The following is a 72,089-nucleotide window of genomic DNA, read 5'->3' as shown; positions in this document are numbered from 1 at the left end:
GTGTGTGTGCTAAGTTGTTTCAGTTGTGTCTGACTCAGAGATCCTATGAACTGTAACCCACCAGGCTCCTCTGTCCATGGAATTCTCCAGGCAAGGATACTCAAGTGGGTTGTCATTCCCTCCTCTAGGCAGTCCTCTTGACACAGGGATGGAACCTTCATATTCCTTGGGCCTGCATTACAGAAGATTCATTACTGCTGAGACACTGGGAATATTCATATGTATATTAACCTACATATATATCCCTAATAATTGTCCCTCATTTTCAACTAAGTCTCTTGATTCTGGATGATGAAAACTTAAATTAAACATAAGTAATTATGGGAATTATTATAATTGTCTTAAACTTGTAATTGCTCTTTCCACAGAAGTTAATTGTTTGATCAGTTAGCATCATGGAATTTTACCCTATGCATATTCATTGTGTCAGGTGATCAGAATTAAATGAAACTCCATAAGGCTTTCTAGAATTCTGTGTTTAGCTGTGTTCTCTCTGGTATACCGCTCTTAAAATTCTAGTCCCACAATCTAGCCCACCCTGCCCAAATTACAGTATGTCTCCTGAAATACCCAAGAATGTGCTTTTTTGACTGGCGTCTAATTTTTGAGCAGGAGTTTAGAAATTGCCACCATGCATAAAGCTAGGGTAAGCATATGGCTTTCATCATTTGTTTGCCTTTTCTTCAGTTCAGTTCAGTCACTCAGTCATGTCCAATCTTCGCGACCCCATGGACTGTAGCACTCCAGGCTGCCCTATCGATCACCAACTGCTGGAGCTTGCTCAGACTCAGGTCCATTGAGACAGTGATGACATCCAACCATCTCATCCTCTGTCATCACCTTCTCCTTCTGCCTTCAATCTTTCCCATCACCAGGGTCTTTCCAATGAGTCAATTCTTCGCATGAGGTGGCCAAAATATTGGAGTTTCAGCTTCAGCATCAGTCCTTCCAATGACTATTCAGGACTGATTTCCTTTAGGATGGACTGGTTTGACCTCCTTGCAGTCCAAGGAACTCTCAAGATTCTTCTCCAACACCACAATTCAAAAGCATCAGTTCTTCAGTGCTCAGCTTTCTTTATAGTCCAACTCTCACATCCATACATGACTACTGGAAAAACTATAGCTTTGACTAGACGGACCTTTGTCAGCAAAGTAATGTCTCTGCTTTTTAATATGCTGTCTATGTTGGTCAGAGCTTTTCTTCCAAAGAGCAAGAGTGTTTTAATTTCATGGCTGCAGTCACTATTGGCAGTGATTTTAGAGCCCCCAAAAGCCTCTCACTGTTTTCATTGTTTCCCAATCTATTTGCCATGAAGATATGGGACTGGATGCCATGATCTTAGGTTTTTGAATGTTGAGCTTTAAGCCAGGTTTTTCATTTTCCTCTTTCACTTTCATCCAGAGGCTCTTCAGTTTCTCTTTGCTTTCTGCCATAAGGGTGGTGTCATCTGCATATCTGAGTTTATTGATATTTCTCCCGGCAATCTTGATTTCAGCTGTGCTTCATTCAGCCTGGCATTTCACATGTACTCTACATATAAGTTATATAATATACAGCCTTGATGTACTCGGCATATAGGTTATACAATATACAGCCTTGTATATTTGGAACCAGTCTTTTGTCCCATGTATGGTCCTATCTTGACCTGCATACAGATTTCTCAGGAGGCAGGTAAGATGGTTTGGTATTGTCATCTCTTTAAGAATTTTCTACAGTTTGTTGTGATCTACACAGTCAAAGGCTTTGGCATAATCAGTGAAGCAGAAGTAGATGTTTTTCTGAAATTCTCTTGCTTTTTCTATTATCCAGTGGATGTTGGTGATTTGATCTCTGGTTCCTCTTTTCTAAGCTTGATCATCTGGAAGTTCACTGTTCATGTACTGTTGAAGCCTGGCTTGATCCAGCTTGATCATCTGGAAGTTCACTGTTCATGTACTGTTGAAGCCTGGCTTGGAGAATTTTGAACATTATTTTGCTAGCATGTGGGATGAGTGTAATTGTGCAGTAATTTGAACATTCTTTGGCATTGCCCTTTGGGGTTGGAATGAAAACTGACCTTTTCCAGTCATGTAGCCACAGCTGAGTTTTCCAAATTTGCTGCCATGTTGAGTGCAGTACTTTAACAGTGTTATATTTTAGGATTTGAAATAGCTCAACTGGAATTCCATCACCTCCACTAGCTTCGTTCATGGTGATGCTTCCTAAGGCCAACTTGACTTTGCATTCCAGGATGTCTGGCTCTAGGTGAGTGATCATACCACCATGGTTATGTGTCATGAAAATCTTTTTCTGTATTGTTTTGTGCATTGTTATCACCTCTTCTTAATATCTTCTGCTTCTCTAAGGTCTGTACAATTTCTGTCCTTTATTGTGCCTATCTTTGCATGAAATGTTCCCTTGGTATCCCTAATTTTCTTGAAGAGACCTAGTCTTTTCCATTCTATTGTTTCTCTCTATTTCTTTGCCCTGATCACTGAGGAAGGCTTTCTTATCTCTCTGAAACGTTGTTGCTGAACCACGAAAAGACACTGGGATTCTTGGCCTCTGGAGGAGAAGAATTCAATCCAGGGCCAGAGAGGAGGCTTGATTGCTCAGAGCTTTTGTGTAATAAAGTTTTATTAAAGTATAAAGGAGATAGAGAAAGCTTCTGACATAGACATTAGAAGGGGGCAGAAAGACTACCCCCCTGCTAGTCTTTAGCTGGATGTTATATAACTATTAGCAGTCTGCTAATTAAAGGAAGGAAATGTCTCACAACTCAGAGAATGGCACCAGGCCCCTCACCCACAAGATGCATTTTGAGATAATTTTGGCACCAGGTGAGTCCTCTCAGGCCATAAAATGATTGACATGAATCTTGAAGAAAGGCGGATTCCCATACAAATGTATAGTTTCATTAACAGAGATTAAGAGAACCATGTATGAGTAAAACATACTGGTTTGTCGAGTCAGTTCTGAGACTTTAGGTGAACCGGCTTGAAGACAGAGTCTGGGGTAAATGCATAGTACATTAACATAGCTTAAGACAAACATTTCCATAAGAAAAATGCATTAGTTAACTCAAGGTTTGAGACAAGTTAAGTTCAGGTGGGACCAGGTGTCATTATGGCAACACAGTATTTTACTAGAAAGCTCTTTTTAAATGTGTATAGAGAAGGGAAAAAGTATATACATATACATATATATATATATGTATATATATATATATATATATCACTAGTTTGTTTCCTCCTGCCACTTAAGAGAGAGATTAAAAAATGTCTGACACTTGCCACCTATTCCCTCCGTTTGGAGACCCCTGGCCTTCCTGCCTGTTTCCCTCTCATCTCCTTGCTATTCTTTGGAACTCTGCATTCAGATGGGTATATCTTTCCTTTTCTCCTTTGCCTTTAACTTCTCTTCTTTTCTGAGCTATTTGTAAGGCCTTCTCAGACAACCGTTTTGCCTTTTTGCATTTCTTTTTCTTGGGGACGGTCTTAATCACTGCCTCCTGTACAATATCACAAACCTCCGCCCATAGTTCTTCAGGCACTTTGTCTATTAGATCTAATCACTTGAATCTATTTGTCACTTCCACTGTATAATCATAAGGGATTTGATTTAGGTCATACTTTAATGTGGTTTTCCCTACTTTCTTCAATTTAAATTCTGAATTTGGCAATAAGGAGTTCATGATCCAAGCCACAGTCAGCTCCCTGTCTTGTTTTTGCTGACTGTATAGAGTTTTTCTATCTGTGGTTGCAAAGAATATAATGAATCTGATTTTGGTATTGACCATATGGTGATGTCCTTGTGTAGAGTCTTCACTTGTGTTGTTGGAAGAGGGTGTTCGCTATGACCAGAGGTATAACCAACAAAACCAGGGTTTTGTTGGCAAACTCTGTTAGCCTCTGCCCTGCTTCATTTTGTACTCCAAGGCCAAATTTGCCTATTACTCCAGGTATCTCTTGACTTCCTATTTTTGCATTCCAATCTCTTATGATGAAAAAGACATCTTTTTTGCCTTTTCTTAGTAATCATGTATTATGTTGCTCTATGTGCAGTCTGAAATGTTGAAAAATTTTTATAGTTTTCTAGATGTTTATGGTAGGAAATCTGTTCTTCCTCATTACCTGCTTATGACATTTTGACTTTTAAAAATTGCTCCTTAAAAAGAATAGATCAATTAAAATTTTTTATAAACTTTCCTAACCTAGCATTATTAAAACATCCTAGTGTTTCTTGAGATTCAGCAAATTTTCAAAATGGGAACTTTGTCCAAATACTTTTGGGAAACTGTAGATTAAACCAGGTTTTAAAATTCCTTTATAATGAATAATTTTTAGATTAAATCTCCAAAGTGAATATGCAGAATTCATTGTTTTCCTACCTACTTACTCAGGGAACCTTATCTTTATAATGGGAAATCTCATGACATCAGTATTTAGTACACATAAGATGGATAACACTTGTCACCATTGCCCATTGCATGGTGAATCAAAGGCAAAGTTTTCACAGATTATAAAGATGTGACTTTAGGAATTGAAAATTAATCTTAAGAATATATTTACTAAAATTTCTAAAATTTTATTATTCTTCCTGCCAGGAAATTTTTAATAATCAATTGTTGTATATGTCACTTTCATATGCCAAAATCATGGATTTCTTTTGTCTCCCTCTTTCACCTCTTTGCTTCTCTTATATATTTTTCTAACTTGAATGGGCAAACCCATTCACTTTTCTGAACTCTGTCTTCATCTCTCTACAACATTGAAGATTATTTTGATTAAGTTTGCTGCTTTGACTGTTTCCTTTCTCTAGTCATTCTCCTTTGTGTTGAGCAATTAGCCTCCAATGCTTTTCTTTGACCCTAAGATGCTGTCTTTCACTTGATGTATTCAAGTATCAAGCAACTTAAATGCTACTTAGATATACATTTATCACAGGAATTTGACAGCTCACTATCTCCTCAGTGGCCTTTCTGTACTCTCTGACACAAGACTCTATGAAAATATTATATCTACCAGAATACTGTTTCATATTTATATTCATTTATTCTTGCCCCTAGAGCTAGCTTTGTTGACTCCAAATGGCTTAGTGTCTCTTTAACATACAACTATATCCTTTTAGACAGTCACTTCACTTTCAAATAATACTTAAAGGCTCTTTATTCTTGGCCTACTGACTGGTATAACTGCAAAAACCAGCCAGAGAATATCACAATTTTCTCTAGCAAGCTCTTTTGAAATAAATTACAAGTGGCTACATATCTAAAAGCTCACAGACTATTCTTTTGTTGCTCATGTCTGAATAACTATTCAATACATCTATTGCCAAGGTCTTTATAATCATGGTTCCAAAAAACATACATGTAGTTCTTACTGCCTTTGCCTTTGAATTTGATCCTTATAATGGAATTGTTCTTTACTGGATTGTCCCTGAGCTCAATTGCAAACCATATAGAGTTTATCTTGGGCACACCTGTTCTCCCCTATTCTCATTCTAGCTCTCCTACTGTGAAATACAGCCTTCTCTCTGTGTGTGTTCACTTTTTGTTCCTCATTATCCATCATAATCTTCTCTCTGGAAAGTAGCCCTCCTGCCATTCATAAAAAAGGATAGATCACCAGCCCAGGAGGGATGCACGAGACAAGTGCTCCGGCCTGGTGCACTGGGAAGACCCGGAGGAATCGGGTGGAGAGGGAGGTGGGAGGGGGGATCGGGATTGGGAATACATGTAAATCCATGGCTGATTCATATCAATGTATGACAAAACCCACTGGAAAAAAATAATAATAATAAAAAAAAAATTATAAAAAAAAAAAAAAAAAACTAATTGAAATAGTTTTCTCTCCCAAACATAATTATTGATTAGTATTTCAAAGTAGCTTCTTCAAAACCTCTGTTTTCACTAAATATTTTCATGTATACATTTTTACTGTTAAGATTCTTCTAAACATTAAAAATTTTAAAGCATTTTAAATTACTTAGATTTCTTAATGCTGGCCATTTATGGTTTTTTTAATATTTTAGTCTCTAGTAATAATGTTGCAATGACCATTTTTGTGAATAAAGTCTTATCTTTAACTCTATCAATGTTGCCCTTAGGACAATTAATGAGAGGAGTTATATTTTTCATATTTTAAGATTTTTTATTCAAATGGGAAATTTATTATCTGCAAAGTTTGTACCAACATATAATATTAATGTATGTGTATTAGAATGTATACAGATTTATATGGAAATAGATTTATAATTTAAAAAAAAAAAAAAAAAAGGATAGATAATTCAATGTGTTAGACATATTGGAGGCTCTTAAATTTAAAGCAGTGATTCTAGTCTTACAATAAATGGTTTTGCTCCATGCCATGGTAGTTCAAATGGAATAAATGGTAGAAAACTGTGGTGATGGTGGGGCTTCTGACTATCCTGACAAATGTATCATCTCTTGGGCAAACGTATCTCTGACTCCAAGCTAGTTTGGTGCTCTGCTTTTCTGCAAAGGCTGAGATGATATCCTTTATCTTATCCCATGGCTCTCTTTCTAGTCACTGTGACAGTGCCAAAATTCTAAGGAGAACACTTTCTTAAGAAAGGAATACTGTTAACAGCACAGATTATAGAATCAGCTGACCTGAACTTCTGCTGTTTATTTACTCTTTCCCAGAACCACATTCTTTGGCAAGATATTTAACTTTTGAACGTTGCAGTTTCTCTATCCCAAAATGGATAAATTACTTGAAAATATATACCCCATAGAGTTCCCTCGAAATTTAATGAGACAATTCATATAAGGCAGTTAGCAGGAAAATCTCACAATATGTACTTAACACATCATAGTTATTATTTTCATTCTTTCTTATTCATATATTGATGGTAATAATTTCTTCTACTTTCTTTTGAAAAATGAATTCCAAGTCTTCAACTAACACTGGGTAGATTGACTAATTACCATCAATGGGAAATATTAGAGCTAAAATTTTGCCCTCTATGTTTTCTTCTTCACAATATGGTGTTATGGATTCTATGTTTGTAATTTAAATATAAACCTAAATTTATACTCAGCATTACTGGAAAATGGACCAGTCACAATTCATATGTGATTTCAAGGGCACCATGGAGCCTCATACTAAAATTATTACTGTCCCCCAATCACAAAAGTGATGTCTGAAAGATTACACTAGTAAATGCATAGATTTATAAAAGTTTCAAGATGCAAGAAATGTCCAAATCCTAAAGAGGTTTCAATCCAAAGGGAAGAAGAAATTTGGTTAAGTAATATATCTATTAGTGTCTGTGTTTGACCAGAAAGCAGATGTCATGAATCCAGTTTGGTATTACATCTATGTTATTCTTTTGCTCAAGGCTTATCAATGTATGTTTCTTGGGTGGGTGTTGAGAAAGAGGGCATTTCATTGCCAGTGAGGGATGCCAAAATCTAACACTTCAACAATTTAGAATACTAATAACAAAGATAATTAATTTTACAATTTGCCTGAATCCTCTACTTGAGGTCTTTTTTCTTACTTCTTATTTCTTAGCACTCTTTGGCTCTCTCCATGATACCTACACCTTGCTCCCCAAACACATATCTCTTTTCATGACTTAACTTATTGCTATGTGGCCTTTTGTTTGGTCTTGATATATTTTCCCTTAATCATTTTCCCACTTTCCACTCCTTTCACAAAAGTAACTACATCTTTTGTTTCTTTGACTAAAGTTATTAGAGTGGTATAGGGCTTGGTGTGTTGTTTGTGTTTGTGGATGTATAGAAATGGGAGGAAATTGTTTTACCAAGATCTTCAGGAAAATTTGCCTACAGGGGGCTAATCTTTATTTATTTACTTTTTTCAAAGAATAAGTTCAATAAAGGAACTATTCAAAGGAAAGAGGATTGAAAAAGTGAATGTCTCCCTCATACTATTTTATCTTAATTGTTCATGTTGAGTAATTTCTATTGTTCTTTCTGCAAGTTCACCAATACTTTCCTGTGTTCTCTCTATTCTGCTATTTAAGTCATCCACTGAGTTTCTCATTTTGTGTGTGTGTGTTTTTCAATTCTATAATTTCTGTATAGTTCTTTATGTTTCCTATTTCTGTGCTGAAATTTTCCACTGTTTTGTGGATATTTGCTCATTTACTTTATGAAGGCTGTGTTAAAATATCTGTCAGGTAATTAAAAATCTGTGTCATCGTAATGTTGGTATATTTTATTGTCTTTTGTTACTCAAGTTATGATTTTGCCAATTCTTGGTGTGATAACTGATTATTTTTATTGTATCATGGGGGCATTTTGGTTGTTTTGTTAAGAGAATTTGCTGATCCATTATCTTTATTTTTCCCTTTGTCTCACCAAAAATGTACCTCAACACTTTCTCATTTCTTTTCTGCCCCTCACACTCCAATATGAATATTGCCTATGTGAGAAAATCACCACACAAAGCTTCCTACCACTCAACCCCTACTGTAGCACTCCTAGTCTTTGATTTTAATCTATAGTTTCTCACCAGGCTTTCCATTCCAATATTCATGTAGAAACCAATCATCTCTTTCCTGACAACCTCCCCACCAAAGAATCCCCCAAAATACTAAAAATTGGAATAAATATTTGTAATAATGGTTTCCAAATTTTTAGACTTCAGTCAATAAAGGGCAGTGATTCCTACAAGATGTGCAACAAATATAGTGATTCCTACAGCTTCTCAAACTACTGCTTGAGAAAGTTTTCAGGTCACAAAAAATGTGGGAAGAATCAAGGAGGATCCTAGGAGTTTCCCTGAGCTGTGGAGACAGACCTCAGACTCCAGTGGTCTGATATGACTACAGTTTATAGGACAGAATACTGGGGAGAAGAGAGGTGTACAGAGGTAATGCTCAGGAGACATGTAGAGAGTCTTCTTGAGTTCTCAGCTGAAAGCTGATCCATACATGCCTCAGAGGAAACTAAACTAAACTACACTAAACTAGAATGTAAAGCAATCAAAAAGGATTAGAAGGGGCAATCTGTATTGCTCATTACAGCAGCCAAACCAACCAAAATGTTTTTTAAATTTAGGGGGATATTGCATAGAGTACTCAACAAGATTATTTATCAAAAATAGGGAAAAATTGACTGTAGGCTAAAGCTGTTTTTGTCCACCCATAAAAAAAGAAAAGACAAAACAAAGTATTCTTGCATAATAACCCCATCACACGAAAATGTTCAAGGGTATTTAGAGGAAAGCAAAATTAGGAAGCACTCAACAAGATAAAATTCAACACATCTGATACCTAATTTTTTAAAAAAAGGAATGTGCAGTCTATTGTGAAGACAAACTATCAATTAAAAAAAAATCAATTATTGATACATGAAATAAAAATAAGAAAAGAGCCAGACAAAATAGGTATGCACTATTTGATTTCATTAATATATATTTTTAGAAAATATAAGATAACCTATACTGAAAAACAAATCAGTTGTCTCCTGTGTACTGGGGTTTAGGGAAGGGGATATTACTGATGGGTGGAGGAGGTTTCTTTGGAGAGTGATGTTTGTTGAGTTGACTGTATTGATATTTATATATGTATATACATACATCAAAACATATCAAATTGTATACTTTAAATGTGTGCAGTTCACTCTTTTTCTGTTATAATTCAATAAATGTTTTTTTCTTTTAAATTAAAAGCAAGAAAGGCAATAATTAGAAATTGCAGCCAACTCACGACATAACAAAGGGCACAAAAGTAACAATGCGTTTTCCTGAAAAGTGCAAGGGTTCCCTCCACATGCACCAAGGAACATTGCAGAGTCATTAGGGTTGCCTCACCAGATGACAGGAGCATTTTTTATTCACTGAATCTGGCCATCATAGTTGTATGCCTACCTCACTCAGGTAGAAATGGACTACTCAGATTAACTGAGAAGTGTCCATTTATGAATTATATATCATATTAGTGAACCACAGTATTAGTTTATTTTAGTATGCAAATAGTAGACAGATCTTCTGAGTAAGCAAAGAGTAGAGGGCTCTGGAATTACATGAATTATAAGAATTAAATAGAAGTCTGGTAAACAAAGGGCTTCCCAGGCAGTTCAGCAGTAAAGAACTCACCTGCCCATGCATGAGACATCAGAGATGCAGATTCAATTCCTGGATCAGGAAGATGCCCTGGAGAAGGAAATGGCAACCATCTCCAGTATTCTTGCCTGGGAAATTCCATGGACAGGAGTCTGGTTGGCTCGAGTCCATAGGGTTGCAAAGAGTATGACATGACTGTTCACACACACACACACACACACACACAGAGCAATCATATAGCAGAATCTTTGACAAGCATTTGTCTTACTTATTATTTTCTTATCATTTTCATTACAAATTAATAAATTATATTTTGTATTGCAATACATACAAGTGTTCTTGAACACTAGAGTACAAAAAAATGACTATTTACTACAAATAAAGACAAATTTGTTCCAAAATGTGACAGTTAATTTCATTTTGTATGTTTTACTAATTAATTTGTCAAATCTATTTACTAAAGCTTTCTAACATAACCTTTATTTAGAATTTTAAAGAGAAAACACTATACACAAATATATGTATTTGGCACTGGTGATTTTTTTCTCTCTTTAGCTCATTAGATTATTTTTTGTAGGTATTTGTAGTGATTACAGTGGTGACCTCGATGGAAGTTGAAAAAAATAATTCATAAATTAGGTTCACTTTTTATTCTATTTCTATTTAAAACAACAAGCAAAAATGTCTAACTGATTGTAAATTTATTAAGTGAATCAAGCGTATAAATGCTTTCTGCAGAATTAATCTATTTGATGATTCGACTGAAATTTCAGTATTTTTGAATTTACACTAAGATGTAACAAATATCATCGTGTAATAACTTATGCCAGTGGGATCAAAATCTTAAAGTTTAGGTTCAGATGTATCCAAGTAAGCAAACACAAACAGGCTTGAATTTCATGATGGAATTATAAATAGTCATCTTCAGCTCATTGTGACCTTGTCAGATTTTCATTTTTTATTTGCTGTAACAATTTCTATTATGCATACAGCTATTTGTAATACGAAAAGTCATGGTCACCATGAAGTTGATGGTCTTTAGTTGTTATTAAGGAATTGACATATGCTCCAGTTAACAGTGATAATTGTCAGTAAACCCAAATGTTATTGGATTGTAATATGACTATTCCTAAGAGATCCTCAAATCTTATATAAATTAGAGTGATTGATATTCAAAACATGAAACAAAATGACAGCGCATTAGATGATGTCATAAAGCACTGGTGTCATAAGTCATCTTGTTATATAAAACATATTTTTCCCTTTAGTTAAGAAAAAAATAGGGGGTGATGATTATTTTCCAAAGTCAAGAAATGAAATGGCACTGCTGCTGCTGCTGCTGCTAAGTCGCTTCAGTCATGTCCAACTCTGTGCGACCCCACAGACAGCAGCCCACCAGGCTCCACCGTCCCTGGGAATCTCCAGGCAAGAGTACTGGAGAATTTCCTTCTCCAGAAATGGCACTAGTGGTAAAAAAAATAAGTTGCCTGCCAATACAGGAGATGTAAGAACCGCAGGTTCGATCCCTAGGTCAGGAAGATCCCCTGGAGGAGGGCATGACAACCCTCTCCAGTACTCTTGCCTGGAGAATCCCAAGGACAGAGGAGCCTGGAGGGCTGCAGTTCACAGGGTCACAAACCGTTGGACATGACTGAAGCAACTCAGTTCAGGATCTCTTCATAACTGATTTTGGATAAATGTCCTGACATTGCACAGATCAAGATTTTGAAAATCTAGTTACAATTTCTAAAATTATAAAATGCTTAAAATTATACATTTAAAAATGTATAGCATAATTATATATAAGAATAAGCAAGCTAACTTCAAAAACACAAATATTTTTCATTCACTGATTTTGCTGCATATAAATCTCTCAAATTTATAGTGGGATATAATGTAGTATATCAAGGCATAGCTTTATGCATAAATACACATATATCTTTCAAAACTAAGTTTCCTTACTAAGGAATAGTTTTATTTGAAACATAACTTAACAGTTTGTGTATTCAATTACTCTTATTAAGATTTTAAGTATATGTATGTGAAAATGTTAGTTGCTCAGTTATGTCTGACTCTTTGCGACCCTATGGACTGTAGCCCACCAGACTTCTCTGTCCATGGGATTCTCGAGCTGAGAATACTGGAGTGGGTTGCTGTGCCCTCCTCCAGGGGATCTTCTCGAACCAGGAATTGAACCCACCTCTCTTAACATCTCCGGCATTGGCAGGTGGGTTAATTACCACTAGTGCCACCACTAGAAGCTCATAAACATATGTATATACAAATATAAATACATGCTTATATATGAATGTTATATTACAATGTATTATAATACATGATACATATTAAAAGATGCTAAAATTAGCAAATGAAAATATAAGTTGATGCTGCTTCAGAGCCAACAAATGAATTTTGAAATGGTCATATGTTTAGCTGAAGGGATCAGTGAAAAAGACTAAATAATGAGATGAAAGGTACTGATAACAATGTCATCAATTAAATTCTGATTGAAGAAACCTTCTGTGCATAATACATATGTGTATTCCCATACCCTTGACAATACCCAAGGTATATTATCTATTGAAGTCTTCAAGGGAAGCAGCAGACTGAATTAATAAGCAATTATGCACATTAACAAAAGAGTTTGGTATTATATTAGATTCAAGTCAAAATTTAACTTGAATAAGAATTTAGCATTTGTGATAAAGTCTTTTTTTAAGGGCTTCCCAGGTGGCTCAGTGGCTAGAAAATCTGCCTGCAATGCTGGAGACATAGGAGATGTGGGTTTGATCCCTGGGCCGGGAAGATACCCTGGAGAAGGGCATGGCAACCCACACCAGTATTCCTGCCTGGAAAAATCCATGGACAGAGGAGCCTGGTGGGCTACAGTCCATAGGGCTGCAAAGAGCTGGACCTTACTGAAGCTACTGAGTATAGCGCAGCAGCAATTAAATCCTATAACTAACATGTTTTGTTAAATGAGCGAAAGTGGAAGTGAGCTGACCCAATATATGAAAAATGCGATTGATTTGTAATCTGTAAGAAATTATTTTCTAATGCACAGTGATTACTGATGGACAAGGTCCCAGTGGCATTGTCACATGCAATGTCAGATACTATGTTACCTGGACAGAATAACATCTTTCTTAGGGATATTATGATGGAGCAATAATGTTTTGTGCTCAGTTATCATTACTGACATTATATTTTTAGCAGGAAATTTTAAACATGAAAAAAAAATCACTAAGAGTATAGGGAAGCAAGCCTCTTTTCATATAGATAGCATTTTATAACAGGAAACAATGATAGGATATTGTAAACATCTTCTTTTGCCTACCTTTGTATTTTAGTAGTTCAATATAACCACATTTCTCCAAAGACTCATTCTGTTATTGAAAGGTAATGGTGGGAACCAACTTAAGAACATGTAAAATGCAAGATTTTTTAATCAATGAGGAGCTATTAATTTAACCAACCCTTCCTGTAATAATATTGAGACAGACTGTCTGCCTGTTTTTACATTATAGCTAGCTTTGCAATCTGCATAGAATTTAATGAGGTGTGTAATTTTGTGAACTTATTGATTCAGAGAGATTCAAAGATTTTAATGCTACTGAACTTTAGTATCTTACCTTTCATTTATCTTGTATAAAGATGATAATATTTTAGTGCCAGCTGTTGATCTCTTTGCATTGCTCTTATTATACCTTAATTACTTTTCTCTAAACATACATGAAATATGTATTTGGAAGAATATATAATATAGTTTGTCCCTCTTCCTATTAAAATTCTTCCATATTCTATATTCAAATATTTCATAGTTCAGTTAATTTCTTCATTTGAGATACTTTATCTAGAACTACTGGATTTGTATATAGACCTATTATATATTACTTATTCACTTATATAAGAACCACATAGCTTGTCTCTCAATAGTATTTTTGTGCTCTGGAAAATTAAGACAGTGTCTGGGTCACTTAAGGTGGCATGCAATTCACAAGTATATGAACTAGTGTACCACTGACTCTTTTCACTGGTTCCAGGAGACCAAGCAGATATCAAAGTTCATGAATTTTCAAGTTCTTTATATAAAATAGGATCATACAGTCAGCCCTCTATACAGAAGGGAACTGCATCACAGATTAAACCAAAATTCAATTTCTGGTTGGCTGAGTCCATGGATGTATTAACCAAGGATACAGAGGGCTAAGTATTCTCTATTACTTCTGGTAGTATAAGAAGTCTGATATGGTGAAACACTTCAATAAATTACATGAAAAAATATGTAAGTTGAAAATCAGCTTTACACAGCGTGTTTAACCACAACACAGTATTAACGGTAATTTATCCAGCAAAACTAGAGAATGTTGTGGTGGTTTGCTTTATTTTACAAAGTATTATTTGAATTATGCAAGTATGATATCTGCGATATTTGTAAAATGATAATGTTCAATTTTTAATATACTCATAAAAGTATTCAAAGAAAGGTTGCTCAAATTCTACTCACAGCCTGCAGAATTAAAGTTAGTGGCTTCATGGCATGTTTTCTTGTCATGTTAACTGTGAAATTCCCCAAAGAGAAGCGATCTTGCTGGGAATTATAGGCAGAGACCAAAACTATTCTGCTTTAATTTTTATTTAGAGCAATTCTTGGTAAATTTTCATTTTAAGGAAAATAACATTGCAGAGAAAAGGTAGGTCCCCTGCTTAAGAGATTTAAAAACTTTTGGTTTAGTGACTGCTGATACCTGCACTTTAATTCCTTGGGGATCCATCAATTAAAAGTTGAATAAGTAGCCCAGAATTGCTAGTTTGATATACAAGCCCAACAAACAAGAAAACCAACATATACCTAATGGAGGGTTGATGGGTTTAATGTCTGTTTCTTACCGATAACCAAACATCCCTTCTGTTCCTTATTGATTTGATCTGATCAATAGCCTTTAGTGTAGAACCTTGTCTAGGGCATTTTAAACATCAGAGTAAGTTACATCTACTCTTCACTCTTTATGTGTCCAATTGTATACTTTTCCAGTGTTACTTAGGCATACTTTTCCTTATAGAAATTAGATTGCCTTTTTTAAAAACAACCTTCTGTGATCTTACCTATTATTGTATTCTTTGCCAGGTGTTAATTATGAAGGATGTCTTTGGTTGCCCAAATTCCTTTTGGGAACTGATGGGTTAGGATTCACAGTGACTAAACAAACATATCATGAATATTTTATCAAATTATCCCTGCAAATTTGTCTTTGTTTTAAGTATGCAAAGAGAAGATGTATATGTAAAGGCTCTGGGAATTCAGAGGCAAGAAATAACATTTTCATTTTGGGGAATCAGGCATGCTTCATGGAGGAGGTGGAGGAGGTGTTTAGTTTAAACAATTTAAACTAAATTGTTTAATTTAGTTACTATTTTACCCAAATGAATAGGTGTTGCTTGTTTATAGGTTCTCCATCTTTAATATGCAGCCGAATCCCTTCGGAGGAGATTCCTGGGTTCAACTGCAGAATTTGTTATTTGGCATTTTTGGGGAGGGTTCTGGAAATTCTCTTTTCTGTCCAGTTCTCATATGGTGCAGATGTTGCTCATCTGGCTAACATTTTGAGAACACTCAGTATAGAGTTAGATAGCCCATCAATTGGATTAAGCTATCTATTTTTAATTCTTGAAGAAATCTTAGGCTTAATATTCCCGTATGATCCCCAATTCATTTCCATCTTTTCCCTTTATTATATTGAAAAACTGAATATTTACTATGAATTTCTTTGAAATCAGACATTAGTTCTCTTTTGGCTAAGGAGATGCTTTTTCTTGGTTTCGATTTACTCTAATATTTGCTAATTATCATGTTTTTCTAAATGCAGTTTGTATTGTTTGTTTCATGGCAACCTATCTGTTAATTTGTGCTTTTTAACATAGGATTCCACATACTAAGTTAAGAAGAGAGAAAAGAAATGATTTCCATTTTGTGGTATTAAATTACATGAAATACCTACACTTAAAGCATAATTTTTTTCTGACTACAACAGGGATATATATATATATCTATCTATCTATCTATATATATATATGTCTTAGCCTGGTTTTCCCAGAAAACAGAGCCTTAAGTGAAGGATTAAGGTACAAGGATAAGAGAAAAAAAAGAGTGTGGAAGAGAAGGAGAAAGAGCCAATAGGCAGATGTGTTTTTAACCTGGCCAGAACTTGGATATCAAGGACAAACAACTCAGTTTTTCTGGGGGGGGTCTTATAAATGACTGCTTTTTACAACAGTTCATCAAAAAGAGGAGAAAAAAATCAATTCACCAGATCGTTTCTTTCACTGGTCAAAGGTGAGCCCCACAGAGCACTAAGTTCCCCTGCACTTCCTGATTTTGTACACGTGAGCTCCACAGGACTTGGTGTTCAATGCCTCACTATTACTAGGGAAGCTCCTTGATTTGCACCCAGAAAAAGATGCTCAGAAATCATGAAGAAACAAGTTTGCCCAGGCTGGAACAGATAAAAATGGTCACAGGCCCAAGAAACTGTTTTGAGGCCAAAAGAATCATAAAGTGGTTTATAACAGATGATATGAATACTCACTGTAGAATAGTATCCTCCTTGTTCCTCTGTTGTTTCATGATGGTGTCAAACAGTTTCTGTTTATCAAATTCACTGTTGCCCTGATCTCTGGGAAACCAGTCTCTCTTGATTCTGCTCTTATTTCTTGAGGACTCCTTATCAATCTTTAATGTGAGCACCTTTTATGTGGGTGACTTTTACAAAGCTCTTAAACATTTTTTTGGATTTCTATACCTGATAATCTCTTCTTACTTCATCTACTCATACCTTTAACTGACAACTATATGCTTGAAAAGTGAAAGTTAGTCACTAGGTATGTCCGGCTCTTTGGGATCCCGTGGACTGTAGCCCACCAGGTTCCTCTGTTCATGGAATTCTCCAGGCAAGAGAACTGGAGTGGGTTGCCATTTCCTCCTTCAGGGGATCTTCCCAACCCAACTATGTGTTTAATGCTCCAAAATATATCTCATGCTGAGATCTTGTTAATGAGCTGTGGACCCATGTATCTCATGGCATGCTCTCTGTTCCTGTCTGGATGTTTTGCAGACATTTCACCATTTTCAAGTTTAATAAATTGCCTCCCACCCCAGGATTTCTACCATTTCTCCTGAATTTCTTAATGTACCATCAGCCTTCACCTTCCCCATCCAAACTTCATGTAGTGGGGACAGTGTTCTGTTGGTTGGTTGGTTTTTAATTTCTTGAATCTGTCTACCCATCCCCATCTGTATTACTACTGGGCTTATGTAGGTCACTGTTATCTCTAGCTGGGATTACTGCTCACACTTCTAATGGGAATTAATAACTCCCATTTAAATTTTCTTCTTACTCTACTGCTCAACATTTTTCAAATGTTCCCTGTTGCCATCAGGATAAAGAGCAAACATCTTGGCATGTCTTTACATGATTTGCTTTTTACTTACTTATTCAGTTTAAACATTCACTACTCCTAGGGAGTTGCCCTGAGTACCACACCAGGTCAAACTAAGTCATTTTCAGTTCCCTGAATCTACTATACTCTGACTTAGCTTCAGGTCTTTTTTATTTCATTTACATGAACCAACATTAAATTCACTGTTTATCTGACTCATGTTTAAAGATTTTTTTCAATATTCAGCTTTTGTAGGAGGTCCTATCTTAACAGTCCTACCACCAAACTGGAATAGTCATGCTTCTTTTATGTTTAATGTTTTTGAACATGTTTTTCTGTGCCTACTCTTATCAAAAAATATAGAAAGGCAATCTGTATTCTACTCTGCTGTTTACTTGCACAGTCTCTTATTTAAGTTGTGAATTTCTTGAGGGCTAGAATTGCCTTGAATAGATTACGACCCATATTAAAAAGCCAAAACATGCTTGAATAAGTTAATAAATAATATTTTTTAATGACAAAGTAATTTGCTGCATATGTTCTGTGAGTTATCTCATATTATTCCTTTTTTGGCTGAAGAAATTGAGTTAATAAATACATTGCCCAAAGTCAAACCACCAGTAAGTGACAAAGTCTGATTCACCTTCAGGCATATCTGATTCCAGAACATTTGTCTTTATCACAGAGCTACCCTGAAGGTGCAAGGATTCAAGTTCTAACTCTGCTTCTTGCCAGACTGAGTTTACTTGACCCTTTACAAGGCTATGTTTCAATTTGCCATCAGTGGAAAGTGACACATGTGACAGATTCTTTAGATAAATAAGCAAACAATCCATACTGTCATAGAGTTAATAATAAGCATTTGCTATTATGCTTATTATTTAACTTTTTAACTTAAATTTTAAAAGAGCAAGTATGGGGAGTATAGATCACTTAGTAAGTACAGATCACTTAATAATCATGAATGGACTTAAAAATTCATAGTTCATTTAAATTTAATAAAATAGGAACCTTCTACCTTCCTAAAAATATGGGAATTAAAAGCAATTATATCATGAAATACTATACATATCAGTGAAATCTTTGAAACTTATAGGAAGTTACTGTAGAAAAATAATACTAAGATGGAGAATCCTCAAAGGCAATGCATCAATTTATTGTAACTTTACACCTTCAGATGAACTGACAAAAGCAAAAGTGTATTACATTTACCTGAGTTGAACACCAAGGGGGACCAGTAGAATAACATTTAACATTGAAGACCTAAGGAAAGCCACCTGAGGCTGGCTTGCTGTTGATCTTTTTTTTTTTGATATGTTTTTCTTAGGAGAGCTGAAGCATAATATTTTTACTGATGCTGATTTTTAATGGTCTCTTTTGAAAGATTAAGATGTGTATATATATATATGTGTATATATATATAAATGTACAATTATATATATATATATATACATACATACCATCCAACAATATATAAGTGAAACATTTAACAAGCCCAATTTTCCTTCTAATTTAATAGAGTTCAATAAGTGGAAAACTGAGTGGTCAGAATAATGAAAAGAGGACATAATTTATCTTGTTTTGTTGTATCCTTTCTATGCTCTTTTGTCCTTTGATTGCACTGGTAGATAATATTATTTTGGCCCCAAGGAAATATGTCCCTTTGATTAGGTTGTAGATATTCCCTCATTTGTCACTGTTCTATCAAGCTATGCCATGTAACAGCAGGAACTCTTGATTATTTAATTGCTTGTAAGAACTCATTAAATCTGACTATCAATCATGGGACATATGGTAAACATCACCCAATGGCGTGAGAGGTTGTAGCAATGATTTGTCACCAGGGCAAACCCTCTTTTCAGCAGTACAGACTTGGTTTACTTATCTGATCGTGATTATTTTTAATAGATATTGATTTATAAGTCATGGTTCATCTAGTTGTCTTAATCCACACTTTGAAGTTAATAACATAAGCTTTTGTAATTTTATTAGAAACATACTCAAATGAATCTTTTCTGCTCTGTACCCTATTTGCTCCTGAGTAATTGAATTTATCCTTTTTCAAACAGTGCATAATAACTTTTGAAATCTATTATTTTTCTCTTGATACAATTCAAATAGTATTCCTTAATAAATAGAGTTTACAGAGTCAATATCAATACTTGGTTATAATCCATTATGGGGAAGCAGCATCTGTGATTACTTCTGCAATTGTCCTTTTCAAATCAGAGAACATCAAAACAGCTATTTTTCTAGGACTAAAACTGTTTAGCTTAAAATTAGTGTATTTTTCATTAAGTGAGCATAATTTTTAAAAATGTGTATTTACAGTGAGGTTTAGAAGCATCCAGCCCTCCATGTAGTCAAGACTACTATATTCAGATGTCTTTAGGAATTCGGTGTAAAGCTAAATTTAAAGTAAAATTCCAAGTCATTAGCCCATTTTCTAGACACTATTCATCTATCGGTTAGCTAAATCATGCTCACTTAGAGCTAAGAAAAAATAAAGTCCCTATCTCTCTCTTCACATAGATTAATATGTACTGAAGCCATTAGGAAATCCTCATGTAGCAGCCTTTAGAATTATATACCAAAAAGGGGAGCATATACATGTGGAAGAATTCGTTTAGATTCTAGTTGTGAACTTCCTCAGCACCTCTTGTAATAAATCTCTGATAGTTGCTTCAACTGCAGAAATGTTTCCCTAGGTTCCCCTGGTGGACTGGGGAATTTAAAAGTTTCCCTGTTCCTCTGAGCAAAGAACCAACTAAGTGATTGCCTTGCAGGTGAATTTCAGAAAGTTGAAGACACTTATTCCTATTTTGAAAGTATCTGTGGTGAAGCAAGATTAATCAGAAACAACCTCAGGGTAATACATGCAACAGTTACTTACTCTTCTCTGCATTGGAATGGCATTGGATTATATGCAGATTGGTTTATATGGTGGCACTACTGTTCCAAACTGGGAAATGAGTATGTCAAGGCTGTCTACTGTCACCCTGCTTATTTAATTTATATGCAGAGTACATCATGAGAAACGCTGGGCTGGAAGAAGCACAAGCTGGAATCAAGATTGCCGGGAGAAATATCAATAACCTCAGATATGCAGATAACACCACCCTTATGGCAGAAGGTGAAGAGGAACTAAAGAGCCTCTGGATGAAAGTGAAAGAGGAGAGTGATACTAACGCATATATATGGAATTTAGAAAGATGGTAATGATGACCCTGTATGCAAGAGAGCAAAAGAGACACAGAGGTATAGAACAGACTTTTGGACTCTGTGGGAGAAGGCAAGGGTGGGATGATTTGAGAGAATAGCATTGAAACATGTATATTATCATATGTGAAACAGATCACCAGTCCATGTTCGATGCATGAGACAGGATGCTCAGGGCTGGTGCACTGGGATGACCCTGAGGGATGGGACGGGAGGGAGGTGGGAAGGGGGTTCAGGATGGGGACACATGTACACCCATGGCTGATTCATGTGAATGTATGGCAAAACCCACCACAATATTGTAAAGTAATTAGCCTCCAATTAAAGTAAATAAAGTAATTTAAAAGAGGAGAGTGAAAAACTGGCTTAAAACTCAACATTCAAAAAACTAAGATCATGGCATCCAGTCCCATCACTTCACGGCAAAGAGATGGAGACACAACGGAAACAGTGACAGACTTTATTTTCTTTGGCTCCAAAATCACTGTAGATGGTTACTGCAGCCATGAAATTAAAAGATGCTTACTCCTTGGATGAAAAGTTATGACCAACCTAGACAGTATATTAAAAAGCAGAGACATTACTTTGCCGACCAAGGTCCATCTAGTCAAAGCCATGGTTTTTCCAGTAGTTATGTATGTATGTGAGAGTTGGACTATAAAGAAAGCTGAGCACTGTGAAGCACAGATGCTTTTGAACTGTGGTGTTGGAGAAGACTCTTGAGAGTCCCTTGGACTGCAAGGAGATCAAACCAGTCAATTCTAAATGAAATCAGTCCTGAATATTCATTGGAAGGACTGATGCTGAAGCTGAAACTCCAATACTTTGGCCGCCTGATGCGAAGAACTGACTCACTGGAAAAAAAAACCCTGATGCTGGGAAAGACTGAAGGCAGGACGCCATGGCTGGACGTCATCACAGACTCGATGGACATAGTTTGAGCAAAGCTCCGGGAGTTGGTGATGGACAGTGCAGCCTGGTATGCTGCAGTGCATAGGGTCGCAAAGGGTCAGACATGTCTGAGTGACTGAACTGAACTGAACTGAACTACTGTGTCTACAAGAGTAGAAGAAAAAGAAGAATAGAATCACCACAAGGGCAAAAGTTGGTCACATGATTTTACCCATAAAGAGTAGAATAAACATGTACTAAGCATGCAAGTACTTTCAGTAGAATGAATGAATGAATGAGTGAATTTATGTTAAAGTGTTTCTTTGGAAAAAGAATGTGCATTTTTTTTTTTAAGTTCCTGCTGAATACTAGGTTAATACTAAGGCCATTAACCATTTTGTTCTATAATATACTAACATTTTACAAATAGCACTTCATTTAATCACATAGGAAGTTAATATTAACAGATATGGTTATATGTGGTAGGCACTGTGGTTAATGCTTTACCTACATTAGTGGTTTATTTGCCAAGTCATGTTCAACTCTTGAGATCCTATGGACTGTAGCCTCCCAGGCTCCTTTGTCCATGGGATTCTCCAGGCAAGAATACTGGAGCGGGTTGCTATTTCCTTTTCCAGGGCATCTTCCCAACCCAGGAATTGAACCTGGGTGTTCTGTCTTGCAGGCAGATTCTTTATTGACTGAGCTAAGAGGGAACTGTTTACCTACATTATGTCATATAATTAATCAGTTTGGTTCAGTCACTCAGTCGTGTCTGACTCTTTGTGACCCCATGGACTATAGCACACTAGCCCTCCCTGTCCATCACCAACTCCTGGAGTTTACTCAAACTCATGTCCATTGAGTCAGTGATGCCATCCGACCATCTCATTCTCTGTTGTCCCCTTCTCCTCCCGCCTTCAATCTTTCCCAACATCAGGGTCTTTTCAAATGACCTTTTCCAATGAATTATAAATAATATAATTATTAGCATAAGCATATATGAAGTAGGTACTGTAGTTTCATTTACAGCAAAGCAAACTGTGGTTTAGTGAGCTTAAGCAAAGAGATGCAACTAGCAAGTGAGAGTCCGTACTAGAATCCAAGGTTGTTTCACTCTGGAGTCTACACTCAATTCTAATCTGGAGCCATTAATTATGGGGCTCTGTACTGCTATTCTTTTTCCTCATTGCTAATTGGTTATAAGCATGTCCTCAGAATCCTCAACATGGGGCTCCCTGTAGGCACTGCCCCTTGATGTGTGAGTTAAACCATTTCATTATTGATGTGTTCTAAACTGTTAGTGACCACTAACAACACAGGTACAATTACATTTATAAGTCAGATATACTTAGAAACAAAGCAATTATGAACTGCAAATGAGAAGCAAAGATAGTAAGCTATGATACTCTGTGCAAAACCATGAATGGTTGAATTTCTTCCACTTTCTCTGTAACATTAAAATCCTGAATTGCAAACAACAAACAATGATCATTTCTCATTTCACATTAGACAAGGGTTGAGCCTAGAGAAGAGTTTTCATCTCTGAAGCTCACTCAATCTTTATTTTTGTTGGTGAGATGTGACTAAACACACCTGAAGAGCTTATTTTGCTGGGAAGACCAGTATGATTTTTCTTCCCAGGAGTTAATTCTTGAGTTACATTTTTTCTCCAATATTAATTCATATAAGATCTTATCACTTGGACTACAGGATTTAGTGCCCCTTGTTTATGAAGAATGGCCTAGCACTAATAAAGTTCCTCACTTGGCGATCCTATATACTTTGGTTTTCAAACAATTATATCACTTATGCTTATATATATACAATTTATGCCTTATATTTCTGTCACCGCCTCATAGACTTTGAACTCCCTAAAATTAATATTTTTAAAAGCCATGTCCTATCTATATTTATACAAGTTTTGCAGTGTTAATTTCACCTTATCAATTCTAATGTTCCCTGATTGAATGGATGGATGAGTGACAATCTTTCATACACTTCTGTTCTAGGATAAGCTGTATTACACTTTTTATTTCATCCTCTAATTATCAGTTTCCATGATTGATTTTCTTCCCTCATCTTCAGATTGCCTACAGGCACATATATTAAAGAGGCAACAATCAAATGTTGATTACATTGAACAAAACCCATTTTCTCATCATTGACCCACATATTCAATCTATCAAACTTAGGATATGTTACCTGAGCCAGTCATGCATATTGCCCACAGTTCCTAGATATGCAACTTTTTGTTGATTGTTTAGAAATATTATGAAGATAAAACCAAAAGTACTTGAATTGTTGGGATAAATGATAAGTAGTAGATCCTAATAAATCTATATGGGTTTTTCTACTCAAAACATGTTTATGGTTTACTGTATTAAGAAACCAATGCTGCTATAGGGAATCAGTGAAAATTGCAGAAATAATACAAGGTGGTCCTGTATTCATAACACAGGCACTCTGAGATGCACTTGTCTTTTTATGATTAATTTAGATATTTTCACTAACAGATTCAGAGATAATTGTAGATAAACAGCTGTGCTATCCATATAACAGGAGAGGAAATGAGTAAGGGATATTAAATAAGGAAAAATGTTGCTCAGGTGCATTAATCTGGAATATGGAGCTCATTGTAAGATGTCTGTCTTCCTCGGTATTTGGATTTAAAAATTGGAGTATTAAGGCATAAGGACATGACAGGGCATCAAGAGAACAAATAATCTCCTTATAAAAACAAGTGGCTATAATAATATAATTATTTATGGGTGAAAGAGTCTTGCCTTTTCATTATTCAATCTTTTACTAAATCTTACAATATTCATAAAAGGAAATGTTTAAAATATTTTTTCCCAAAGTATATAAATCCTAAGTCAAGCGTGTTTCAGAGAATACTAAAAATATAAGAATATTTACAGTAGGTGTTCTCTTGTTTAACTCATTTTTATTTGCGGATAGGAATATTTGTGATTGTCCAAGTTATAAAGTCCTGAAACTATCAAGGACTTCAAAATTGTCTATTTGCATTTTACAGTCAAACTCCTAGAAAGTACATATCCTATTTGTAAATCTGGAAGAGACAATCAGTCAGTATCATCAAATTTACTAAATTTGATTTGATGCCAAATGTAAATAGAAAATTGGATTCTGTAGTTGCCTTAATAAGTTAAGTAATATCATAGATGCTTTGGTAACATTTGTATGAAATTGTTTTCCTGTTCTATTTGCTTGCTGGACTTTTCATGAGTTAGTGCGCCACTATACTTTAAAAAAAATCTTTGCACATGTAAACTATTAACTCAGGCCTTTATAGACTTAGTATATTGATGGGAACTGCATTATACTAATTTTATGACTTTCAGATAGGTTAGTGCCAGTGAGGTCAGCTCAAGAGTAATGAATGCCATTTTAAAAATACCAAGAAGCGTGATCATTTTCATGATGATATTGCTGTGGAAAAATACCAAAGAGGCTGTGAGATTATGCCACAAAGTATAGAAACTGTTCCAGGAAGTAAGTGCATAAACTCGGCTGTGTAATTGTACAGAAAAACCCATTAAAACCCATTAAAAGGACCCAAACTATAGACAGAATATAAAAAAAGGATTGATCAGCTGTATCCATTGAAAGCAATAGATTGTCCATTCGTTAATTAAAAGTACATTTTTATATATTGTGATGTGATAAATAGTTTGGCTGTATAGGTTAATTCCCTCAGATCTGTACCAAGGGCTGTTAGCATTGATTAATTATGCACTATGACATTTAACATTTCTGATAGACGGTATAAAGGAGTGCTGTACCTGCAGCTTTGCTTCTGGTATTTACCCAGCAGTTTTGTCTGGCTACAGTTAATTATGACATGTTCTTAACACAAGTGGGACTATACCTCAAATAAGCATGTGTTTTTGTGGTTGTGTGATTCTATTCTAGAGCCAGAATTAAGTCTCTTGGAGCATACCTGTCCTGATCACCACAAAACACAAAATTCCTTTGCCAGGTATAAACATTATTGGGAATAATTGGCATAATGACCCTAAATATCCCAACACATAGGATGTAATACATAATACATAATATGCAAATATAATATATCTATAATTTATATACTTTATTTTTCTGGGCTCCAAAATCACTGCAGATGGTGACTGCAGCCATTAAATTAAAAGACACTTACTCCTTGGAAGGAAAGTTATGACCAACCTAGACAGAATATTAAAAAGCAGAGACTTTACTTTATCAAAAAAAGTCCATCTAGTCAAGGCTATGGTTTTTCCAGTGGTCATGCATAGATGTGAGTGTTGGACTGTGAAGAAAGCTGAGTGCAGAAGAATTGATGCTTTTTAACTGTGGTGTTGGAGAAGACTCTTGAGAGTCCCTTGGACTGCAAGGAGATCCAACCAGTCCATCCTAAAGGAGATCAGTCCTGGGTGTTCATTGGAAGGACTGATGTTGAAGCTGAAACTCCAGTACTTTGGCCACCTGATGCAAAGAATTGACTCGCTTGAAAAGACCCTGATGCTGGGAAAGATTGAGGGCAGGAGGAGAAGGGGATGACAGAGGATAAGATGGCTGGATGGCATCACTGACTCAATGGACATGGGTTTGGGTAGACTCCGGGAGTTGGTGATGGACAGGGTGGCCTGGTGTGCTGCAGTTCATGGGGTCGCAAAGAGTCAGACACAACTGAGCGACTGAACTGAACTGGTATACTAGTAGATGGACAGAGGACCCTGGCAGGCTACAGTCCATAGGGTTGCAAAGAGATGGACACAACTGGAGCAACTTAGTAAATATGATGGCACCAGCTTATTTTTTATAAATTGCCATATGAACATTATCAAAATTTTCTTTGTTTTTCTTTTTTGTCTGGTTTTTTTTTAAAGTCAGTATCTCTATTAACTTTTCTTAATTAAAAAAATATAAGTTTAATAGTCCTGTAACACACATTTTTTATGTCAATGTATGGCAAAAACCACTACAATATTGTAAAGTAATTAGCCTCCAACTAACAAAAATAAATGAAAAGAAAAAATCAAAACAATCTACATGTTACAAGAGTCTTTCATTGGTATTATACATCACTTTAGTATTTCCATTAACTTTTAAAAAAGACTTTTGCAAAAATTTTTTATTTAAGTAAAGTTTGAAAAAATCTATCCAGATATTGTTTTGAAGGACCTTGCTTCAAAGACTTTGCGGATACAAATGATTCATTTGAAAAAAGTGAAACACTTAGTAAAGTAGAATGAAAAAAATAAAAGCATCTACTAGGAAAAGATTGAAAACAATATATTTAAGACATCTCTCAATTTATAAAAGAGACTTTACCTTTAATATCTTAATTTTATCAACTATCCCACAAGACATAAAACTTTCTGCTTTCTTTAAATACATAGAAGAATAAGACTTAAGTTTAAATGGTTTGTGAATACTAGTAGGTAGGAAGCCAATAACCAGAATTCAGTTTGTTCCAATTCTGTTTACAGCCTTTTCTATTGCAATACAGTGTCTTTTTAAAGTCAAGGGTGCAGAGAAAGAGATGAAAGGGAAATAATAGGTATTGAGTATTAAGCATATGTTAGGAATAACTGTATACATCCTCTTTTATTTAATCTCAATAAAAACCCGATCTCATTAGCTCTATGAATTACTCCATCTAAATGCAAACATAACTGTGAACATCTACAATGATGGCTGTCAACTTGGCAACATAATACATGACCTATGGAATCTTTAAACTGCAGTGATGTGGGGATATGTGCTTATATAACCCCAACCACAAGAAACATGAAAAGAAGTACTTCTAAGCAAATTATAAGCAAATTTCATGAAACAAACTTTAAAGAGAAAAATCATAAAACCATCAAGAGGAACATGAAACATTACACAGAAAATACCTCCTTCTCATTGAAACACAAAAACACTTGTTAAAGATCTGAAAACAAACTCATCAAAACCTTATAAGCATACAATTTGTCATCTAGCAATAGTCTCTTTAAAAATAATGATCAAAGATTGTTTTCAGACATACCGAAGCTGAAATTATTCATAACCATTAGAAATGTATCCAAATAAGTATCAAAGAAAGTCCTTCAAGCACAAAGAAAATGAATATGTGGATCAATAAAATGACCGAACAGCATCAAAAATGGTGGTTGCATTAAAAATGTAAAATATCTAAACTATTTAAATCTCATTAGTAGATAGCTTACTTTTAAAACAAAAATAATGACAATTTGGTTTATAACTTATGTAAATGTAAAATGTATCACAAATTGGTGCAAAGGCTGGGAAGGGAGAAGAGGAAGGATACAGTTTTGAGGTGCTTTATTTCAGAAATGAAATGGTTTGGATATACTTGAAAGTAGACTGTAAGAAGTTAAAGACATGCCCCATAATCTTAAAAGAACTACTAAAATGACAAAGATCTATAGTTAATAAGCAAATGCAAGAGAGAAAATGAACCACAAAAAATAAAATAAACCCCAAACAAACCAGGAAAAAGGAAAAAAGTCAACAAATGAAACATATTGCAAAATTACAGATTTAACAGTAACCATATCAATAATCAAATTAAATGCCAATGTTCTAAATTCTCCAAATAAAAGCTGGAAATTGTCATACTGGATGGAAAAACAATATCCAATCACTGTTAGTATATATTTAGAAGTAGAGCACACTCACAAAGAGCCCTAAGTAAAAGGATGGAAATATAAATTCCAAGTTAACAGTAATATAAAGAAAGCCAGAATGATTACAATATTAGACAAAGGCAAATTTCAGAAAAAAGGAAAAAAAAAACAAAAAACCTAAGCATTTATGCATCTAGTAAAAGTGCTGCAAAATACATCAAATACCGATGGAACTGCAAGGAAAACAGACATATTCATAATTATAGTGAGAGAATTAATATCCCTCTGTCATAAAAGAAAGAAGTAAGGAAAAAAAAAAATCAGTAAGTATATGTTAGTTTTCAGCAGTACTATCAGCCAACTTGACCCAAAGTATATTTATAGAACAGTCTTCCCAACAACAGTAGAACACCCACTTCTGTCAAGCACATGGATAATTTACCAAGATAAACTCTATTCTAAGCCATAAAACAAGTCTTGTATTTCAAATAATCAAGTCATCTGAAGTATGTTCTCTAGTCACAGTACAATTAGAAATTGAAACAGAATGACATCTGGAAAGTCACAAATGTTGGAAACTGAGACTATTTTTAAATAGCCTGTAGGTTAAAGGGGGGAGAAAGAAGTGGAATGAGCATTTGTAAATAAATGAAGCCACAATGCAGCAAAATTTGTGAAATGTAGCCAGACCAGTATGTATAGGAAAACAATACATTTAATGCCAATACTAGAAAAGAAGGAAGGTCTCAAATCAGTGAAAAACTAGAAAAGGACAAATCAAAACTGAAGAAATCAAAGAAATCAATCAATATAAAAATAAACGTTCATGAAATAGAAACAGTCAAACCAAAGGTTGAAAATTTGGGGAGATGAATAAAATCCGTACACTTCTACTTAACTACTAAGAAAGAAAATGGAGAAGATGATGAAATTTAAACAATATAATAATGAGACAGATTATATCACAATAGGTTCTATAGTTATGAAAAAGATAAAATATTATGAACAACTTTATAGTAATAAATTCTATTTAGATGACAAATTGCTTGAAATTCAGACCCAAGTGAATAGAGCTTATTCAAGACAAAATAGAAGGCTTGAGTTGCCTTAAAGTTGTTAGAGATTAAATTCATGGTTAAAAATCTTCCCACAAAGATAACTCTATACCTCAATGACTTAATTGATTAATTCTACCAAACATTTAATGAATAGTATTAAATCTGTATAAAAATCTTCTAGGAAACTAGAGAAGGAAATGATTGCTGATTCATCCCGCTAAGCTAGCTTACTCTGATACCAAAAGAAAAAAAAAAAAAAAAGAAAGCTATAAGAAAAGAAAACCACAGACAAATAACCTTCTGAAAATACACATAGTAATTCTACACAAAATTCTAACAAATCAAATCCAACATTATGTAAGAAGGATAATATATCATGGTCAAGTAAATATTATGGAATGCACATTTGGCTTAATGTTAAAAATTTAATATGATTCACATCAATAAAAAAAACAACAAACAAAGATAATCTCAGCAACTTTAAATACTCAACAGATGAATGAATAAAATCTGTGTTATAGCCATACAATGAAATACTACTCGGAGTTAAAAGGCTATGTGAACTTTTGATTCATAAGCACATATTAAAATAAACGTGCTAAAAGAAAGTCTGCCAAAAGAAAATGCTGTGTGATTTTACATACATAAATTCCTGGGAAATTCAGATCTCTTTAGTGACAGAATGCATATTAGTGGAACCCCAGGGAAAAGTTAGGTGAGGGAACAAGAGGAGGGTTTAACAGAAGAGCTAGAAAAGATGGGTTACACATGGGCACAAGGACACTTTTGTGGGTCATGGATATACTCTTTATCTTGACTGTAGTGATACTTTCATGGGTATGCACGTGTCGAATGTCAAATTGTACACTAAATACATGCAATGTATTGCATATTGATTATATCTCAATAAAGCTGTTTACAAAAGAAAATACAGAATTTCTAATCCATCTGACATCCCGAATCAGAATCTCCAGAATCAATGTTAGTCCCACCTGGCTGATGGAAGGTAGTCATTAGTACTAGCCTCTGCCACCCCCTTTCCCCCAAGTTCTCAACACTCTTACTTGATTCTGGGAGAGGGACAATTTTAATATTTTCTTTAAAGTTCTTTTAAAGTGCTATGTGAGTCAAACTTCAAGACAATCATTTGTGCTACTGTTGACCTGTCACTTGTAAGAATCACTTGTGAAAAATTCAGGAATCACCAATTTACCAACAAATGTATACTTACAACACATGACAGGAAATTCTGTCTTGTCAACAAGATTGACAGTGCCAAAGCAATTTCACTCAAGATAAATATGTAGGCAAGACAATGAAAAAATTAATGAGAATATTCATAGAAACATTATTATAGTAGACCCAATGCTAAATGACCAGTGTCCAATTTAGAGCATAGATAAATAAATAGTGACATATTTATTTAACAGAATACTGTACAATAATGAAATGCAATACAGCTACACTCAAAAAAATGGATGAATTCTAGAAATAAAATATTGAGGGAAATGAGCTAAACACAAATATTATATGATTTCATTTTTTGTATACTCCAAAAATGGGAAAATTAATAATGTTAAAAATTGAGTATTCATTTTTGGATAGGAAAAAGGAAAGTGACTGGAGTGGGCTTAAAGTAGCCTTCTGGTGTGATCATCAATGCTCTATACTTTTGCTGAATAGTGATTACATGGATTGCTCATTTTATTACTCATTTAACCCTGTGCTTAATGGCATTTGTTAGTTCACTAAAAATATAAACATAAAATTGTAAAAAGTCATATAAAATTGGCCCATGATAAAGAGTTACTAAGGGATATAACTAAATCAAGCTTTCATATTTTTAAAATCAAATTTTAATTCAGGTTGTGTGTGTGTTCAGTCACTTCAGTGACTAAACTGTATTTACAAAAAGCTAGAAGAATTGTATAAGAGGAGAAGAAAGAGGAATAGTGGAGGAGTAGGAAGGGAGAGAGGAGGGAGAGGAGCATTCACAATAAAAAACAGTAGGATGAAGGGGGCATACTAGCTTGTAATTTGCATGAGAAAAGGAAGCTGTGAAAATCTTGAGTTTGTGCTCATTGTTCTTTTCACAAACTGTCTTTTTTGGTGATAAGCAGGTAATTGATTCTGTTTGATTTTCGTAAAAAGCTTGATGAAAAATGACTCTATTGTTGACAGGAAAATTTGTCTGAATATTTCCTGGTTCTCATAAGATCTTTTCTGTGCATTATTACTTGAAATATCTTGATATCTGCAAAATTTACCCTTCTGTTTTGGTATTGTGAGAAAGTTATGGTGAAAATTTGTCACATCTATTAACCTCAACTCCAGTTTCAGTATTTTATTTCTTTATAAATGCAAAAAATCCTTATGTATTTTATTTTATTTTTAGATCTAAAGATTGGTGAGAAACCATGAAGTAAGAAACCACTTACTGCAAACCCATGTGCAGTAAATTGCCTGGATATTCCAGTTTCTTACTATTTGACTTTACATTATTGGTTTAGAAAAGGCAAAATAAATTTGCTATAGAAGCATAAACCTCAAATAAGTGCTTATAAAAAGTGTATCTTCTATTTGCTGAAACTACATGTCAAAGGTAGCTTTTACTTTTGAAAATGAAGACTATTTTAAAAATAAAGAGCTGAAACAGAACAGAGCTCTGTAGCTGCTAAAATGAGCTTGGAGTCACATCTTTCATCCATTTTTCCAGAAGGGCAACATAAAGCTATATATACAAATCAGATCCTTAAATAGAAGGACTTTAATGAACATATAAGATTTCTCCTTGTTCCATTATAAACTATACATTAAATTTAGAGCATACATCTGGAATTTTAGTTAAGAATACACACATAAAACAACAGCTTTAAAGTGAAGCAGAAATGGGAAAATGTTATACACAATATAAAAAGCAAAGTAAAAATATAAAATGTAGGTGATTTCACTTAATGATGAATTTCTCTCAGATTGTATCTTGCCTTAAATACTGTTCTCCAATGTAGTATGATTCACCATGTCTAAATATAAAATTTAATAACCCATTAAAAAATCTTGTTAACATATAATTTTTAAAGACATGGAAAAAGTATGAAGATTAGTAAAGTCTCACTCTATCACTCTTGAACTATGTAAACATGAACCTATGATTTCAAATGGGATTAACAATATCAGACTTGCCAGATTGTTCTGCAAAGTAAAAGAGGTAGCATGAGAAAGCCTAAGAAGATATTGAAATGATGCAAAGATAGATTTCTGAATGACTTCTCTCTTAGAATAATTTCCTCAGATTAATTTCTGGCATATGCTATGTTGTTTTATTTAGTCACTAAATCATGTCTGACTCTTTTGTGACCCCATGGACTGTATGTAGCTCACCAGGCTCCTCTGTCCTTGTGATTTCCCAGGCAAGAATACCTGAGTGGGTGTCCATTTCCTTCGCCAGGGTATCTTCTTAACCCAGGGACTGAACCTGCATCTCCTTCATTGGCAGATAGATTATTTAACCACTGAACCACCTGGAAATCCAAAATGTGTACATGCATGCTAAGTCACTTCAGTCATGTCCAACTCTCTGCAACCTATGGACTATAGCCTGCCAGGCTCCTCTGCCCATGGGATTCTCCAGGCAAGAATACTCAAGTGGGTTGTCATGCCCTCCTCCAGGGGGTTAGTCTGGAGGAGTTAATTCCTAAAATCCTGGTACAAAAAAATCCCTCCAGGGTAGATCCCATCTTGTGTATGGATTCTGATGGCACTTGATATCATCAGGCCATTAAGACATGTGGGAGTGAGATTCAAACAGAGCTGGACAGAGTTTTTTAAAAAAGAGAGAGAGACAGAGAGAGAGTGAATTAGCCTCAGAGTGAATATTAGGACAAAGACCCTGATAAAAAGGACACTAAGAGCTAGCGTTTTTCATATGCATTATGAACAACTGAAATAAATATTCAAGTTTTATTTGGCACATTTTTGGCATCATTTCTCTGTACACTATCTCTAATGGGTACAGGGCATGGCCTTATTAGAATCCCACAAGATGTTTTCATAGCACTGGGCTGAAACTCAAGTAGGTTTTGAGTGTGGGTGAGAAGGATGTTGTCAGCCAAGAAATAAAATGAAGAATTTACTTTCCGTGAACTCATCAAGGAGTTTAAAATAGATCAACATTTATCTTTAATTCACGCTCCATTATTTTTATTTCTTTATGTTTCTTATTTGGTGGAATGTCACTTAAAATGATATGACTACTTTTGATCATGATGATGGACAATATAAAGGAAACTAGACAAAATACTAGTATTCTATAACTAATACATTTTAAATTGTATTATTTTAAGAAAATTAGTTATATTTACAGCTGGTAATATGAGATAAATGAAGGCTTTTTCACAGTATCATTAACTAACATTACTTGATTAATAATAATTTTTGTGAATCTGAATTGAGTAGCAGTTAGGACTTTTTATTGCTTATTACCTATTTTGCACTATTTTATCATAATCTTGACATTCAATACTCTATTAAAGGAAAGCTAACTTATTTTGATGTCTTTAGGAACATTCTCAGAATTGTAATATATATGGAAAATATAACAAAGATTTATTTATTTACTCTAAGGTAGGTAGTGATTAAAAAGACAAAGAATAACCAAATCTCAAACCCTAAATCTGATCTATAGTAATTCATTGAGGAAGAAAATCTGAAAGAAAGGAAGAGGCAGGAAAAAAAGGGGGAAATGGTGTACTCTGGGGCCCCATGTCTGATAAAGCATGGGAGTAGAGTACAGTGGAAGTAAGGTCACTTTTCTGGCACTGATTTAATCTAATCCTCCTTTCTATTGCAATTGAATATATGTTTTAGTCAAGGAAGTTTGACTCAGAATTTATTATAACTGGACTATATCTATAATAACTGAATATTGCCAGCAAATCATTAGTGCTGTAAATATTGTTCTGGAAATTATGGGTAGGAGGCCTCAACCCAGTAGAAATATATTCATACAAATTAACAGAGTAAGTACTTAAACTTTTTGATTGCAAAGCTTTCTATTTTGGCCTAAAACTATGACATCCAATTGAATATTCTCTGCATCAGTGTTGCAAGATATTAAATTTTTATTAAAACACGTCATGGTGGCATAAGGCAGGTAAAATGCAGGTTTAAAAAAAAAGTGGAATTCAGTACATATATGGTCAATAAATGTTTCAAAGTAGAAAATTTACCTGTTTAGGAGAATTTGAAATTTCTCAATGATTTTTTGTACTCATAAAATTATTTCATAGTAATAGTTCTCATCAATGAAACAAATTCCTGTTCAATACTAAGTCATAAAAAATTTATCATGTATATATTTACATCAGTTTCATCATATAGGCTATCCATTGGGTATACAATTTTATTTTACTTAACTTACCTAGTTAGTAAGCTGATTTGAACAGTGTAATGTATGCTGGCAAAAGACATGAAACCTCTAGCTAGCTAAGAGACAAAGATTTCCTATCATGGTGCAGAAATCAGCATGAGCGTCAGCATCTTTAGATTTGCCTCTCTTTTCCTCCGGTCCCTAATGTGTGACATGATTTGGCCCAGATAAATGCTATATGCACAGTGACTATCTGTCACAGGCTCAGGGACACTGAATTTGGGGAATCTATGTCTTGCTATTATGTAGTAAGTAAGCCTGATCCTGATTGGGGGATGGGAAGTAAAGGATGAGATCAACGTATTTCTTAAGGGTAGCAGCTGTGTGGACAACCTTGAGAAGAGACGTAGGTGAAAGAAAAGGCATCTAATTCTACCGGTTCACAAGAGCCAGTCATGCACATCTTGTCTTGTGTGGTCATGACCACACTCAGTGAGGTCACCTCAATAGCTGGAAGTCAGCAATGGTAAGTGTTCTTATACTAGGGAAACTAGGAAACATTAAATACCAGGGCTTTATTTTTCTATACAGAAAGTGTTGTTAAACATTCACGAGCATATCAGTCTACCTCCATTTCAGTTGTTGATATTTTTTGGACAATAGTTTAAGGGAGCATATACTGTACATTCAGTTCAGTTCAGTTGCTCAGTCGTGTCTTTTTGTGACGCCATGGAATGCTGCATGCCAGGCCCCCCTGTCCATCACCAACTCCTGAAGTTTACCCAAATTCATGTCCATTGAGTCATTGATGTCATCCAACTATCTCATCCTCTGTCATCCCCTTCTCCTCCTGCCTTCAATCCTTCCCAGCATTAGGGTATTTTCAAATGAGTCAGTTCTTCACATCAGGTGGACAAAGTATTGGAGTTTCAGCTTCAGCATCAGTCCTTCCAATGAACACTCGGGACCGATCTCCTTTAGGATGGACTAGTTGGATCTTCTTGCAGTCCAAGGGTCTCTCAAAAGTCTTCTCCAACACCACAGTTCAAAAGCATCAATTTTTCGGCACTCAGCTTTCTTTATAGTCCAACTCTCACATCCATACATGACCACTGGAAAAACCATAGCCTTGACTAGATGGACCTTTGTTGGCAAAGTAATGTCTCTGCTTTTTAATATGCTGTCTAGGTTGATCATAACCTTCCTTCAAGGAGAAAATGTATTTTAATTTCATGGCTGCAGTCACCATTTGTAATGATTTTGGAGCCCCCAAAAATAAAGTCTGACACTGTTTCCACTGTTTCTCCATCTATTTGCCATTAAGTGACGGGACCGGATGCCATGATCTTAGTTTTCTGAATGTTGCACTTTAAACCAACTTTTTCACTCTCCTCTTTCACTTTCATGAAGAGGTTTTTTAGTTCCTCTTCACTTTCTGTCATAAGTGTGGTGTCATCTGCGTATCAGAGGTTATTGATATTTCTCCCAGCAATCTTGATTCCAGCTCGTGCTTCCTTCAGCCCAGCGTTTCTCATGATGTACTCTGCATATAAGTTAAATAAGTAGGGTGATGATATACAGCCTTGACGTACTCCTTTTCCTATTTGGAACCAGTCTATTGTTCCATGTCCAGTTCTAACTGTTGCTTCCCGATCTGCATAAAGATTTCTTAAGAGGTGGGTCAAGTGGTCTGGTATTCCCATCTCTTGAAGAATTCTTCACAGTTGTGGTGATCCACACAATCAAAGGTTTTGGCATAGTCAATAAAGCAGAAATAGATGTTTTTCTAGAACTCTCTTGCTATTTTGATGATACAATGGATGTTGGCAATATGATCTCTGGTTCATCTGCCTTTTCTAAAACTAGCTTGAACATCTGGAATTTCATGTTTCATGTACTGTTGAAGCCTGGCTTGGAAAATTTTGAGCATTACTTTACTAGTGTGTGAGATGAGTGCAATTGTGTGGTAGTTTGAGCATTCTTTGGCATTGCCTTTCTTTGGGATTGGAATTAAAACTCACCTTTTCCAGTCCTGTGGCCACTGCTGAGTTTTCCAAATTTCCTGGCATATTGAGTGCAGCACTTTCACAGCATCATCTTTTAGGATTTTAAATAGCTCAACTGAAATTCCATCACCTCCACTAGCTTTGTTTGTAGTGATGCTTTCTAACGACCACTTGACTTCACATTCCAGGATGTCTGGCTCTAGGTGAGTGATCACATCATCATGATCATCTGGGTCATGAAGATCTTTTTTGTACAGTTCTTCTGTGTATTCTTGCCACCTCTTCTTAATATCTTCTGCTTCTGTTAGGTCCATACCATTTCTGTCCTTTTGAGCCCATCATTGCATGAAATGGTCCCTTGGTATCTCTAATTTTCTTGAAGAGATCTCTGGTCTTTCCCATTCTCTTGTTTTCCTCTATTTATTTGCATTGATCACTGAGGAAGGCTTTCTTATCTCTCCTTGCTATTCTTTGGAACTCTGCATTCAAATGGGTATCTTTCCTTTTATCCTTTGTTTTTCCCTTCTCTTCTTTTCACAAGTATTTGTAAGGCCTCCTCAGACAATCATTTTGCTTTTTTGCATTTCTTTTTCTTGGGGATGGTCTTGATTCCTGTCTCCTGTACAAAGTCACGAACCTCCATCGATAGTTCTTTGGGCACTGTGTCTATCAGATCTAGTCCCTTAAATCTATTTCCCACTTCCACCGTATAATTGTAAGGGATTTGATTTAGATCATACCTGCATGGTATAGTGGTTTTCCCTACTTTCTTCAATTTCAGTCTGAATTTGGCAATAAGAATTTCATGATCTGAACCACAGTCAACTCCTGGTCTTGTTTTTGCTGACTGTATAGAGCTTCTCCATCTTTGGCTGCAGAGAATATAATCAGTCTGATTTTGGGGTTGACCATCTGGTAATGTCCATGTGTAGAGTCTTCTCTTTTGTTGTTGGAAAAGACAGGTACCAATTCTAATTAATTATCAAAAGATGTGTGCATGTGTCTGTGTGTGTGAGAGACAAAGAGAGAGAGAGAGAAAGAAAGGACATAAGCATAAAAGCAAGAAAGTTCCAGTTGAAAAATAGCTTGATGGTTGAACCAAAACCTCACATCTCAGAGGGACTCCAGGGATATTCTCTATACTGAAACTGAAGAACAAAGATTCTGAAATTGCATGGGATGTTTATCAAAAAGCAACAAACTATTATGGAAATTGAGGAAAAGAAAAATGTTTTTGAAACATGTGTTATAGTAATGAAACTTAGACCAAATGAATTAACAGAGGAAACGTAACTGTAGATTTTATGGTTTAATGCAGTCATTAAAACTTAGGGAGGGACTTCTCACCTTCATTAACTTTTGAGGACGTTTGGAAGAGTCCCTAACAGTAGAAACTGGTTTTTAAAACTGGATTATTCTTTCTGATAAAGGATACTGTTGTTGTTGAGTTATTAAGTCATGTCTCACTCTTTTGTAACCCAATGGATTGTAGCCTGCCATGTTCCTCTGTCCATGGGATTTCCCAGGCAAGAATACTGGAGTGAGTTGCCATTTCCTCCTCCAGGGAATCTTGCCAACCCAGGAATCTAACCTGAGTCTCCAGCATTGGCAGGCAAATTCTTTACCACTGAGCCACCAGGGAAATTCAATAAAGGATATAGGTGCAATAAAAATGTTAAGCAAAAATGTAGTATTATCTCCCAAATTATGTTAATGAGTAATCAACAAAATATTCAGAAGAGCTAAGAAAAGTCATTTAGAAAGGTCATTTAGACCTTTTCTTTACAATAGTCTCAAAAGTCTTTCTCTTGGGTAACCCTACTTTGTCTCCTTACCAAGATTTTAGCATCTATACTTCATTGACTAGACCCCCTTATCACCATCTACATTTCTCTAATAGCTTCTCTTTGGATTAATTTATGAAAATCATTCAGGTTTCTTTAGAAAATGCATCAGGATGCAATGAGTCTAAGCGAGTTTTATTTCTCAGTTGATCAGACTGTTAGCACTCTAGGAATTCAAGAAAGACTCAGAAAAACCTTGAAAACCTAAAAGCCTTGAGCTTTACACAGAAAAATCTGATTTAATAGTGCATGCTATTAGGAACAGAATTGTCCTAGAACTCAAGTCTCTCAGCAGAAAAGCCAGCCCTCCTTCCTTTCAATACACTTCTTTGAAGACCAGCTTGCATTTCTGTGGTCCTGGGGCTGTGAGCACATGGACAGCAGCTTGCTGGTGTCTATTTCTAAAATCAATATTATCTCAATTTATGAACAGTTTAAGAAAATAAATTTCCAAGTGTGACCTGATTCACTTTCTCGGAAGAATCTGCATTCTTGTAAATTCTGCAGTGAGTCACTCAGGGCAAGAAAACTGACTGACATCTATTGGCCTTAGTTTTGAAACAAGGGGGGGACTCCGAGGCAAATTCCAATTCTTTAGACTGCATTAATAAATGTAAACAGGATGTTTTAGCACAGAAAGCATAAAACTGCCTGATACATGCAAGGCATATCTTTAATAATGTTTAAAAAGGAGCTAAACATGTCCCTGGGAATTCTTAAAACATTTATCTTTTAGGCAGTTATTTAGTTTCACAAGTCTTTGTTGTTTAACAAGCTGGAGAAAATAGGTCAGCTAATGTTATATTAATCAGTAAATTAATATTTTAATTTGATTTTCTTTCTAGTTAAAATGCTTGCAGCTCTTCCCTTTTTTTCCCCCCTTACTTCGGCACTGATGCTAAGTGGTATCATTATCATATCGTACCTTGGGGTTGTGAGATAACAGGGTCCAGTGATAGCTCTATTCTTAGAAGAGTGGGAGGTTTATCATGCCACTTACACATTTAAAATGGCACTCCATGTCTCCCGTGCAAAAAAGTGTCTTAGAGCTGAGTCATGGAATTCTCCAAGTTGTGCTTTTCAATTCACAGCCTAAGATTGTACCTTTCAAATCTAACTAGAAAATAAATTTGTGCTTAGTAGAAATTCTATCTTTAGTCAAGGGAAAAAAATATTGCTCAGAATTTCTGAAGGATATAAATGTGAGTTTCAGATTCTAGTTTCTTGTATTAATTGACAATTCAACAGATACTTAGATTCAAAGGATTTGGTGGTGTCTTCTTTGCAAATGAGTAAAGACCTATTCAATTTTACATTAGAAATTTAACATAGGCTAGGTATTTTTATTTTCAATTTCTCAAAAACAAACAAACAAACTCTGTCTTTGTTTTTGTTTAGTATATACTGAGGAGCTAAAACATGCTAGGAGCTGTGTAATTTTGTATGACACTATTTCTGTGGTGATATTAATTTTCTTTTCATAGCCATCACCATAAAATTTTATGTATTCCTAAGAACCCAAATTTAGTATGATTAAGGGAGATTAGCCATGCTGACTCAGAAGAGATTAGCTGAGGTTAGCAATAGAGAATGTTCTTGAAGCATTTATGTTAGCTCACTGTACACTTTAACATTTCTAATGAAAAGTACCATACTCACCCAATATTTTGCACCGTTGCTAAAATTCAGCTAGAGTTTTGCAGAAAGAATGCTAAACTAATTTACTGGTATTGAAAAATTCATATATATTAATACTAAAAAAAATTAAAGCACCACAATAAAATATTACAATTTTATTGTATCTAAGAGGTATAGCTAAATCTATCAATAGGAAGCTTGCCTATAATTGATCCATTTTCACCTTATGATCCTTTTCCATTGACATAAAACTCTGAGTCCTAGATGTATAGATCCACAAAGTTGTTTACATAAATTTTAATATAATCTAATTGTAGAAAACTCAAATCCAGTTAGCAAACTCTATTTAATTATCTTAAATTAGTGCCAAATGCATTACTTCCATTTTGTCCATTTTTGTTCCATGATTCTCTTGTCTACCAGGGAGAAAAATGCCAATCATTTTGCTAATATGGACAAAGCCGTATGCAATTCTCAGAGAAATATTCAAGTTTATATTCTAACATGAAGTATGTTCACTTATCTTACATAAATCTGCTATACAGATTTATAATATTTTTAACATTATTACTATTGTTATACTATTGATATGAACAAATATTAGAAATTTCAAGAATGGTAACTATGCAGAACTCATGAGAAATAGATTTGATCAGTTACTTTGTTCAGTCTGGTTAAGTGAAAACTTTGTTCTACAGGAAAGTTTTCAATGAAAACAGAAAGTAAATTTAAGTATAGAAAATCAAAGATGGTTGCTTTAAAAAAGCATAGAAATATAGATTCATATACATTGACCAAAAATGATAAGTAGCTTAGAGAAAAGCTAGAGAAGATAATCTGTATTTAAGCTTTCCCTGGTAGCTCAGCTGGTAAAGAATCTACCGGCAATGCAGGAGACCCTGGTTTGATTCTTGGGTCGGGAAGATCCCCTGGAGAAAGGGAATGGCTACCCACTCCAGTATTCTGGCCTGGAGAATTCCATGGACAGAGGAGCCTGACCGGCTATAGTCCATGGCGTCACAAAGAGTTGTACACAAAGAGTGACTTTCACTTTCAGTCTGTATTTATGAACCATGAACTATAGACCACGTCCTCTACTAGACACAACGTTTGAAAACAACAATATATCTTACAGTTACTGAGTGCTTAGATTCCTTGGATCTAAGGAAATGGCAACCCACTCCAGCATTCTTCCCTGGGGAAATTCCATGGACAAAGGTGCTTGGCAGGCTATAGTCCATGGGGTCAAAAAAGAGTTGGACACAATTTGGCAACAAACAACAACAACATATGCAAACTGCTGTCCAAGTGTTTTATATATTAGTTTATTTAATCCTCACAATCCCATGGGTGAAGTTACTATTCATTATCCTTGTCATGTAAATTAATAAATCACAGGCAAGAGGTTAAACAACCTGTCTAAAATCTAAACAAGTATAAGATGTAGTTGAGACTAGATCAAAGTTCTTATTCTTGGTTAATACTCTTAATCACTAGGAATTCACTCAACTGTTTATTTTTCTGCATTTAAAAATAATATAACTAGTCAGGTAAATGGAGAAGAAAGAAAAGTTAAAGACACGATCACTCTTTTCTAAACCTTTACAACTTTCTTGCTTACAATTTCAAGACTACCTCTGCATCCAAATTTTAACTACAAGTTTCAACTCAGTTTATTCAGGGCTAGAATTCTTTCTATCCATGAGCCCCCCAAAATATCTAGTGAAAACCTTAATTTACAGTAGTCCTGGGTTGAGAGCAGCCCATTCCAAAAGAACTCAGCATAAATTTTCCATAGAAAAATGCACCTCACCTTCAAGAGGCAAAATTTACCTGTAATTAAAACTCCAAGAAACACGAGTTCACAAAAATTGTGAACAAATTGTACGGTCTCAAGCCATGTAAGTGAGAATTAGTGAACTCTTCAAACTGCATGTTCAAACCCACAAAGCATACAAACAATTGCACCATTAAATACAAAATGTAAAATTTATTTTTACATATGGCGAAAGAAAAGAAAGCACTGAAAATATTAGGGAAGACAAGACATTATTGAAAATGAGACAGAGTTTTAAAAGATCCATTTATAATAATCACAGATGAAATACACAATAATTGAAGTTAGAAACACAGTGGATGGGTTAAGTAGATTAAACACGGTTGAAGGAAAAGTAACTGGATTTGAGTAAATGTTCAGAATAGAACTTTAAACCAAAAAGTATCATGGTTTTGGAAAAAACATACTTTTTAAATTGGATATGAACTGCTGGGATTGAAAGAAGTAAGGGAAATTTCCAAGGATAACTCAACTAAACAAAATCTTGAATCGAAGCTATAACATAGAGTTTTGAGATGTGAAAAACATGGCCGCTGATGAAAAGAGCCTGTATTACTCTTTCAATAGAGAGAGTCAGCCTTGATGCAATTGCAAGAAGGAAGAGATAAAGTGAGATGCCCACAAACCAGTGTCCTTGAAGAGAACCAGCATGCTCCTATGTTGGTAGCCTCCTTTTGGTTCCTGACAGAGGTAAGTGTAAATGTAAACCTGTAAGTATCTTCTTCCATTCTATACATTGCCTTTTTGTTTTGTTAATAGTTTCCTTCGTTGAGTAGAGCTTTTTTTAAAAAATGTAATTCCACTTGTTTATTTTTGCTTTTCTTGCCGTTCCTTTCTGTGTCAAAAATCATTGCCTAGAGTGATGTCAAGGACCTCACCTCTTATTTATGTATAATATTCATGCTTTTTTATATGATATATCTCACAATATAAGCTGAGGCATTGAAGTATAAATAAAAACTTGTTATGTGAAAATTAGAGAGACAGACTTGAAGACACATATTTGCAGGAAATAAATCCAATAATAACTGAATATTATAAACAGAAATGTTCTAAAATAATTCATATATTACATCATTTAATCCTATCAACAGCGCAAAGACCTAAGTAATAGTTTACCCTCCTTCTCAGATGAGGTAATGGAAGAATTAAAAAGATCAACTAATTTTCCTAGGGATATACAGCATTTAGATGGTATAACAAGAATGAGAAGTCAGGTGGTCTGGTACCAGAGTCTGTTTTCTTTATCTGCAAGATATGTTACCTATCAAAGGAGAACTCAGTCTCTATGGCATCTGAGTATTTGATAGTGAAATTAGAAAATGCAGAAAGTGAAAGTGAGCCCTGCTGGCTGCTTAATTCTCCTCAGGATCTGCATAGAATATTGTCTCTGCAGAACAGGTTTCTGGTCTCACCTAACTAACAAGTTATGGTACATAGGGGTTTCCCTGGTAGCTCAGCTAGTAAAGAATCTGCCTGCAATGTAGGAGATCCCGGTTTGATTCCGGAAGATACACTGGAGAAGGGATAGGCTACCCACTCCAGTATTCTTGGACTTCGCTTGTGGTTCAACTGGTAAAGAATCCACCCACAATGCGGGAGACCTGGGTTCTATTCCTGGGTTGGGAAGATGCCCTGGAAAAGAGAAAGGCTACACGCTCCATTATTCTGGCCTGGAGAATTCCATGGACTATATAGTCTGTGGGGTCACAAGGAGTCGGACATGACTGAGCAACTTTCACTTTCACTTTATGATACATAAGTCAGCATGTTAATTTATTAACTATAAAAATATATAATTCTACTAATAGTTGTGTTGTGGTCTAAAGTATCTGCTTTCTAATTTATGGTATCTTGGGGGATAATTATGTGGTTGTTTGGTAATCATAAAATCAAAGTAAATGCAGTTAGATATTTTTGAGAGATATTTTATCCAAAATGTGGATGAATACATGAAAATCTATTGCTAGAGAACATTGATCCATCTGTTGAATGCTTTTCAATGTGTCTACATGTTAGCTTAGAATTTTAACATGTAAGGTTACATTCCATGACTAGTTTTTCTGTATCTACAGGACATAACTTAGGACCTAGTATAAAGTAGGTTCTCCAAAATTAATTGTTGAATTTACTTTTGTGTTCTCTCTCTTTTTTTGTCTGATTTTTAGATTTCTAGATTCCATTCAACCTTGTCTTTCCTTATACTACTTTTTAATTGAGTAATATCTTTTCCCCTAGTGGGAACCAAGCGCTGATGGCCAGTTGTAACCTTTTATATACACATCAATTAAAATAGGACTTCACCTTCTAGACATCCTACCGCTGTCACTTGTTTAGATGTTGGTATCTATCCCCAGCTTTTCAAAGCATATGTCTATCATTTCTGTTTTAAGATAAGTCCTTCTTATCCACCAAGTATTCACACTTTTGAAGTTATGCCTTAAAATCCAGCTTATTCATTTGGTAGCCAGTCTTAGGGCTCTTTAGTGAACCAAAGAAGAAATGGAAATAAGATTCATAAGCCAAGGAAGAAGTTTCAGAGGGTGGTCATGGCAGTTGGGAATAAGAGGAGAGAAGGTCAATGTAAGAACTGGATGGAATGTGAACAAGAATTTTGCATTCAAAATAGAAATGGGATTGAACCAGAGAAGCAAACATTTCTTGGGGTTGAGGGACTTGTTCTGGGCCTGGAAAGGGAAACATTGTTAACATAATGCCTACTACCTAGTTAGCAGTCATAAATACTTGTTTAATAAATTAACAATGAAATATAAACTGGAGGGTTGAACACGGAAAAAGTGCATTGTAGTCAGGCATAAACATTTAGAGGCATAGAGAAGCAGAGAAAAATGACACAGCATTTGATTCAGAGAGAAATCCCAAATCAGCAAGAGTTGAAAAGTGTACTGCACATTACCTAGGATGAAATACCACCCATTGACCAAATTCCCTTGCCGGTGGTAATATGAGGTTACTTAACATTACAGGTAACCTGAATGAAACATAAATGTGAACTGACTTTCCAAGATCCATCAGAGGTCAAGAGTTTAGTTCCATGTCTTAGGCTCCCACACTTGTTCTTAAGTCAAAAGGACAGGTGTTTCTAAATTCTATGTTGACCTTTGATCTGAATCAGAATAAGCTCAGCAGGTCCTTACACCCCCATGGTGAGAAAATGTATCCTTTACTGTATTTGAATTCAAAGCAGAGTAAAAGTTGAGTGGCGCAAAATGAAAAGATCTTCCAGCTTCACAGTGATGTGGGAGACCCATATTCGAGAGATATATACCAAAGCTCGGTCAATAGGCAACTAGAAACATGGATAGAAGCCTTTAAAATATCTGTTGTGCAAAGGTATTAACTAGAAAGATAAAGGATCTATTTAAATTCATGATCTTCATGTAATCTAAAAACCTCTATTTGGAGCTATGTTTTGATATGACAAATTTGTTCTCAAACAAAAGAACTACTGTTGTGATTGCCGTTTAAACAAATAATATTTATTAAAGTTGCTGCTAAAATCCCCAATTTCCTGACTTCTGGGTCACCCTTGGAATAATATTAAAAAAATATATCCTTGTAGTTTCATTTGTGGTCTAAAAAAGTGTTTGACTCACGAAGGTTGAATGTCAGGTAATTTTATTTAATGTTCATGTTTAAAAGAGAAAAGGCGGAGAAAGATTTAGATGAAAAGTAGAGTGTGTGACCTTAGAAATGTATTTATAAGGTCTGACTGCAGCAGCCAAAAATAATAACCATTGAACCTAGTGAATAATTTAAGGCCAATGAGCTAACAGTGATCTTTGCAATGGGATATTAATACGTAAATATTTTAGTCAGCTTTTTCACACCCAGCATAAAAATGCCTTGTATTTTATCTACAATCTCACTCTAGGTGAAATTTCAGAGAGATTCTTGAGTTCTCACTGAAGTCTTTATATACATATTCACACATTATAATCGAATGATTTTACTACCCAAATACATTCAAGAAAAGAAAAAGATTTTATTTTCTAAAATATGCAGTGATGATTCCCAAGACCATGTTTCATTTTACACTTTGGGACAGTGCTATACAAGAATTCGGTTCTTTTATCTGTATATACTTGTTATAATAGTGTGATTTATTGAAGATTAGGATCATTTGGTTTTTTAGCCAATACTTAACCTTGAAAAATATTGATAAAATTTATGAAAATAATAAATATTTGTGAGTTTGTCAAAATGCATTTGCTCTTCACATACCTATTGTTGAGTCGCTCAGTCGTGTCCACCTCTTTTGCAACCCAATGGACTGTAGCCTCTCCAAGCTCCTCTGTCGATGGGATTGTCTAGGCAAGAATACTGGAGTGGGTTGCCATTTTCTTCTCTATCACATACCTATGCTATATAGATAAATGTTCATATAATTATGTGCTTAGTTGCTAAGTCATGTCTGACTTTTTGTGACTCCATGGACTTTAGCCCACTAGGCTCCCCTGTCCATGGGATTTTCCAGGCGAGAATACTGGAATGGGTTGCCATTTCCTTCTCCAGAGGATCTTCCTGACCCAGGGATCGAACCTGCATCTCCTGTGGCTCTTGCAGGCAGATTCTTTACCCCTGATCCACCTAGGAAGCCCATCCCATGATCTACATTTGGTCAAAGCAAGGTCAACTTGCTACTGCAATCCGAGCAGTAGCACAATGTGATTTGAAATATGCTTAAGAAAAGTAAACCATGTCATAAAAAAAATAATCATAATAAGGCTACAGTTCATTTTAATGAATGGTTCCAGAAAGAGGGGAATTGATATAAATCCTACACTGTCGATTGCTTAAATCCATTAACTACATACAGTCAAATTTCAATGGAGAAAAGAAATTTATTTTCCTGTCCTCTTTTGTCTTCTCCCATCATCTCCCAAGAACTCTTCAGGTCTGATTTGGCCACACTTGCAAAAACCCATGCACCAATGTTCATTAGATAAAAAACAAAACAAAAAGAGATAGCAAAAATTTATTTTCATTATTTTTTCATGTATGTGGTGTTAATATCTTGGATATGTGTATCACTAAGAAGGCATCTAATATGATTAAGCAAGGAATTCTGAAGCCAGACATAAGCTATATTTACAACTCAGTATAAAGTTATGCACCTCATAAATATATCACAAACTCTGTCTTACTTTCCTAATGTACAGTTTTATAAAATGAAACATGGGTTTCAGATATGCTCTTTGAGAGTGTGCTATTAGGACAAATACTTGAACCAATATATAGATCAAAATAATTCATATAGGATTTTCTCTTATTGATTATCAATCCATTTTATTTGAACAGTCCTGACTAAGATCAAAATCACTTTGCAAAAATGCCTGTGAACTGATAAAGTAGTAACACCAGAGCACGGCCCTACTTTGAAAGTATATTTGAAAAGTGAAAGCAAATCAATTGTAATTATACAAACCAAAATGTATTATCTTTTCCTATTAATACCAAAATTGTGAGAAATATCGTGCAGTTAGGAGGATTTTTGAAAGGACACAATAGTCTATTAACTAAATTTGTTTAAGGTATGCTATTCCACTAATTTTCAGAAGCCAACTTCAACCTTTGGTAAGTGAGGGAGGGGTTGTGGAAATAAAGCAGAAGACATAAAAATGAAAAATTTGAAAAATTACTAACTTTTCTCCTAACATTTCAATTTATTTTTTATTTATTACTAGAAGTAATAAAGTGTGCATTTTGAATAGGGCATTAATTATAGGATATAAATAAAGGTCCATCAGTAGGTGAATCTATTGAGGACGTATTAAACTTCTCAAGAGAGTGGATTAGTGTCATTTAACTTTCTTGAAAATTTCTAAACCGTCTATTTCTACATCCTTACCAGCATTGATTGCAATCAGTTGAATCAGTAATTTATGTTTCATTTCCTTTCATTTGCTGTTATTTTACACAGGGGAATATTTGCATTTGTATTGTATTCCTGACATAAGTAAAACCCGTTTCAAAATTCATACCTGCTCTAATGTACAAGTAAATTTCAGCCCTTCCTCCAATAAGTCATCCTTTTCATAGGAAAGTTGACTGTAAGAATCTTGCTTTAACAGTAATCCAAGGATAATTCTTTTAAAAATTAATAGTTAACTAAGGGAATTAAAAATAAAGCCTGGCAGTTAAAAGAATGGCATTGTTTCTTACTTAAATATTAATTGGTAGGTGAGAGAAAACAAGAAACAGAGAAACTATAGATTAAGAAGTGTATTTAGGTATTCACTAAAAAGCATTTAGTGAAACAACCAGAATTTGAAACTTGAAACCACTAAATAATTCTAGTCTTACTGCCTGGTCTAATGCAATTCTGTGGACAGGACTGAGGTGATAAAAAGGAAGTGTCTACACCACATGCTGAGCCAGAGGAAAGCACCCAGCCTTCACTTGCTTTCACTTAGGATCTTCCAGAACACAGTAGATGTTTGTTGTTCTAATCAACTGTTTTATTATTTGCTTCTAATTTTTGTTGCTATATTTAATGGAGATATCATTTTCTTATGCATGAAATATGACAGTAAAATGTTTTGTGGCTAATAAAAACACATTTATTGTTCCAGGTTTCTGGAGCCAGGAGAAATTTTCTTTTAATGTCAAGATTCTTATAACAAAGAGATCTAAAAGTTACTATGTTCTATGGAGGGAGAGTTATTTTCCTTTGTGTGCATTTGTTAATGAAAAGAAACAAAATCCTTGTCATCCAATTAACTTAAAACATGGCAATGTTCAATGTCTATTTTTTTTCCATTTATTTTTATTAGTTGGAGGCTAATTACTTTACAATATTGTAGTGGTTTTTGTCATACATTGACATGAATTAGCCATGGAGTTACATGTGTTCCCCATCCCGATCCCCCCTCCCACCTCCCTCTCTACCCAGTCCCTCTGGGTCTTCCCAGTGCATCAGGTCCGAGCACTTGTCTCATGCATCCAACCTGGGCTGGTGATTTGTTTCACCCTAGATGATATTGAATTGAACTGGTTTATACAAAAAATTTACACCAGAATCACTTTCTATCCTCAGTTTGTCGTGTGTCTACACATTAATACACAAAATGAACATTGCAAGTCTTTAGATTTAGGTTTCAATAGTCTTCTCTTGCTCACTTTGAACATGCTTTTCTGTTGCATGTTACTGAGAAATTACTTATAAGATAAATTGGCAAGTCTGAATCATCTTAGAGTCCATCTGGATTGCCCACCCTGCTCAGGTTTTCCTCTCTAGTAAACTTAGCTTTAAAGCCACTTCTTAGCTTCTGCTGGGACATCTTCAGGGAGAAGTAGCTCACCATACTAGGTTCTGAAGCATCTGGGTCCTGCTTTGAACATCTGGGATCATGAGTAAGTGTGCTGTCCTACACTGGCCAATAAGCGTGACATCTGAAGTTTCATGCAATGCCTCTTATTCCTTCACTTAGATTTCTAAAGTGGAGAAGGCAGCGGCACCCCACTCCAGTGCTCTCGCCTGGAAAACCCCATGGACGGAGGAGCCTGGTGGGCTGCAGTCCGTGGGGTCACTAAGAGTCAGACACGACTGAGTGACTTCACTTTCACCTTTCACTTTCACGCATCGGAGAAGGAAATGGCAACCCACTCCAGTGTTCTTGCCTGGAGAATCCCAGGGAAGGGGGAGCCTGGTGGGCTGCCGTCTATGGGGTCACACAGAGTTGGACACGACTGAAGTGACTTAGCAGCAGCAGCAGATTCCTAAAGGGCAAGTTTAAGCTCAAATTACTGCACAGTTGCACTCATCTCACATGCTAATAAAGCAATGCTCAAAATTCCCAAAGCCAGGCTTCAGCAATACGTGAACTGTGAACTTCCAGATGTTCAAGTGGGTTTTAAAAAAGGCAGAGGAACCAGAGATCAAATTGCCAACATCCGCTGGAACATCAAAAAAGCAAGAGTTTCAGAAAAACATCTATTTCTGCTTTATTAACTATGCCAAAGCCTTTGACTGTGTGGATCACAATAAACTGTGGAAAATTCTGAAAGAGGTGGAAATACCAGACCACCTGACCCACCTCTTGACAAAGCTGTATGCAGGTCAGGAAGCAACAGTTAGAACTGGACATGGAACAGACTGGTTCCAAATAGGAAAAGAAGTATGTTCAAGGCTGGATATTGTCACCCTGCTTATTTAACTTATATGCAGAGTACATCATGGGAAATGCTGGGCAGGATGAAGCCCAAGCTGGAATCAAGATTGCTGGGAGAAATATCAATAACCTCAGATATGCAGATAACACCACCCTTATGGCAGAAAGTGAAGAGGAACTAAAGAGACTCTTGATGAAAGTGAAAGAGGAGTGAAAAAAGTTGGCTTAAAGCTCAACATTCAGAAAACTAAGATCATGGCATTCGGTCCCATCACTTCATGGGAAATAGATTGGGAAACAGTCGAAACAATGACTGACTTTATTTTTGGGGGCTCCAAAATCACTGCAGATGGTGATTGCTGCCATAAAATTAAAAGACGCTTACTCTTTGGAAGGAAAGTTATGACCAACCTAGACAGCATATTAAAAAGCAGAGACATTACTTTGTCAACAAAGGTCCATCTAGTCAAGGCTATGGTTTTTCCAGGGGTCATGTATGGATGTGAGAGTTGGACTATAAAGAAAGCTGAGCGCCGAAAAATTGATGCTTTTCAACTGTGGTGTTGGAGAAGACTCTTGAGAGTCCCTTGGACTGCAAGGATATCCAACCAGTCCATCCTAAAGGAGATCAGTCCTGGGTGTTCATTGGAAGGACTGATGTTGAAGATGAAACTCCAATACTTTGGCCAGCTGATGCGAAGAGCTGACTCATTTGAAAAGACCCTGATGTTGGAAAAGTTTAAGGGTAGGAGGAGAAGGGTTGAGATGGTTGAGGATGAGATGGTTGGATGGCATCACCAACTCAATGGACATGGGTTTAGGTAGACTCCGGCAGTTGGTGATGAACAGGGAGGCCTGGCATGCTGCGGTTCATGGGGTTGCAAAGAGTCGGACACAACTGAGTGACTGAAATGAACTGAACTGAACTGAAGTTCTTTTTCATATGGTATACTTTTAGGTGTTTAAATTTTTTTTTTTTTGCCTTCTCTAAATCTTTTCTTGATCTTTTCCATATTCCCTGACCTTTCAAAGTTTCCTCATAAGACTTTTGAAAAATTTCCTTCATCATTCACTCTGTCACATTGTTCTTCCCTATACTTGCTTTACTTTATTTTAGTTTCTCAAAGTACTGATAAAAATATACACAGGATATTACAGATGAGCATTATGCTATTGACTGCAACACCAACTTCATTTTTCTTGTTACTCCATTATAGTTAATAACACTATTAAACCATAGTATGATTTTCTGAATTCCAATCATTCAGTTGGATTTTCATGATCTTTCTAAACTACCACCCTGTTTAATGGTTGTTAGCAGCACTAAACCACTTTTCCCATATCCGATTTAATGTGTTTTGTACTTAGGAAGCTCATGGTTTCTCTGGGGGCAGTTATTGTTCACTAAGAGAGTTTTTACTTTTATTCCTACTAAATGAAAAGAGGCTCAGGCAGTATGGTGGATACAAATGAAGTGATACCTGGTGACAATTCAACTAAAGAGGTGTTGAGTAGCTAGGAAGCACTTGTAAAACTTTTCTTATTTCTCAAACTGTCAATTCAGTTTGAAGAAGTCCCCATGGAGGGAAACAACTCTTGCAACACAGAGCTAGATAGTTTGTTATCCTGTTTCATTAAAGATAGAAGAATTTTAATTCAGTTTCCTTACAGAAGTACATTTTTGCTATGTGAATGTCAATTAGCATACATTCATTAGAAAGCTAGAGATAACAAGGAATCATCAATTAAAATGGGTACAAAACAAAGTCAGATGTCCTCTTCCTTCCCACACATTCTGCCTTCAAGGGACAAAAAGGTTATTCTACTTCTTCAGTGAGGGAGGGAAGTATGTCTGATGAAAGATATAGGAGGCTCCAGGGTGAAGCCCTGAGAAGAAAAGGGTGAACAAGCATTTAACCTGGAGAGTGGAAGCATGTATATTTAATATGGTAAACATGATATTTAGGTAACATACTTTTTCTCAGATATTTAGGTAACATACTTTTTATAGAGGGCTTCCCTGGTAGCTCAGAGGGTAAAGCATCTGCCTGCAATGCAGGTGACCTGGATTTGATCCCTGGGTCAGGAAGAACTCCTGGAGAAGGGAAAGGAAACCCACTCCAGTATTCTTGCCTGGAGAATCCCATGGATGGAGGAGCCTGGTAGGCTATAGTCCACGGGGTTGCAAAGAGCCCGACATGACTGAGTGACTTCACTTTCTTTCTTTTTATAGCTCTGGTGCTTTCCTAGAAGTTTAAGGTGCTGGTGGGTTGAACAGTGTCTGTAGGTGCTCTCACTCTGGGCCAGTAACAAGATATAAGCTAAATTAGCTTCATCTTCCCCAGTAATTAGATCTCATTTTTTCAGTTTAGTTCAGTTCAGTCGCTTAGTCGTGTCCGACTCTTTGCGACCCCATGAACCGCAGCATGCCAGGCTTCCCTGTCTATCACCAACTCCCGGAGCCTACTCAAACTCATGTCCATTGAGTCGGTGATGCCATGCAGCCATCTCATCCTCTGTCATCCCCTTCTCCTCCTGCCCTCAATCTTTCCCAGCATCAGGGTCTTTTCAAATGAGTCAGCTCTTCGCATCAGCTGGCCAAAGTACGGGAGTTTCAGCTTCAACATCAGTCCTTCCAATGAACACCCAGGACTGATCTCCTTTAGGATGGACTGGTTGGATCTCCTTGCAGTCCAAGGGACTCTCAAGAGTCTTCTCCAACACCACAGTTGAAAAGCATCAGTTCTTCAGTGCTCAGCTTTCTTTATAGTCCAACTCTCACATCCATACATGACTACCGGAAAAACCATAGCCTTGACTAGATGGACCTTTGTTGACAAAGTAATGTCTCTGCTTTTTAATATGCTGTCTAGGTTGGTCATAACTTTCCTTCCAAAGAGTAAGCGTCTTTTAATTTTATGGCTGCAGTCACCATCTGCAGTGATCTCATTTTTAGGCTTAATTAAATCTGTGCCTGTGTATGTATGTTTTAGTGAAGTGAAAGTGCAGACTCTCAGTTGTGTCCGACTCTGCGACCCCATGGACTGTAGCCTACCAGGGTCCTCCGTCCATGGGATTTTCCAGGCAAGAATACTGGAATGTGTTGCCATTTCCTTTTCCAGGTGATCTTCCCAACCCAGGGATCGAACCCAGGTCTGACTCATTTCGGGCAGACACTTTACCATCTGAACCACCAGGGATGTCCTATGTATGTTTTAAATAGACTGAAATGAATTCTCCATTTAGCTATTTCAATAATCCAATTACACTTTTACTAACTTCTAGAACTAAACTTTGGGGAGAAATCTTCCATTTCTTTCTTTTTCTTGGAAAGATTGGGGTCTACTGAAATAATTTCTCACAGATCTTCTTGCTCCTGCTTTAAACAACCTGTAAAGACACTAGTGTGTGTGTGTGTGTGTGTGTGTGTGTGTGTGTGTGTGTGCACGTGCGTGCACGTGCGCACACACACCAGCACGCATGCGCTAAGTTGCTTCAGTTGGTCTGACTCTGTGATACCACAGACGGTAGCCTGCCAGGCTCCTCTGTCTATGGAATTCTCTAGGCAAGAATACTGAAATGGGTAGCCATTCCCTTCTCCAAGGGATCGTCTTGACCCATCTGGGTTGAATTTGGGTCTCTTGCATTGCAGGCAGAGTCTTTACTGTCTGAGGCAGCAAAGAAACTCATAGCTTTACTAGTAAGTTTACAGAGGACATCAGATGACTGACTCAGGCTTAGAGGCCTGAAGCTGTATTGTGTTCTCTGTGTCTTTAGGAGAAAACAAGTTATGTAAATTTTTCATTTAAGAACTAGTTAAGGGAGACTTCGTAGAGGTCTATTTTGAGTAATAGACAGACATGGATGCTTATTACTTCAGTGTGATCTCTCTCTAGACAGCAAGTCCTCATCCAAGTGTATACCACTTAAGATATGCTTTCTTTGAAGATGTTCAATTTATTTATGACTTTTTTAGACCACCATATTTTTCATAGATGCAGAAATGTGTTTTATACCTAGCATTATAGAAGATTAAATATTACATAAAAAGAATGAAATACATATATATATACATATATATGTCTAAAAATTGAATAACTGGAAGGAAACTGCATAATATTTCAAAGATTTCCAAATGTATGTTCCATTATTATCTTTAGTGTTGAAAGATACTTACAAGTTTACTCTTAAGAACTGTGCTGAGCAAGATTCATTATTTTTAACTTTCCTTTTGATATAGTTTCTAACTTGTCTTAAATGGTATGAATAAATTAGCTATTTGTGAGTGCATAGCTCAGTTAGTAAAGAATCTGCCTGCAATGCAGGAGACCTGGCTTTGATCCCTGGGTTGGGAAGATCCCCTGGAGAAGGGAAAGGCCACCCACTTCAGTATTCTGGCCTGGAGTATTCCATGGACTGTATAGTCCACCAGGTCGAAAAGAGTCAGACACGACTGAGTGACTTTCACTTTCTTTCACGCAAGGAGAATGCTAACTTTTTGATATTGTGAACATAGTCCTTTAATAATTGGGTCTTATTAGCTTTAAGAAGATAATGCTATTTGCTATATAGTAATTAGAAATCAAAGATGTATTTCAAGCATTAGCAAACATTTTCTGTAAAGAGCCAGAGTGACTATTTGATCTCTGTTGCAATTACTCATTTCTGCCTTTGTTTCTGCTCAAAATCCTTCAGGCTAGGCTTCAACAGGGCTTCCCTGGTAGCTCAGGTGGTAAAGAATTTGCCTGCAATGTGGGAGACCTGGGTTCAATCCTTGAGTTGGGAAGATCGTCTGGAGGAGGAAATGGCAACCCACTCGAGTATTCTTTCCTGGAGAATCCCATGGACAGAGGAGCCTGGCAGGCTACAGTCTGTTGGGTCACAAAGAGAGTTGGACACGACTGAGTGACTAAGAACAGCACAGCACAGGCTTCACCAGTACATGAACCGACAAATTCCAGATGTACAAGCTGGATTTAGAAAAGGCAGAGGAACCAGACATCAAACTGCTAACATCCATTGGAACATAGAAAAAGCAAGAGAATTCAAGAAAAATATATACTTCTGCTTCATTGACTATGCTAAAGTCTTTGTGTGGATCACAACAAACTGTGGAAAATTCTTAAATAAATAAGAATACCAGACCACCTTACCTACCTCCTGAGGAACCTATACGCAGGTCAAGAAGCAACAGTTAGAACCTGACATGGAAAAATGAACTGGTTCCAAATTGAGAAAGGAGTATGTCAAGGCTGTATATTGTCACCCTGATTTTTTAACTTGTATGCAGAGTAGATCATGGAAAATGCTGGGCTGGATTAATCCCAAACTGGAATCAAGATTACCAGGAGAAATAGAAACAATCTCAGATATATAGGTGATACCACTCGAATGGCAGAAAGCAAAGAGCAACTAAAGAGTTTCTCAAAAGCGGAAGAGGAGAGTAAAAAAGCTGGCTTCAAACTCAAGATTCAAAAATCTAAGATCGTGGCATCTGTTCCCATCACTTCATGGCAAATAGGTGGGTAAACAATGGAAACAGTGAGATACTTTATTTTCTTGGTCTCCAAAGTCACTGTGGAGAGTGACCGCCACCATGAAATTAACAGACACTTGCTCTTGGAAGAAAAGCCATGACAAACCTAGACAGCATATTAAAAAGCAGAGATATTAATTGGCTGACAAAGGTCTATATATTCAAAGCTATAATTTTTCCAGCAGTCATTGAGGGATGTGAGAGTTGGACCATAAAGTAGGCTGAGTGCCGAAGAATTGATGCTTTCAAATTGTGGTGCTTGAGAAGACTCTTGAGAGTCCCTTGGACAGCAAGGAAATCAAACTAGTCAATCGCAAAAGAAATCAATCCTGAATATTCATTGGAAGGACTAACTCGAAAGCTGATGCTCCAATATTTTGACCATGTGATGCGAAGAGCTGACTCATTGGAAAAGACCCTGTAGCTGGAAAAGTTTGAAGGCAGGAGAAGGGGATGACAGAGGATGAGATGGTTGGATGACATCACTGACTCAATGGACATGTGATTGAGCAAACTCCAGGAAATGGTGAAGGACAAGGAAGCCTGGTATGCTGCAGTCTGTGGGGTCTCTAAGAGTCAGACATGACTTACCAACTGAACAACAACAACTTCAAGAAAGCAGTCATACATAGTACCTAAAGGAATGGGTGTGGCTGTATTTCAATAAAGTTTTATTTATAACAGGCATGAGTTAGATATAGTCTCTGGGTTATAGTTTGTCAATAGATGTAGCTGATTTTGTTAACAAAAAATGTTTCAGCACTTTTAAGCATAGCCTCAATGGTATAGAACTTCATTGTATCTGAGTACAATTTTAATTCCATAAAAGGCAAGAGAACCTTTGGCTCATCAATGATGCCAGCTGATAAGAAATAACCATGTGTCTTAGATGTGACTTTTGTTCCTCAAATGAAGCTTGAGCTGAAGACTCTTGAAAAATAGAACTCAGAGTATGCTCTTTTCTTTCCCTAATGAAATTTCCTAAATATAAATAAATATATGTATTATATTATTATATAATAATATATTATTTTATTATATTTCCTCTTTTCTATTCTCAGTGGAATCATTAATTTTCTTCTTTATAAGAGGACCAGATGAATAATAATCCTTAAATTATTCTTAAACTTTTCAGTTTAAATTATTAATTAAATTATTCTTAAATTTTTCAGGTTGCTGAAAAACAACTGATTAAATTGTTGTATTCTAGGGGAGGCAAGATAGCCATTGATAGGAATATAGCTGACCGACCCTTGAACAACACAAAGGTTAGGGGGGCTGACAATCTGTACAGTAGAAAATTTGCATAAAACTTTACAGTCAGCTCTCTGTATTTGCAGTTCTACATCTGCAGATTTAACCAACCTTAGAGACTGGAGTGCTGTAACATGTACTTACTGAAAAAATTTGCCTATAAGTGGAACCATGCAGCTCAAAAATCAGCATGTGCTATTGAAGGGTCAAGTGCATTTTAACGTCTTTAATAGGAACAGTATTTTTTAATTTAAATCCCATATTTCGTTTCTGGGAAACATGTATTAAGACATAAAGAATATACTGACCAAATTGATTTCCCTTTTCTACACATAAATACTGTAGTATTTGAAAAATTAGAACAATAAATGGCTATAGCATTGCTGTAAATCCCAAGAAAAGGGAACATAGTTCAGGTAACTCTATATCACCACTAGATCATCATCAAATATCCTGAAATGTGACTTTAGTGACAGCACAAACAAAAATCTGAAATATCTGAGAACAAATGCCTATAGGATATGACCAGTGGTGGAATTAAATTTAATGTGGGCACTTTTCTGTAGAAGGGCACTAGAAGCCCTTTTCTTATTGACTTTCCTTACTGACTTAGATTCAAGGAAATTGAATTCTGCTTGTTTTTGAGGATCACATATTTCTAAAATGTGGTTAATTACCCATCTTTTGAATTTATGCTTATCATTTATGCAAACAAGCTTATGAAAACTATTTTTTTGGAATTTCTTGAGAAATAATACTCAAAGTTCTGTAGAAAATCTAGAATTCCTTAATTGTTAGGAAATTTTACATTAAGAAATTTATAGAAGAAAATATTTGAAAATCTGATAAAAGGTTAATATCCAACACATCAAACACTTACACTGCTCAAGAAAAACCAAACAATCCAATTAAAAAGCTCATAATGAGTCTGAATTGATATTGTCCCAAAGAATTCATGCAGCTAGACAACAGGCACATGAAAAGATGTTACAGATCACTAATTATTAGGGAAATGCAAACCAAACCCACAATAGATCTCGCCCCACACCTGTTAGAAAGGCTACTACTAAAATAAAAAAGAAAAAAAAGACAATAAGTAGGAAATGTTGGAGAGAATGTGGAGAAAAAGGAAACTTCTTACACTATGGGTGGGGCTGGAAACTGGTGTAGCCACTTTGGAAAGTATTATGGAGAGTCCTCAAAAATTTAAGAATAAGACTACCATGTGCCTCACCTATTCCACTTCTAGATATTTATCCAAAGAACACAGAAACACAACCCAAAAGACCCATGCACCGCTATGTTCACTGCAACATTATTTGTAGCCAAGATATTAAAATGGTCTAAGTATTTGTCAATGGATAAATGGATAAAGAAGATGTGATATATAAAAATGTACACACACACACACACACACACACACACAGTGAAATGCTACCCATCCAGAAAAAATGAAATCCTGCCATTTGTGACAACATGAATGGAATTTGACGGTGTTATGAAAAGAAAAATACCATATTATTTCACTTATATGGCAAAGTCTAAAAAAGACTTCAAACAAATGAACAAACAAAATAATGAAAACAAATTCATAGATCCAGAGAACAGATTAGTGGTTGCCAGAGGGGGAAAGGGGTGGGGGGTGAGCAAAGTGAGTGAAGGGATCAGCTATATGGTGATGCATGGTAATAAGACTTGCGGTGGAGATCACTTAGTAGTGTATACAGATGTCAAATTAGAATGATATACATCTAAACCTTTTATGGGCTTCCCTTGTGGCTCAGCTGGTAAAGAATCTGCCTGCAATGTGGGAGACCTGGGTTCGATCCCTGGGTTGGGAAGATCCCCTGGAGAAGGGAAAGGCTACCCACTCTGGCCTGGAGAATTCCTCTTATAATAAAGAAAAGAATAAAGTATTCTGGCCTGGAGAAAGCCTTTTATAATAATAATAATAAAGAATAAATAAAAAAGGAAAGTACCTTTTTTAAAGTATTTAATCCACATTTCCCCAAGGTACTAACTTACATTCTTGAGCATAAACACTGAAGAATTGAGACCATTCCCTCAGTAGTATTTTCTTTCACTTCTTTGCAGCACCTCAGGGCTGCACTCACAGAGAATTCCTATAAGTCTGTGCTATTTGATTGGCTTGGAGAAGGGCTATTGATTTGGAATCTCTTTTTTTCTTTTATTCAAATGAGAACATATGTTCTGACTTTAAATTCAAAGGTGGTGATAGCCCAAAGTGGAACTAGGTGTTATTACAAGTTAACAGATGTGTTTTGCCTCCCTTTTATTATGCTTGCAAATATGTCCTTTACACCAAGTGTTAAATCTCATGCATGGGGTAGTTCTTGAAAAAATATTCTGTATTATAGTATATGGAAATAATCTCATTTTCTGAGAAAGGTGAATAACTCAATCAAAAGTTGTAGCTGATCCTTCTTGAAATGTCTGTAGTCATAGTACAGTAATAAGGACCATTTTTAAACTGGTGTCAGACTCAGATGACATATGATCACTGCCAGCTGCATCAAGAGGTAGTCTGGGTAAAAATAAGTTATTTGACCAGAACAGCAGAACAAAGCTGAAAATCTTCTGACACCTGATCCCTTCAGCAGCTGTGGAAATCTATTGAAAGGGTTCTCCTTCTAATGCATTTGTCAGAATGCTAATTGGAAAAATGACTTCATGTCGTGAGTCATACAGTCACCTCTGTGGACCTCATTAGACTTAAATGAGTGCACTCAAGTCCAGCACCATCATTCAGATATAGCCATATGTTGGTAAAGAAGATAGCTCAGTAACCGGGCTCCTGGCCAATTGTGAACATTGTGAAGTAAAGAAATGGGGTAAAAATTGAATAGAAATGTTTAAGGGCAGATGTAGACATAAGGCATTATAGCTTTCTGAGAAAAAGCTATACAAGCTTGGGACTTTTAAGTTCAATCAAGTTAAGCAAAAAAAGTTTAGCCAAATTTTATCCTTAAATACACCTTAGAAGTACTCTGGAGCAGGGGGAAATAGAAAGAGAACTAACCTGTCTTAAGAGTTCACAATTTAGAAATGCAGGCAACCATTTATATAAGTGGGCTTTCCGGTGGCTCAGCAGTAAAGAATCTGCCTGCAATACAGGACACATGAGTTTGAGGGAAGATCCCCTGGAGGAGAGGATGGCAACTCACTCCAGTATTCTTGCTGGGAATATCCCATGGACAGAGGAGCCTTGTCGGTTATGGTCCATAGGGTTGCCAAGAGTCAGACACAATTGAAGCGACTGAGCATACTTATATAAGTAACTTCAGTAAAAGAGAAGCTATGAAAAAAAATATAAAGTACCAGTTAAGTTCCTAGAGGAAAGTGTGGAAGGAGTATATTAATTATGATTGTATTAAGTAAGGTTGAAGAGAAGATGGAGGAAAGAGAGAGCCTCCTGAGTCAGGCAGAATTTAACCTAGAACTGCAAGGATGGGGACGTATTGTAGAGACACATGTGGAAACAGACAGCCAAGAGAGAAGCAAGTGGGAAGACCTTCAATGCAGCAGATATGACTTGGGAAATGCAATTGCTGGCTAACACAGTATAGACAGGATTTCCCAGGTGGTGCTAGTGATAAGAAACCTGCTTGCCAATGAAGGAGACATAAGAGATGCAGATTCCATCCCTGGGTCAGGAAGATCTCCTGGAGGAGGGCATGGCAGCTGACTGCAGTATTCTTGCCTGGAGAATCTCATGGACAGAGGAGTCTGGCAGGCTACAGTCCATGGTGTCGCAAAGAGTTGGACATGATTGAAACAATTTAGTAGGCTCGCACACATACACAAGCATAGACAACTTCAACTACCGTGGGAATCATGGGTTTGAAACTGGGCATTTGGTGCTGGTAAGGCTAGAAATGCAGGATAATCTTTGAATATCAGCCAAGAGATCACCAGGATGAAACTACATGACTTCAAAAGACTTAACACATGATTTTAAATAACAAGGGATTGTCTTTAAGAGTATGGAAATAACACTATTTTTTAAAACAGGTAAAATAATACACATAATGTCTTCAGATGTGTGCACATTTACAATACAAAAGTACCAAGTCATCCAAGCAATTAAAAATTTTGTTTGCCACTTAGAAAGAAAAAGTATCTGTTCATCTAAACTTTTTGTACTTCATCTGGTTGTCTGAAAAAACAACCATGGTAGACATGAAAATTCTAGTAAGAACTGATATTTCTTTTAAATACAAAACTCAAATGAACAAATATTTGCTGAAAGTCAAGTATAGTTAAGAAACTTAGATGCCATGAAAGTAAAGATGGTGTGATGGGGAATCACAGGCTTAACATAAGGTCTAGTTCAACATGGTCACTGCTGACAGGACAGGTGAATTATTGCCTGAATGGAGCTACTGTCTGTTTCTGAAACTTTGGTTCTCATCATTAGCCTCAAAGCCAAGATGTCTCAGATTTTATTCCATCTTTTTATCCTGACCTCCTGGCTTTTCTGGAACACTGGTCATTTAGACAGTGAAAATACCAATGTTGTTTGACAGCTGTTGATGACCTTTGTACTATAGGTTAAGGACTGGATGAAGGGAGATGAATTTCTTACATGATAAATTTGAAAAGCTAATTTTGTATCAGGCTGTATATATCCATGGTAGGTCTATATATATATATGCCATTCTTTTCTCTCCAACTTTACTTTTAAAAAAAAAAATTAAACACACATATAGGTGTGAAAAAAACTGTCACATAGATGAAATTTCATACAGTAAACTAGGCCATGTATCAATCTCTAAATCTGAAAATAGAAAATATTCTGCACTCTGAAAGTTCTCTCTCCCCTATGCTATTCCCACACCTTTTGTCTCCCAACTATCTTCCCTATCTCACACATCATCAACTCAGTGGACATGAATATGAGCAAACTCCAAGAGATAGCAAAGGACAGGGAAGCCTGGTGTGCTGCAGTCCGTGGGGTTGCAAAGAGTTGGACACAATTTAGTGACTGAACAACAATAACAACAAAATCTCACTTGTATGGTAGTCGTAGCTTGAATTTTATCACTTCAGTCAAAGTTTTATTATATTTGAGATTTTTCACAAATGGAATCATCTTATATGTACTCTTTGGTGTCTGTTATATTTTGTTCAGACTTAAGTTTGCAAGATTCATTTATGCTGTACCTATGGCTGTAGTTTGTTCAGATTTATTGTATATGTATATTATATGATCATATGAATATGTCATTATTTTGGGTTGTTTAAATTTTTTGGCCATTATGAGCTGTGCTGCAAAATGCAGTCTTGTAAATGTCTTTTGGTGCATTTACAAAGTCTTATATACACAGGAATAAAATTGTTGGGTGAAAACTAACTATGTATATATTTTTCATTAGTGGTTGTGTACATTCTCACTCAGTCTTGTCCAAAGCTTTGCATTAGTGGATACTGCCAAACAATTGATATGTTCATCACAGTTGTACTCATTTACACCCACACCGTTCTGCATGACAATTTCACTTGCTGTAAAGAACATTCTCATCAAATATTATCAGTCCTTAATCTTAGAAGTTTTAATGTGGTCTGGTGATATATTATTGGAAATACAATTTGTATTTTCTCAATGATTAATGATATTGAGTATTCTTTTAGAATTAAATTATTTAACAGTGTATTGTTTAATTGTGATTTTCTAATGCTCTTTTTGTTACTGAGTTCTGGATTAATTTATCTGGGATCAAAGAGCATATTCTAATATATAAATTAAATCATATATGTTTCCTTTAATAAACTAGTATAGGATCAATTTTGGTAAATGTTCCATATCTACTAGGAAAAATATGCTTTCTCTAGATGTTAACTATAGTTTTCTATGAATCTCCATTTGGTCCAGATTTTCAATGATTCTCAAATTTCTAATTGCCTTTGTGACTTTGCATATACTTAAAATTAACTGAGATAAATGTTGGAAATTCCCTTAGTGTGATTTATAGATTTAGGTCTTTGATGTTAAGCTTTACTTTATATATTTTAAGTGTAATTCATTTTATCATCCTGGTTTTATTGAAACTTTTATCACAATGGAACCCCTTTTGCACATCATAACTATTTAGAAAGATTCATCTCTATAGTATTTAAATATTTAAATATTTTTTATTTCATCTAGGAACTTCAAGTTGCAAAATACACACACACACACACACACACACACACACATCCTTACGCTGTCTGGTCTCATTTTGACACGTGACAACAATCTTAAGCTGTCCCAAAATGTCCATTACAATTCTACTATCATTACTTCTCAAATTCCTGAGTTGACTCTCTTCTACTTTCTTCCTCTAACCTTCTACACCCATTCTTCCCATTGTTAAATCACAGATTCACTCTTCATTTCAAAGTTAAAACAGTAACAACCAGAAGAGACATACCTTATTATTTCTACCTTCAGGTCAAGTTTCCATTTTTCTTGATACAATGAATGTATGTGTTCTGCTTCTGGGTCTGGCCGCTGTGTGTTAAATTTCCTCTTGACTACTTAAACATTTTCTTTGTTTTTTCTTGTCCTACTATGATCATTTCCATCAAAATATGCTTCAATACATCTTTTTACTAAAACCCAAACAATAACAAGAAAACTTTTCTGAACCCATATGTTGGAATCCTCTTTAGCTCCCATCTGTTTATCTACCTCCCTCTATAAGCCAAGCTCCTTGGCTTAGAAGAGCCAAACTCCTTAGAAGAGTTTCACATACTGCTCTATCCACTTACTTTTTGCACTTTCCCTTTAGTTCAACCCCAATTAGGTTTCCTTCTCTACAGCTCTAATGAAATTGCTCCAGTCAAATTATAAAGCTCAGTCTGTCTTTCTTCCCTTACATGGTTTAACTGATTCAGTTGATTATTCCCTCTTTGAAATGTTTTTTATGCTCGTTTTATAGAGAAATCATACTCAGTTTTTTCCAGCCTCATTGGCTTCAATTTCTTCATCTCTTGCTGGATCTTCCCTTGCTGGATCTTCCCAGTAAGTTGGGCCACTGAAGGGTGGAGTGGTCTTTAGCTCAGTTCTTAGGATTATCCTCCTCTCTAGTTACATTCCCTCACTAGTGATCTCATCTAGCTTCAAGGATACAAATATCATCCACATCTCAGTGAGTCTGTCCAACATATCTTTAGTTCTGAGTTCCTCCTTGAGTTTCAGATTCATACGATAAATACCTATGTGACAAAACCCACTCCATCTTTAGTCTTCCCAGTTCTGGAAACAACACTATAATTTTTCTCGTTCAGACTGAACTTAGAACTTTTTTTACTTCTCTTTTCTTCATAATCTTATAATCATCCATTAGTGAGTCCCTGGTAACTCTGCTTTTGAGATTATTTCTGACAACGCCTTTCTCCTTTCTCATCTGCAAGAGCTTCCTAAGTAATATATCAGGTTTTACATGTTTCCTTACAATCTATTATCCCCGTTATAGTCAGAAACATCTTGAAATATTCTAGTTCAGATCTGACCGCTTCTCTTTTCATGAATCTCCTATGTTTTCCCAACACAGATATAGTAAATTAAAGTAAAACTGAAGCTCCTCCACTTGGCCCATGGGAGCTTAGATGAAATCACCAGGCCTGCTCTTTGGTGTCGGTTTTCATTACCCTTTCTCCTTACATTACTCCAGTAACACTGGGTTCATCCTGCTTCTTGGGCAATCCAAACTGATAGTTGCAGCTCCACTTGCCTTCTCATTCTTTCATATTCCTGGGTTGTCATCTGGAATATCACTCTTTAGAAAAAATTCCCTGACCATTCAATTAAAATATGGGATTCCCTATAATCCATTTACTTTCCTCAGGGCTCATATCACTGTTGTGTTAATTTCTCCTTTACATTCTCTAGCATTAAAATATATTTACTCTAAGATTGCTATGCTGTATTTTTCGCCATGCAACCAACAGACTAAAAAGTTATTAGCACATGGTGAATGCTAAATAAATATTTCAAATGAATTATAAAAAGGAATAAATAGCTGGTTATTATAATTGAAATGTGAGGTTTAAAAATAAACCCAATTAATTTTATGTTGAAGTGGCAATAAAAATGATTTTCAATCTTTATTTTCCCTATATATTCCTATGTTTCAAGGTCACATTGTCAAGCTTGATTTCTGTAGGAGTTTAATTATTATTAAAATATAATAATATTCTTTCAAATTGGTATATATGGCTTATAAAAGAAGATTTTTCTTTTATTCAATATAAAACTATTCATTACAAGGGGGTATGTACATAAAGAGAGGGAATCAAAAATTAGTAACAATTTATATATCCACCCAGATCTATGTTACCAAGACTTTTAAAATAAAGTAAAATTCCTACTGTCTTGTAAATTGAAAATTAATTTAACTTGGAATGATACATAGCATCTTAACTTTAGGAGGTTGACATTTATTTAACAATGTTAATATAAGGTCCATTTTATGCTAGGTATTTTGGTAATTTCTGGGGACAATTATTTAACAACGTTAAAGGTTGAAACTTATTTAACAATGTTAATATAAGGCCCATTTTGTGCTGGGTATTTTTGTAGTCTCTGTGGACACAATTTTCTACCAAACAGATCCGATCCTTAATTTCTTAGAGTTCCTTAGTTTATTGTTGCTGGAAGACAATCATCAATAAATAAAATAAACTTTAGTTATTTTAAAAAGTGCTATGAAAATAAAAAGGCATGAGCTGTTATGATACATTGATTATAAAAGTGGGAAATCTTTAACTTACAGAAATTCTTAGGTTCTTAAGTTCAATTTTTTGTAAGTTGACATTTCCTTAATAGTTAAAGAACAATCCCTTAGATCCAGTGATGTGCTGGAGACAAGCAAGCACTAGCTCCCAAGAGCAGACTGTGTGCATCTCTTTTTAATTATGTACAATAATAGCTGCAACTAGAAATTAACTGCAGTACAAGTATTTATGCCACAGGACCTATAAAAATGCTAAAAGCTCTGGACTTCCCTTTCTTACAGAGCTCGTTGCTGCACACACACACCAGACACCACTGATGATGTCACTCTCCCTACAGAAGAGAGTATAACTACCAACCCTGAAATGCAACAATTTAAAAGAAAGAGAAGGTTATAGGATTTCACAAAGTAAAATTAACCCCAAGAACTTTCCTGATGAAGGATATTATCGGAACTAGTAGCTGAGTCAGATCCACAAATGGATTATTTAGGTAATAAAGCCATAGCTCCAAATCTGAGATAGCTAAACACTTTAACTTGACTTGATTAAGAATCTCTCATCATCTGAAAGACAATTTTTCTTTATACAGTTCATCAGGTACAATTTAATGTTTTTCACTTGAATTAAAATTAGTATAACATCTGAAGAAATAATACCAGATGGTAAAATAATTCTTTTAAGGACTTATCATTAGATGGCCAAGTAATTCTTTAGAAAACTTTTCATTTTCTTAATCTGCTCTGTTTGGCTCTCATGTAATAGAAGACATTAGCTTCTACAGATAGGGTCATATTGTAAATTATTCTTTGCAGTTAGATTTCTGATTGTTTGCCTTGTCTCTTGTTCAGCTTTAAATGTTTTCAAGGAGATTTAAAGTTTTAGAAGCTAGGTTACTACTATCTTATAGAAAACATTGGAATCGTACTCATGGACAAGAACTCTGTTTCTCTGACACACCTTCTCTAATTTTTGAGGAAACCATATCATTGTTCAATAAATGATGCCTAATTTTAATATTTAACTTTTTGTTTGTTTGTTTTTACAAGTGGGAATTGTCTTTATTTATTTCTTCAGATTCAACTTGTACAAAAATTTTGAAAAAAACTGAACATTCTGTTAGGACTGTACATCTAGAAGGCAAAATCTTCAGACTTTCCAAAAATGGTGATATAAAGTACAAATAGTCTATGAGTTAGATGGGGGATTTTTGAGTTGACTAGCCACAAAAGATGTGATAGCAACCAATGGCAAACAAGAGAAATTCTGCTTCTGAATGGAAAGATTTTGGCAGAGGTGTCAGCCTCACTTAGGAAAATTACTTCAACTCTGTTGTCATCCAACAACCAGCCCACAGATTTCATCCACTTCCTTCTACTAAGAGTAGCAATTGCTGAACATTTCAAGCTCACAAAGAGGTGTAATTCTGAATCACAAAAACTAAAAGATGTAGTTAGGCCAGTGGCAACATTGATGGCCACAAGACAAATACCTGAAGCTGATTAAATTAAAAAACAACCTTATTTGAATTTGTGCAGAAGCAGACTACCTATGAGTTTCAAGAACAACATTCAAAGATCACAGTGAAAAAGAAAGCTAACAATTTGAGGTTTTTCATTAATAAGTTATACTAGGCTAAGTTTTCTAGACAAAAAATATATGCAATTAATATGAATCATTATGTTAATTGATATTTTTTCAAAGAGCAAGTGTGCTTAACAGTTCCATTCTATGTGCTTTACTTTTGAAACTATAGACAATAATTCAGAACTCTTACACTATGCAGTGCTTCTCCTTCCTTAATGTGGCACAAGTCTAGAATAACAAGCAACTGATTCTAGGAGATTTAATGTACACACATTCATGTATACCTATAAATACGTCTCTCACTCTTCCCATTTGTGTTTAATAGTAGCAGTAGCTAGAAATTATCTGTGGTGCAAACATTAACAACACGGAAACTGGAAAAATGCTATAAAATGGATCTCCTTTTCTTAGTGTTGGTAGTCTCACACACATAGACATAAACACACACACATCTACACACCATTGATTGTATTCCTCTTCCTGCAGAAGAAAATATCTTTCTGTATATATACATATGTGTGCATGTATTCACACATGTATATACATACATAAATGCATGCACATGTGTATAGGTCTATTTCTAGGCATAATGTTACTTCTTGACCTCCATACAGATTTCTCGGGAGTCAGGTAAGGTGGTCTGGTATTCCCATCTCTTGAAGAATTTTCCACAGTTTGTTGTGATCCACACTGTCAAAGGCTTTGGTGTAGTCAATAGTGGATGTTTTTCTGGAACTCTCTTGCTTTTTTTGTGTTCCTATAGACGTTGGCAATTTGGGAAATTGGTCCCAAATTGGGAAAGGAGTACGTCAAGATTGTATATTGTCACCCTGCTTATTTCACTTACATGCAGAGTACATCATGCAAAATGCTGGGCTGGATGAAGCACAAGCTGGAAACAAGATTGCCAGGAGAAATATCAATAATCTCAGCTATGCAGATGATACCACCCTTATGGCAGAAAACAAAGAACTAAAGAGCCTGTTGATGAAGTTAAAGAGCATAGTGGAAAAAGTTGGCTTAAAACTCAACATTAAAAAAACTAAGATCATGGCATCTGGTCCCATCACCTCATGGCAAGTATTTGGAGAAACAATGGAAACAGTAACAGACTATTTTCTTGGGCTCCAAATTCACTGCAGATGGTGACTGCAGCCATGAAATTAAAAGATGCTTGCTCCTTGGAAGAAAAGCTATGACAAACCTAGGCAGCATATTAAAAAGCAGAAACATTACTTTGCTGACAAAGGTCCTTTATAGTCAAAGCTATCATTTTTCCAGTAGTCATGTGTGGATATGAGAGCTGGACCATAAGGAAAGCTGAGCACTGAAGAATTGATACTTTAGAACTGTGGTGTTGGAGAAGCCTCTTGATTGTCCCTTGGGCTGTAAGATCAAACCAATCAATCTAAAGCCCTGAATATTCATTGGAAGAACTGATGCTGAAGCTGAAACTCCAATATTTTGGCTACCTGATTCGAAGAACTGACTCATTGGAAAAGACCCTGATTCTGGGAAAGACTGAAGGCAGGAGAAGGGGATAACAGAGGATGAGATGGTTGGATGGCATCACCAACTCAATGGAGATGAGTTTGAGCAAGCTCTGGGAGTTGGTGATGAACAGGGAAGCCTGGCGTGCTGCAGTCCATGGGGTCGCAAACAGTAGAACACGAGTTAGTGACTGAACTGAACTGATGCATAATGTATATCTATAACTTAACATTCCTGAAATCTAGATACATCAATAATGTGTTCATTTATTACAATTTTTTCTCCAAACAGCTGTTACTAAATTGTTACATCTCATAATTAATGCTGCTGTAAAAATGAAGAAAATGTGTTAAATTCTCTTATCTTCATCTTAACTTTTCAACCCATGTTTTAGTGACACAAAACCAAAATTATGAACTTATTCTTTGTATTTAAGTATAATCATATGAAAATCATTTTCAGTTCAGTTCAGTTGCTCACTACTGAAAAAATAGTAAAAAATCATTTTACATTTTTCCAATATTCCTGGGTATTAAAGAGCATTTTTTAAAAGTTACTTCCTTTGTTTGGCAATTTAAATGTATCTGGAGGAATACTTTGATTTTTAAAAAATTTAAAAACTGTTCACCTTGTGATGAATAAGGTTAAACTTTCAAGAAATTGTCTAAAATCAGAAACACTTATTGAATCATTTTTGTTCACATTCCTTTTTAAGAAATTATTTCTCTAACTATGATGAAAAGCTAACTAGCTTGATTTTTAACAATCATAAGTGACATATTATGAGTAAAGCTTCAAAGCTACGTTTTTGTATCTTTACCTATTAAATCACTCAATACACAGATTTCCTTCTGTGACCCTAATTTTAATAATGAAGAGAACAGCTACCTAACTGACAAGTACAAAAATAGAACCAGGAGATTAAGAGAGCATAAATTTCTACATTATTACCCTGCTCTTTGAGCCAGTAGAAGAGCTATCATACTATAATATTGTCCATCCAAAAGTCCCTTAGATCATAAGTTTTCCCACATACAACACAAAAAATCATGACAAAGTTAAAACTAGTCTCAAAAGAATTGGTCTAATTAGAGTATGTTTTAAAATAAGTATATTTAATATATACTCTGAAAAGGTAGCTTTACTCAAACTAGGACACAGGTTTTCTAACTCCTGGTAAAATGGAAGAGAAAACATGTTCAACTTTTTTAAAAACATGGGTAGTAATGGTCACAGTCCATAGTATCAAATCTGAAAACAGAAAAGTCCCATAAAAATATGAAATAATCTGTAAAGTTTGAATTACCAGGATTGTTTTTATCCAGGATTATGGCCATATGCAGTTCAAGGAACAGAGATATGAAAGGAATTCTCTGTATCTAAAATACTTAGATAAGAAAGTTACACTTTGTCTATGCTCAAATGACTGCTCTTTGTGGCATTTTTTTGGCAATGGATCTTCCTCACATAATTCTAAGATCAAAAAATTTCTTTACTACCTTAAGAATGAGGTTATTTCTCTTGATTCATTTGTGTTTTTATTTCATTCGTAGATATTTACAAAGTGTAATAAAGCTGACCTAATATATCATCTTTCATTAATACATTTCCATCAGAAAATGCACACCAGGTAATGACTGCACTTATATTTTGTCAATTTTACAAGTTCAGAACTTTAAGAAATTGCCACAGCCCCACATTAATCTGGGAAATCCTCTTGAGTGCACTTAGCTATTAAACCAAAATTTTAGCTGTGTGCATTGAATTAAATGATAAGAATGATAAATCAATTACCACAGAAGAGCTTTTAGTAGATCACATGGTTATGCCACTTGGAATGAGAAGACAAATCACTGACTTTATAAAGCACTAATCAAATCTGAGACAGTTACAGGGCGGGGAGGTGAGAAGGACAAATGTAGGTAGAAATGGTAGGCAAATGTGATCTCCTGGCAGATGAAGATCTCAAAGTATGAGATAAAATACTAAGGTTTTTTATACCTACAGTTTTTTATACCTAAGTTTTTTATACCTACAGTTTTACAAATTCAGGTTTCAATGTGATAATTGTGTAAACACATCAGGCAGTGCTTGGAATTCAGTAGGCATGACAGTGACTGCAAATGCTTGTGGTTGGAATGAGAGAAAATCATGTAAAAATCTAATCTGAAGTGATTGGAAAAGTCTAATTTCGCCTCCAATGGGCCCACTTCAACTACTGAAGTCCCAGCCATTAGATTAATTTTCTGTCTTCAGAGGAAAAGAGTCAGAATTTAAATGTGCTACTGAGAGGGAGCTACATTCCAAACATTATTCAAGATGGCACCAGTTAGGCTGTCTACAGAGTTGAACTTGAGGAGATGATAGAGAGAGGAGCTTATACAGAGATTTTCTGTAAGAAAACCCTACAGGCATTCTGTAAACATCCTGACTTAATAACATGCAATAGCCCCAGGTGCTCCATCACACAATCTTTTCATTTTGGTATGATACTTTTCCTCAAACTACATGTCTTCTCTAACCCCAAAGTCATTCTCAAATGACAGTGGGACTTTAAATTACAAGTGAATTGTATAAAATGTAAATAGGAGGGAAGGATGAAACCAGAGGAAAGATTAGTAGAGAAAAGATGGAAGGAGAGTAGAAGAGCCTAGAGATTTTGGGTGTGCGTGCTCAGTCACTCAAGAAGCTCTGACAACAAAATACCTGAGAAAATGTACATTTAGCACCAACCTTAGCCCAAAGGAATATGGGAAATCATAACAAAAGGTGAAAGGTAACACAGGTATTTTCAGGGGATTTTTTTCCACTTCTCCCTCCTTTTTGTTTGTTAGTTTTAGCACATTGGCTTTGTGTTATACAAAACAATTTTCTGACCTCTTGTTCAAGAGACTTCAGTAAGTGCTTATATTTGTGATCAAGGGAATTGGAACTTGACTTGTGATTCTTTTTGAATGGGTGCCTGTAGACGATGACCCTTGTGGAAATGACAGAGGCAGGAGTTTGATGAAATGTACTTATGTAACTCCTAGACCAAACTATCACCAGTTATAGAATGGAAGGGAGAAGAGAAAGGAGATAAGAACCTGAATTAAGTGCTGAATTAAAGTGGTTGTTGTTTAGTCACCAAGTTATGTCTGACTCTTTTGTGACTCCTTGGACTGTAACCCAACAGGCTTCTCTGTCCACAGGATTTCCCAGGCAAAAATTCCAGAGTGGGTTGCCACTTCCTTCTCCAGGGGATATTCCTGACCCAGGGATCGAACCCACATCGCCTGCATTGGCTGGTAGATTCTTTACCGCTGAGCCACCAGGGAAGCCCAGATTCTTTCTTTAGGGAACTACCTTCAAGAAGGAATAGTAGAGAAAGC

The sequence above is a fragment of the Dama dama genome, chromosome 18 (genome assembly GCF_033118175.1).
Source record: "Dama dama isolate Ldn47 chromosome 18, ASM3311817v1, whole genome shotgun sequence".
Taxonomy (NCBI): domain Eukaryota; kingdom Metazoa; phylum Chordata; class Mammalia; order Artiodactyla; family Cervidae; genus Dama; species Dama dama.
This window is presented reverse-complemented; position numbering follows the sequence as displayed.